Source organism: Amborella trichopoda, chromosome 9 (assembly GCF_054954075.1).
Source record: "Amborella trichopoda isolate Santa Cruz 75 chromosome 9, AtrichopodaSantaCruz75HAP2 v2.0, whole genome shotgun sequence".
In the NCBI taxonomy this organism is placed as follows: domain Eukaryota; kingdom Viridiplantae; phylum Streptophyta; class Magnoliopsida; order Amborellales; family Amborellaceae; genus Amborella; species Amborella trichopoda.
Window position 1 is genome coordinate 35,552,062 of NC_142344.1, and position 72,089 is coordinate 35,624,150.

Consider the following 72,089-nt stretch of genomic DNA (forward strand, 5'->3'; position numbering starts at 1 on the left):
GGCATCATAAGTGGTTAGGGGATTGCCCCCTTGAAGTATTCTTTCCCTAATTTGTTCGCAAAGGCCTCTAATCTAAATGCGTTGCTTGGCCAATCCTATCAAGTAGATGGTGCACAAGTGGTGTGGGATATTCAGTTTCCATATAATCGTGTTAATGACCAATTTGTGGAACAGGTTTCAAAGATATTTTCTCAGCAAAATGAAGTGGTTCTCTGTGATAAAATTGATGAAGAGGTGATATGGGAGTATGGTAAGGACGGCTTATTCTCGGTTAAAGCTATGTATTCTATTTTGTTCCATGACCGCTATAGATGGCTGCTTCCCCAAATTTCTCAAATTTGAAAGTAGCACATTCCTCATAAAGAACAATGTTTTATGTGGCTGGCTGGGAACAATAAGGTTCTCACTATTGATAATCTCATTAAAAGAGGAAAGATTTTGCCGAATGTTTGTCTAATGTGTAAGGAGGATGATGAGTCTATTTTACATTTACTTATTCATTGTCAATATGCTACATGTCTTTGGAATTATTTTTTCAGGAGGCTTGGCTTCTATACGGCCCTTCCTTAGAGTGTTTTGGGTATTATTTCTCATCTTGTTTTTGTGGCCATACCAAAAGTAGGGGCAAGAATCTGGCAAATCATTAGGGGAGTTGTATGTTGGGAGCTTTGGAAAGAACACTCTAGACAAACCTTTGAAAGTATTGGGCTCTGCTATGAGTGCTTAACTCATCGTATTATCCACACAATATGGTGTTGGCTATCTGTTACTGAGGAAGGGAGAGGTATTAGTGAGATTGATGTACGTCTTAACCTCGGTTATTTGATGCTCTTTAAGAGTGTTAGATCTAGACCTGTTGGCCGGTGGTTACGTCCAATTCCAAGTTGGTTAAAGTTCAACTTTGATGGTAGTTCCCTTGAAAATCTGGGTGACGCAGGAATAGGGGGTGTGGTTTGTGATTGTACTGGAACAATTGTTCTGGCCTTTGTTGGACCTATTGGTGTTGCCATGGCTAATATGGCTGAGTTTAGAGCTTTGCTAAAAGGACTCCTCTTATTAGAGTTGAACCTGGGTCTAAGTAACATGGTCGAAGGGGACTCACACAATGTGATGAGATGGTGTAAAAAAGAACAAAGAGTTCCCTGGGTGATGCACTCGATTTGGGCTCAAGTGTTGAATTTGGAAGGATTTATGTCCTTATCATTTCATCATGTGTATAGAGAATTGAACGCTCTTGCTGATAGGTTAGCGAAAAGAGGGGTGGGTATGAATTCTTTTTCTATTTTGGATAATGTTGTAAGTGAGTGATGTAACCGCAATTTATCATCAACATAGAACTGATAACATTTGTCAAAAAAAAAAAAGATTGAGGAAGTTTCCTTATATAGCAACAGAGTACTTTTCACAAGCAAATATGGGACAAAACATTTTTTAATCCACACCAATAGTTTAAAAAAACGGATCAGTGCCCCAGATCAGGCACCCCAAAAACCCATATGGATCGAGAATCGGCGGAGTCGATCGGATTCAGCCTTAAAAAAATTATTAAAAATCATTTTAAATGCTGTTTTTTAGGAATCCAATAAAAAAATAGGGTACTACATTAATAACTTCTATTTTTTTGCATCAATATACAAATATTGAGATGTTCTTTCTCTGTATGAAGATTCTCATCAAACATTTATTAAAACCTAACTAAATACAATATTATACATTGAAATTAGAATTATTGGTTTGCATTTTATTATTTTATTATCATTTTACTATACAAATAAGAATAAATTTGAAATTTGTCTTATAGTATCATCTAATTTACAACTATAACAAAAAATAATACATTATATAATTTATAATGTAAATAAATTAATATATAAAATATAAGATTTGATATTGTAATTAGCATAATTATTAATTACAATATTATAATAAACATGATTAAAAAACAAAGGTATGACCCTAACAAATAAATAAATCTAATGTATAATAATTAGTGTTGATAGAAATATAGAATTTAGTAACATAAATTTGCAATCATATTTTAATAAAATTAAGAAAATAAATAAAAAAATTCATATTTGCAATGTGGAATAATTGATAAAGAAACTTGAAATAAATTCTCACATTGAATAGTCCCACATTGAAGTTATGTGCACGCTACAAGACAAGCCCACTGTTTTAAACCTCCCTTTACTTTAGGGACAACGAATAGTTCCACATCAAAAAAATTTAGAAGGCAAAGTCAATATAAAAGGGCTTTAACATGGCTAGAGGGCAAAAGCCTGAGGGATGGGGTACCCACGTGATGTGGCGTGCTTTATTTGAAGATTTTTCAAATAAAAAAAAAGTCAAATCAACAGAGTTGATGTACCCATGTGGTGTGTGAGGATTTTTTAAATAAAAAAAATCAAATCTACAAAGTTCACACTTGGCGATTCACGTTATGGACATGTGGTGTGTAAGGGTTTTTCAAATTAAAAAAATGTGATGTGTGAGGATTTTTCAAATAATAAAAAGTCAAATCTACAAAGTTCACACTTGGCAATTCACGTGATCCATAACGTCATTTTATTGCAGTAAAAAATGACTGAATCTTGTTTTATGGTCGGATCCGAAACGGGCTAGCCGATACCTGATCCGTGTTGCCCGATTCCCGATTCCATGTATTGTTACATAGAATACTTACTAGGATCGTTATTAAATGAACCATGAATATATAAGCAAATCCCATTCATATCAAATATGCTCTTTCAATGTAAGGTACATTTCCTAAAACCCTCATACATTAATGGCCTTATGCTCAAAACTCCAATTTTCCTGAGCTATCTAGAGAATGTCCAAATTCCTGTTGGAAGTGACCCCCCTTCCATGATTTGGTGAATTCATAGAGGTTTCCCTATAAGTCAACACCCTTATCTAGACTCCTCATCATCTGAACATATGGACTTGTTAAGAGCATAGCTCAGTCTTCATTAGGTTACAATTAATTGCACCACATAATTAGAGATGGAGCAAAAATCTATGGTCCAAACATGACATAAGTGACTTATTACTCCCCTTGAACCTACGACATGTGATCTCCTCATCTATCGAGTAAAGTTCCAATCATTTGTGACTCGTCTTGATTGGGCTTCAATCTCTTCCCTGTAGCTTTCTTCTAAACACGATCCCTTGCAAGGCCCTTAGTTATTGGATCTCCTGGATTCTATGACCTTGTATGCTCCAATGTACTTACTCCATCTTGGAGTAATTATGTTAATTGATTGCCCCTCAAGCAAATATGCTGAGTAAACAATAACTTCACAATTGCAGTAATTTCATATTACAAGTGCAGGCCCTTAAACAAGTGATACGCCTACCAATAAGCATCTTAGTCATTCTACCCTTTTATTAGCAATCTCCAAAAAAATTAACTTTAGCTTTATAGTGGATTTTGATAAACATGCTTGTTTCTTGGATCCCCATGCAATTGTACTTCAGTCAAAAGTTAAGATCCGGCCACTAGTAAACTTGTATTCATCAAAATTTGATATAAATTTGCATTGCAATAGCCCTCCAGTATAGTACGATCACCCAAATAATATAGAGTCACCTTCTTGAAAGTTTGATCAAGTCTACATCTCTTGACACTCAAATTACATTTGAGTCAAAGTCCAAAACTATATAGTCTTTGTTATGCTCAATATATCTTACAAAAAGAAATTCTACAGTTTAAAATACTAGTTTAAGCCTCTTCAGGGATCTCATAGAGGTTAGACAACTCCAAACCTTGAAGTATCTTATATTGGGTTTCTACTTTCTCGATACTCTTTTAAAATATGGTATGCCAACATTAAGGCCTTTCCCTACAAAATAGCAAGGAGATTAGCATTGATGAGAGTGAATTAACCATTTGTAGAAGTGTGATTGTTTTCCTTTCAATTAACTAATTTAGTTATGGTGTGTATGAGGTAGTTGTTAGGTTAATGATCTCATTCTCTTTACAAAAGTTATTGTGAAGTCAATGAAATAATAATTAACACCTCTATACATCTAAAACTTTTGATTTTCAAATTCAATTGATTTTCAACTTTACTTTTGTAAATCTTGAACTTTTCAGGTACTATGTTTCTTATAGTTAACATATGTGCCTACTAAAGGGTCATCAACATGAGCGATTGAGTGTTTCTTGCATCCTCATGCATGAATATCTTTAAGATCACATATGTTGCTATGAATTAATTTTAATTACACGGAACTTCTTTCGAATTGGAGAATGAGTTCCCTTATGATCTTAGATTCTACGTAAATAGACCCCACATGCAACATTCTCTGTATTTTCATATTTAGGTATTAAATGTACGGTTATGTTAGGGTGCTCACACAATAGAACATTTTATAATTGTATTGAACAAATTTTGGACACTTATATATCATTGTTTTGTACATGGACTATTTTTTAGTAAGGGTATATTTCGTCATTAAGAGCGATGTGTCATCTTCTATATGGGATGTGGCATCATCATCCACATAGAATGAATGCTCCATGTGGATGATGTCACGCCCCATGTGGATGATATTACAACCCTCATAATGACAAAAAATACTCTTACTACAAAAATATTATATTACAAAACAAGGATATCTAAATGTCCAAAATTTATTGAGTACAATTATAAAATTTTCTATAGTATGAGCACCCTAACATAACCCTTAAAATGTCCGGTATTAATTTTTTTTTAAAGAGTAGTCTGCCATGCATATAATTAGAAGAATCAACCAAGTAAGCAGACAAGCATATGGCCATTTATTCATGAGATTGAGCTTGAACATATTACAACAGATGCATATTTTACTGGAAATAACTCAATTCTTCAATAAGACGAACTTATTGAACTCAAAGACATGCTTGAAATCATATTTACTACGACAGTCCTTCAATACAAAGTTCTTGTAAAATTTGAGGGTATGATACACGTATCAAGGAGAATGACAATCTTTCTAAATTTGAACTTAAATTTCATTACCCCTTTATCCAATACATAGGAGCTGCCCATGTCAGGTACAGGGCCATTGCTCACCAATCTCTTGCACGCTATGTAATCTTGAAGCTAATAGATTATTATCAGCATCTTCTTACTCCCGCTGGCTCTCCAATGCTTTCCAAAACTCTTTATCAGTGGGGTAGCCTTAATTACAAGTTAAATAGGATGACTTAGGGCTTTCAATATGTCCTCTGCATATCTTTTTATTTTCCTCGTGTTGTTGATAGGCATCATTGGATGTGAAGGAAGGTTGTGTGTGGGCACTGGGTATTCGACATTCATGATACATGCAGTCTCTGTTTGCATAAGTACTATCTTAATGGAAGGAGAAAGACATGGATTAGTTAGCACATGGCCAACCCTTAAGTCCTCAAAAGAACAAGGAACATCTTTCTCCATCTCTTGAAATTGGCACTCTCAAATTGTTTCGAATGTTCGAGATCCTAGTCCATGGATCACAACAAATTTGATTCCATCTCACATGTTTGAATTCCCAAAATTGTTGGCGTTTGGATCCTCAAATGCCAGATTTTAAAAGATTACTCTTTTTTCCACTTGGTGTGCGTTAACTACCTAAGGTGTGTTTAACCATAATCAAATCATCAACTTTAGTTTGGCCTATTAGGCTCACCCGTTTGATCCCTCTCACAAAAATGTGGATGCACATAGCAAAACACATATTTATGGGACAAAAACATCAAGTACGTGTTTGTCCGTATGAATGAAAAATATGCAGTAAAATAAATAAATAAGTAATAACTTACTGGCACCAAGATTTACATGATTCACCTTTTCAGCTTATGTCTAAGGAAGAAAGAGATAAAAAACCACTAATAAATATTATTATAATTTCTTCTAAGAGGCAAGCTGTATTGGGCTCTTAGACTTCTTTTGGAGTTTTGTATTCTCTCTCTCTAAGTTTTTCTTCCTTGAGGTTCTTCTCTCTCTCAAAGGCTGTTTTTTCAGTTTGAGTTTATCTTTCTCTTATATTTTCTCTCTACAAGATACAAACATTAAACCTTTAGGAACTCTCTCTCTCTCTCTCTCTATCTCTCTCTTCTTCTTCTTCTTCTTCTTCTTCTTCTTCTTCTTTTCTTTGCAAAAAGGATTCTTATATCTCTCTTCTACACCAAGAAGATGCTCACACAAAGAAGATGAACTCAACTACATAAAAAAAGCCTAGCATCCTCGCATGGGGCCCTATGACGTAGGAATATGATTTTGTTTTTTTCTCTCTCTAAAAGAGTTTTGAGAAATCTTCAATAACCTTAGCCTCTACATCACATGAGGCTCCCTATTAACATGGGATCAATGACTTGATTAACAAGCTGTTGATTTAACTTTTCAAAACTGAACCCACATAATGGGACAATTACCGCCGATGCCCTCTCCCTCTTAGGACAGAACACACAACAAAGCCACAGTCAAAACTTCATACCTTGTTTAACTTCCTTGAAAAGGTAATTCCTTACAAAGGAAAAATACAAAGAATAAAAAGCAGAAATCCTAAGCATATAGCTCTCACTTCTTTATTAGAGTGAAGTCTTAAGGTTGAATTTGAGCTTAACACGCCACATTTTCGAAAAACACAATGTTCAAAAAGGAGAAAGAACTTGAACTTTATCTATAACTCTAGTGACCCTTTGCTTGGACAAATGGACATAAAGGCAAAGATACTCTTGCATTTTACAAGTATTTAATAAGACCAATTTGGAAAATTCAAGATATAATCAAGTAATGATGAGAATACCCAGAGGATACAAACAAGCCCCACAAAACATTGTGAAGTTTTTTTTAGTTGTATGCTTAAGAGAAGTATCTAAGAAAAACACAATTTGTTTACCTTGCCTTCAATATTGTCTTCACTTGTGCCAATTTGAATTTTTAATCAATAGGAAGCAACTTGATAAAGAAAGTCTAAAGAATCATGTAGTTTTTACTTAACTAGATCAAAAGTATTCTCTTAGTTAATCATGGCAAAAGAGAAAACGAGAGAGAGGGAATTTGGTCGACTATGGGGAAAATTATTGGTCATAGAAATGGTGGATGGTGTATAACAAAAATGTTTCAAATTTTTAAGAAAGAGATATGCATGGAAGAGCACTTGTAGCCAAGAGAGAGAAAATATCATAACAAAGGCTTAATGATGCTATGAGTTTTTTTTTTTTTTTTAATTTTACTATTTTCTAGATTTTAGGTTTGGAGTAATCTTGGGAATTTTCTCTAGGAGTACTTTTAAATTGTGGAGAATTGAGGGGTAAAATCAAATTTTTATTTTTATTTTTATTTTTTTAAGTTGAAGGCTTAGGATTTAATAATTGATTAGGATTTCTTGCGGAGAAAGTTAAGTTTTGAGGTTTTCTTTTACAAATATATAAGTAGATAAGAAAATGAGAGAGAAAATAAGAATAACTCATTTTTTATCTTATAAAAAGATCTTTTTGGAATGGAGTCCCTTGCAAATCCTTAGAGAAGTCATAAACCCTCATAACAAATATAACAGAACACCTTGGTAGACTAATACAATAAATTCAACAAAATCTAATTAGCAGATTGCAATATGGGGAAGAATATGAAGAGGTGGAAACTTACAAACTGATAACCGATTCAAGCTTTGGTCATACACTAAAAACACAACAAAATTTGATCTAGTTACAGTGCATGAAAAACCACAAGAGACTTTGGTGTCGTCGTTAATTTTCTAGGAATATCATAACTTTGTTGGATTAAGTCCAACAATCAAAAGTTCAATAAGAAAAGGATGAAATTTCTAGTTGAAGCGAAATGGAGAGGCCAACAAGGAAATTTTTTTGAATTTTATAAGCTCGAGGTGGAGCTTCTCCTATACTTGGGAAAATGATGCAACGACTTTATAACTTTTTTATTTGAGTATTTTCTAAATTTTAGGCTCGGAGGTATTTTGTGTTTTTAGTTTTCTTTATGTGTATGTGTATCTTCTTGAATTATTATAGAGAGTTGAGGGATAAAAGTAGAAGTTTATTTTATTTTACAAATGAGGGGCAATAATTTAATATTGATTAGGTTTCTTAGGAAGCAAGCATGACTTTAGGCTTTTCTTGTATCAATATATAAATAAACAAGAAAAAATAGAAAGAAAAAAAAGAAGAATTTATTTTAGATATTATAAAACAATTTTTTTCGGGGGTGACCTCTTTTACAAACCTCAAGAGAGGTTATAATCTCCCTTCCCTTTATCTTTATCTTACTCTATCAGTTTGTGTGATGATAGCAGCTTATATCGAGTTCCTCATCTGATTACTCTCTCTATGTTCATTGTCTTAGCTGCTTCTCTTTTCTTATTTATAGTTGAGATCTCCATTGTTGATATTTGGTGCCTTTAATGCTTCATTGTCTATTATTTGTCATTTTTTTTCTTATTGAACTGCAACTTATTTCATATGTCATAGACCCAATCGGTTTTGTTTAACATATTCTTAGTTTGCTCTTGAGATTGGATGATACATTAATAGTAGTCTAAGTAAGCGTTTGTATACTATGGCTCTTTTCTTCTCTTAAAATGTGTACTCACTATATGTGTACTCTTTTTTTAACCCTTGGTCATTTTTAAATATCTATTTGGTGCTGCAAAATTGACCATCCATTTGTGGATGAATATACGAATTTGATTTTAGGTATCGTGGTTTGGTATGAGTGATGAATTTTGATGTTTTATAGTTAATTATGTATATCTAATTGTTTGTTACTGCCTTCCTAATATATAAGATAATATATCGTTACTCTCTTTCTATCTTCATTGTCTTTGTTGATTCTCTTTTCTTATTTATGGTTGAGATCTCCATTGTTGTCTAGAAATCAACAGCATTTGATTATGATTGAGATCTTCATTGCCTTCCTGGTTGTATCTCTATTTGTTTGTAACAAAAAAATCAGCAACATTTTATTTGATTTCAATCAAAAGTTATGCATGAAAACAATTGAATCTGATCTGTGATTAGTTTTAGATCCTTTGACTATGTTTGCATAAGGTTAATGATCCTTTTGGATGGTGCATTTGAGCAATAAAAATGGCTTAAACTTGTCAAATAGCTGTTGAGCAGCAACAATGGCCAAACAACTAGTAATTCATGTCAAAATTTCATTGTCAAAATTTGGCCGTACGTGACAGGTTGTATTAGAAACTTAAGCGTGACATTGTTCATTTTGTATAATTTACAGGATATGAGCTAACTAGATGTATGATTTTAGTGGTATATATTAGCTAAGTAAATCAGTCAATTACTTTATTAAATGAAGGAAACATAGCAAGAGGCAATTGTATCACCAAGATTGCTTGAAAAATCGTTATCTCTATGCCTATTTTCCTATATGCCACTTTTTAGTTCACCATTCAATTAAAAAATATGTTTTGACAGCTATGGTTAACTTTGAAGGAATGAAATGAATATAATGTTTTGTAATTGCCTCTTTTTCTATTTCGTTCTCTCTTGTTCTACTGTAATGAGTAAATGCTTCACATTCCCATCAGCCATTTCATAGGAATGAAATGCATATATATGAGAGGAGAAGAATATTTTTTGAGAGAAAATGTAGCTGGATGGGAGAAAAATCTTTATTTCTCTAAATTAACAAAGGATAACGGTAGAAATCAAAAGTTTTAAAAATGTATTTTAGATGTTTAAAAATCAATGAACTTTCACTTTATTGCTACTTATGAATGTTCATGTGCATGACATGAACATTTCATTGTTTTTTATTTGTGATTGTAATAGGAATGTCGACAACATCTATAAGTAGTAGGGCCTTCCGAACCCATCTATGTCTTCACTTTGATGTTGATTGTGCTATATATATATCAACTACCAAAGACAACCCAAATATACAAAATAAATGTCTTCGGTGTCAGGATGGAAAATGTAAATTCTTTTAATAGTGTGATCAATATAAAGTAGATCTGAACTTTATAGCAAATTTGAGGCAGCGAAATGCACCATAGTGGACTCTCCACAAGAATCACAGATACATGAGCTAAAAATTCATGAACCAATGACAATACAACAATCCAACATTGTTGACTTGGGCCACTTAAGATATATTTTGATTTTTTTATATATAACTAATGTTCTTATTGTTGTACTCATATTTTTCATTTTTATAATTATATTATTCAAGAAAATCTCATGAACAAGTAAATCTTGTATTTGATACTTAATTGAGATTGTGGTTGACAATCTCTAGAGACTACTTGATTTTAAAAGTGCAATGAAGTTTATCATGCAACATCTGCATCAATTGTTGTACAAATATCTCTATCTAGGAACCATGGTTATCCATAAAAAATCCAAAGCTTTTCTCTCTAAGACTCTTCTCTCACTCATCAATTGAACTCTCTCTATCTCTCTTTCTCTCTCAAACAAATATAATTTATTGCAATCCCCTTTTTTGAGAGAGAGAAAAGGGGGAGAGCGCACCAATGCAACAAGGTTGGAACTCTTGTGATTGATTTTGTAACTAAAACAAAAATTACGAAGTAGAAAATGTCAATAGTTTATCTAATAAATATGAGAATAAAATTATTTCTTCTTTCAGAGATAATTTAATGATTTCCAAAAACATTGACATTAATTGATTGGTATGTAAGATATATATATAAGCATATCCACAAGAGAGTCTAATTCAGGTACCCAAATTGACCTTAATGAACTAAGGGCCCATTTGGTTTAGTGGATTAAGATTTCTAGGAGTCACTTTTCCTGGAAATGTTGAGCCAATCGTGTTTGGTTCGTCTAGAATTGACATTTATGGTGGAATTGATATTTATGTGGGATTTCAGAATGCTCATTTTAAGCCTAAATTATGGATATATCAATTTCACCAAAATAGGTGAAATTGACATTTCATGGAATGACCTATTAAGCTACTGAAGAAAAAAAAAAAACGTGAAAATTTTAGAAAAAGAAATTATATCAAATTTTAGAGAGAAAAAGCATACGAAATTTTTTAGAGAGAGAACATGTACAATTTTTTTTAGAGAGATAAACTATCTCGAATTTTTAGAGAGAGAAAATGTATCAAATTTAAAGTTTTAGAGAGATCACATTAAACTTTAGAGAGAGAAACTATCTCAAATATTAAGTTTTAAAGAGATAACATATCTTAAATTTTTAGAGAGAGAAACTACATTAAATTTTAGAGAGAGAATATCTCAAAATTTAGAGAGAGAAATTATCTAAAATTTTAAGTTTTAGAGAGAATGCATATTAAAATTTTAGAGATTAGAAATTATATCAAATGTTAGATAGAGCAATTACTTGAAAAATTTTGGCGAGAGAAAATATCTTAAAACTTTAGAGCGATAAGCTATATCAAATTTTAGATAGAGAAAGTACCTAAAATTTTTAGAGAGGGAAACTATTTAAAAAATTTTAGATCAAGAAACTATCTCAAATTTTAAGATTTAGAGAGAGAAAGTATATAAAATTTTAGAGAAATAAACTACTTGAAAATCTTGGAGAGAAACTATCTCAAATTTTAAGTTTAAGAGAGAGAAAATATTTTAAAACGTTAGAGAGAGAAACTATATCAAATTTTAGAGTGAGAGAACGTGAAATTTTTAGAGAGAGAAACTATTTAAAAAATTTTAGATAGAGATACTATCTTAAATTTTAAATTTTAGAGAGAGAAAGCATATTAAAATTTTAAAGAGAAACTACCTGAGAATTTTAGAGAGAGAAACTATCTCAAAATTTAAGTTTTAAAAAGATAAAGCATCTTAAAATTTTAGACAAAGTAACTACATCAATTATTAGAGTAAGAAAGTACCTAAATTTTTTAGAGAGAGAAACTATTTAAAAAAATTTAGATAGAGAGACTATTTCAAATTTATAGTTTTAGATAGAAAATACCTTAAAATTTTAGAGAGAGAAACTATATCATATTTTAGAGAGAGAAATTATCTAAAATTGTTTAGAGAGAAAAATTATCACAAAATTTTTATAGAAAAAAACTATCTCAAATTTTAAGTTTTAGAGAGATGAAGTATATATATTTTTTAGAAAGAAAAACTATCTCAAATTTTTTAGAGAGAGATAATTTCATATTTTAAGTTTTTAAAAGAGAGTATTAAAATTTTAGAGAAAATTTTAGAGATAGTATCAAAATTATTAGAGAGTGTGGATTTGTATTTTCAAGAAAAAAATATTTCAATCAATCCAAATGGAGAATTTGTATTTTCTTGATTTCTACCTGACTGCGATCCAAACAAAATACATCCTATTCCAGAAAATATCAATTCTGCGTAAATCTCATTTCCAAGATTAGACTGTTATGGAGATTGAAAAATACAGGATTCAAACGCGCTATAAAGGAAATGCGAGACTATACCTCTCTCTTAGCGATGGCTTGAACTCGTAAAAATGGCCACAAAAAAGTTAAAATACTATGATTGTTTTGGAATGCTTTTTAAAATAGTAATATACATTGCATTCAGGTTCTCTCCCGATTTTAGATTATGCTATATTTAATGAACATTACTAGGTAAGAATTTAATTATACAACACTTGCTTTTAGTGAGTTATTTTATTTCGAGGGGGAGTGAAACTATGATTTTCCAAAAGAAGTAATTCCCAGGGCGTCCTGCGATTCGAGTGGACACAAGAAAAGGGCACAAAGTTCAAGTTTCTGCTGCCGGATCAAATGTACATTTGGTCACGCGTGATTCCCATAACGCTCCAAACATTGATTGCAGTTAAAACAATTAAAAAATGCCGCCCTGATGCGTTACCGACACCGGCAGCAACGCGAAACTCACGCGCCTTTTACGAATCCCTCGCCACTCACTCTCTCTCTCTCTCTAAATTGAATTCTCCCTCTTTCTCTCTCTAAATAAATGCTCCCTCTTTACTGCGATTTAACGGTGGGAGCTCCTTAGCTGTCTGCTCGGATCTCTTCCTGTTTTACTAGCCAATGTAATCCATTTGCAGGTGAAGCAGAGAGAAGAAGAAGAAATGGGGTTTGTGAGTGCGGTTCTAGGGTTGTTTGGATTTGGAGTGGGTATCTCTGTGGGACTAGTTATTGGCTATTATCTCTTCATCTACTTTCAACCCACAGATGTCAAGGTCAGTGATTTCGTTGTCCTTTGTTTTCTTCTTCTATTGGAAATGGTTGTCTTTTCTGTTCGTTTTGGTTCTTTGTTTTTGCACCTATGGCTCTTGATCTTAGGGATGATTGGGACTTTTGGCTTGAAATTTCGAAATCGGAATCCCTTTTGTTGTGTGTGTATGTTCTGGAATTGTGTATTACATTTGGGGGGATACAATTTGCGTCGAAAATTGGTTTTTAAAAGTCAGTGTTGATTGTGTGCACCTGAATTTTATGGAGAGCTACTTACCAGATCTTTGTTAAGGGGTTTTCTGCTTATTTCTGTCAGGACAAGTTTGGTAGCATTGCCCTAGCAGTAGTTTTATGTATAGTCTGGTTTATGAAGAATCTGACTTGATGTGGTTGTGGCATTTGTGCTGTTAATGTTTGGGGGTGATTCAACAATAGTGTAGTGGTGGTTTGGGCCTCTTAGACTCGCATCGTAGGTTGGAAAATTGAAAAAAGACGGGATTCTTCACTTTCCTAAACTTCCTTTCAAGTGGGCAATCCACTTAGCAACCTTTCTCTCTCTCTCTCTCTCTCAAAACAGTTACAGGTGTTCAATTCAAAGACTCATCTCTACACCGACGTGGATAAAGTTTTGGTGTATCCATATTTAATTGCAGTCTCCTTCCAAAATCCATCTTATTTTGGATAAAAAATTTCCCATAGCGCTACTCTTGACCACCAAGATCATGAATCTGGAAGAAAATAGAAATTGAACTTTAAAAATAAGTTATTTTAAAGGACAAAGCTTATATGAGTTGTCAACCTTATACTATAATTATACTATAAGGTGCACCTCAAAATCCCACCGGAAAAGGTTCTTCTGATGTTGGAAACCTCTCCAATTGATCATCTCGACCTCGAAATGTATGGATATAGAAAAAAGAGATTTCAAGTCCTAAAATCAGTACATTTTGTTACCCATTATTTGACCGTCCATTTTATAGATTTTCAAGTGTTTTTAGATCTACTCAATCTGCAACATTGTGTGAACTAGGTTTCATGTGCAGAAATAAATTTTGAGGTCATCTTAAGGTTTTTGGTACTAGAAGTGCATCGTCCGGTGGAGTTTTAAGGGGTGCCTTATTTTAATTGGTTAAGGTCCAGTGTCTACAAACAAAGTCTAAGTTCATATTTTTCTAATATGCTAAAATTCATTCTTTCATATCCACGTTCGTTGCGGGTGAGAATATCAACCTATTAAATTTTAGATCCAAAACCCATCTCTAAGATGGAGATGGATTTTGGAAACCAAAAATCCATTCTGAAAAGAACTGACTCTACTCCCTTCATGTAGTCTCTATCTAATTCCTCTTCCAAACTTCGCTGCTGTATCATGTATTCCTTCCCAAGTCCTAAAAGAATGGGATCATGCCTTCCTAGGCTGCTAATGTCCCGACGACTTCACTAGGACCATATTTCCCTTCACTTACTGCAGGCCAGAGAGCCTCTGGCTTGCCAGAGCACTCTATTCACATTTGCCTAAGAGGGCCTCATTTGACTGCTTGGCAAACATGCCCAAAATTATAGATGGATTTTTGGATTTTGAACACATATCCAAAACTTTGTGCACATCTATTGATGGTTGGCCTGCAGATCTCATGGATCTGACATGACGAATTTCAAAAACATGCCAGGCAACATTTGCAAGAAGTGTTGATTGTGTTGTGGGTGTCAAACACACCTAAGTGTGTGCAACATACATAGGTTTGTGATCCTAAAAAGTAGTTAGCTATATGATTACCAGAAAGAATAACTCTCTCAGAATTGGTATTTGTATTGCATGAACAGTATACGGAGAGAACGGTGTTGTTGAACCTATGGTTGACTTAAGAAAGTTTAGAGATGCTTCACTGACGGTAAGGAGCTCCTCTTAATCATGGATCACACTCTGTAAACTCAATCTACTATATGTTTAAGATCCAATGTGGAAAATGGAAGCTGAAAATTGTGCCATTTATATTCAAACTGAAGCTTCTACACATTCTCTTGTAGTTTCATGGGTGCACGAGAAATTGCAGAAAATTTATTATAGGTTACCTGCTTGTGGAGTGATATGTCATGCCTCTAGCTAAGTGGACTTTTATGCTTGCCATACAGGGAGTTCACAAGCCATTAAGTGCTAATCCCATGAAGTTACCATCTTATTTTATACGGGCCGTACAGTGAGTTCACGAACCATTAAGTGCTAATCCCATGAAGTTACCATTTTATTCATGGCTGAGAAGTATTTGCAATTCCGTATAGTCATCCTTGTAGCTGTTCATCCAATGATACTGGGTTGTAACTAATGTTATTTTAATTTTATCGAAAGATTATGGTTACTGTGTATCTCAATCACTTGTACAATTTGCTGGTTCATGCATACATAGAAGTTAAAATCAGTTATTCCTTTTCAGTTTGTTTTGAGTTAGGACCTGTAGAGTAACAAGAAAGGAGGCAAGTGAGACACAAATTTAGAAACAATAGTTGTGGAGGCAGGTGAGGGATATGAACGGCATAAGAGACTGAGAAAACATTATTCTTCTGGTCTTCTGCATATGCTCAAAACACACAATTAGCAACTCTTGGAGATAGTTTAGTTCATTCATATGCTAGTAGTGAACTTGTAGGACAGATAGATACTGCCAGACCCATAAAGATGATGATGGTTAGGTTGAATACCAGTAAGAATTTCAAAAAGAGATGAAGCATGGAGTAACGGAGTGGGAAAGATAAATATTCCAATTTTTTGATTAATGAATACTATTACTAATCACAAAAGGAGTAGTAGGCAGCTTGTCATTCAAATAAATAAAAATCAAGACATTATATGAATTATTTTGCTCAAGATTCCTTTTCGTTGTGGTGTTCAGTGGCAAGAGTGTTGACCAATCATGCGATGCTTTAAGATTTGAGAGAACCTTGAAGCTTTTGAGACTTGTATTCACTAACAAATCAGATCCTTACCTTTCTATTCAGTCAATCGCGCAAAAGATATCATGTAACTAAGTATAAACAATGCTAAGGATCACATGCTTATGACGACAGTCTTCAGTAAAGGTAACATAGTAAAAAGATCTAACTTTAGAACATGTGAAGGATGAGATTTAGTTATTAAAGGTAGAGAAGGGAAGTACCAAGTGTTTGCTGACTCGTAGCTGTCACAGACATGATTCCCATTCCCTTCTCCATTATATAGATACAGACACGGGCTGTTGTAAACCAGGATACGACAAGCATGCAAGCCATAAGTATAAAATAAAAGATGAAATTATGCATTATAATATGATTAATCTAAAATTACGATTAACTGCAAAGTAAAATCAATAGAAATATGACTGATATATACACATGATATGATATATTTAAAATATCATGTGATTCTATATTGATATTATCAAATACATGACAATACCTTTAGACTTTACACTACGTCTCATAATTTATATGTACATATGTATCAGTTTGTGAAACAAGATAGTCATATTCGTAACTGTATCCTATATTGTGGGAAGTAAGGAACCATATCCCCATTTGTCATCTGTGTACTTGTAGGTGGTATCCCTAGGCATCATAGTTTTTGAATGATACGGATCATTGCATGTGACTTGCAGTTGGCATTACTACATATGGTAGTTTAGTCACATATACTTGCATTCTTTCTGTTTCTTTTGGTTGCTTGTTAGTGATGAATTAGAGCAGGAGGATTCTTTTTCTTTTGGTACTGATCCTGCTTACTATCGGTTGTTGATTGTATGATGGTCATGGTGGCATTCTTTCTAGATTGTTTCTGAAACTTATTGGTGCACACAGAGGATATAATATTGGTTGTCTCTAAAATGTTTTCAGGATCCTAAAATTCGTCCTCTTGTTGAACAAGACTCAAAATCTTTGCAACGCATGCTTCCTGAAATTCCCATGTGGGTGAAGTGTCCAGACTTTGATCGAGTATGTCTACTTCTTTGCTCCATTGTAATGTTCAAGCTGTGGTATTTTTAACTGTGAGTTTGATTGCTGAAGTTCTCTGCTTTTGTTACTCCAAGAACGATTGTTTGAATTTATATGAATGCATTCAACTCTTATTTTAACAAGGTCGATTGGCTCAACAAATTTTTGGAGAACATGTGGCCTTACCTAGACAAGGTATGTGTCTCTGGCCAATGGTATGGTTTTTGAATTCCGTTCTTCTTTTCTTGGATTTTTTGCGTATTATCCATGGATATACTTAATTAGGTTCCTTATATTATTCTACTTAATGAATTGGAAGACGTTCTTGTTTTGTTATCAAGGCAATATGCAAGACTGCAAAGGACATAGCAAAGCCAATCATTGCAGAGCAAATTCCAAAGTATAAAATCGAATCAGTTGAATTTGAAGCTCTTACATTGGGAACCCTGCCGCCTACTTTTCAAGGTTAGCAAGTTTATCCAAAACGTCTTAACATGCATCTTGTTGATGAAGAAACTTGACTTAATGATCCTTTTTGCTGTTGATGACTTAAATATGTATATAACACTTTTAGAAGCGCAGTCTGTTGGAAAAATATATGGTTATATTCCTTGAGCAATCAAGTTAAATCCTTAAAAGTTGAGGCACTTGAATGGTCTTATATGTCTCATATCTGCATGCTTTGCAAACTGAGTTTTAGTATGTTTTTCGCTATCCATTCAGATGCTTTAAATTTTTCTATGTATCACAAATTCATAATGGCAAAAGCTCAAGTTATGGCAACGCACTGGTTGTATTCTACATGAAAAGTTTGTACTTTGTTAGGTGGAGGTTGGAGTGTTATGACATGAGTTATCATTTAAACTTCCTAGATGCATAACATGTCAAAGTTCTTGTGTTGAACTATGGTTTTTGTTAACTGATTTGTCCTACTTGTCAGCCCATAAAACAGTTATGGAAACTGCGTTCCAGTGTCCTTTTCAGGTTTTCTTTATCATACTTGTTTTCTGCATATGCTTTCCAATATCAGCTACTTTCACAATGTACACTTGGAGAACTGCATTGTGCCAATTTTTTGGTATGTAGAGGCTTGTTGGTGCTTGATATTAGGACCATGAACTCGATATTTTTCATGTTGTTTATATTGTTAACACACACACATGCTTACATGCATATGCCCTGCATACGTATAGACACACATATGCCTATCTATGTGCGCATGTGTGAGATTTGGTTGCTGTGCATGTTTGCATAAGATTTTGTTGTTCTACATCATCAACTTTATCACATAGATATTTCCTATCCACATGTACACATGTTGATTGAGAAAAAAGATCCATTTTGCAAAATGAACTGGCGGGGAGCTGGCTATTGTGATATGTCGTGGGCAGGGGCATTTTAGAAGCAACCCAAATCAAACTGGACTGTCATGGATCAGTTAGGGTATTTTTTTTTTTTTTTGAGAACGTTCACTATTTGTATTAGTAAAACAAAAAGATACAAAAGTTTGCAACCCACAGATAGAAGAGATAGCCAGCTGAGAGAAAGCATATCAGAAGGGGCACCAACATTAAGACCCCAAAGTGGAGTTTGAATGGGCACCCTCCTTGGCCAAAAAGTCAACCACTGTATTGGCTTCTCTAAAGATGTGGGTCCAGGACACCCTGATGCCACTACAGAGTTGTAAAATTTCTTTTAAAATGTGGTCTAAACGCCATGGCCAGGGAGAGATTGGAGGCCCAAGAAATAACGTTCTTGGCGACTCCTTCCATCAAAAGCTTTGTGCTCTAGGAATGATCAAACTTGTGAGGGCCCTCCAAGAAGGCTGTGCCAATGGCATTCAAAAAGGACAGCTAGGTACTGCCATCACTTAGGCTGAAGAGACCACCAATACCTGAAGGGCCTGGGTTGCCAAGGCAAGGGTATTGAATGGGTTGAGTCAGAGTAGTACTGCATATGAACTTCCCAGATTAAAATTAGAGGAACCAAAGCAATTTCTGGCTGGGAGCATCCACTCTCAAACAATCTCACAAACCCGTTTCTATCCTGCGATGCTCTCAATTGACTACATGCCTGTGATAGGGTGCAGCCACCTTTCTGTTCTCTGTTGAAAGATTTTTTTTGTGCTTAGCTTGTTGGATTCATAATGCTGATCATGATTTCTGACAGTGTTCATTTTGGTGTCGTGCGTGTACTTCCAATTCAGCACTAATCTCACAATCATCCATATGTTATGCAAACTAGTATTGACTTCCTGAAGCTTAGAGTTTCATTTTCTTCAGTAGGCTTATTTGTTTTGCAGGACATTCTTTTATGCTTATGTGATGTTTGTTATGGTACTGGCTATGCTGCTTTTATCACAATATGTGTTCCCCATAGTATGTGTGTCATTCTGCTTGAATGGACCAACTATGCATTTTATCTGAATCACCTAAACAGATTTATAGTTGAGGGTTTAACCATTATGGATATGTTAATGTTATTAAGTTCCATCCAGTTTTGCCTTATTTTCTCAATGGCATTGTAGTTTTAGATTTTTAAATATTTGAAGTCTTCTAGTTTTTCAACAATTATGGTAACACATTGAAGTTAATATTGATTCTCTTGTCATTAGGAATGAAAGTATATCAAACTGATGAAAAGGAGTTGATTATGGAGCCATCCTTCAAATGGGCTGGAAATCCAAATGTTATCGTGGCTGTCAAAGCATTCGGATTGAAAGCAACTGTACAGGTCAATGTACTTTCCAAAAATGATTATGCTATATAATCCTGTTTAGATACATTGGTCGTATCTGGAAATGCCACATAGATGATCATGCTGTTTCGTTTCCTGTACAAACTGAATTAGTTTGTTTCCTAGAACTAGTGATTAGATTCTTGGGGAATTTTTACTTCTTATTTTCTTTCCCTTATTTATAGAACATCCTTGTTCTTTTCGTTTTGGTAATATTAGCTATTGAAATGTCAGCCACCAATCCTGTAGGTGGTAGACTTGCAAGTTTTTGCTCTTCCACGTATCACACTGAAGCCTCTAGTGCCAAGTTTTCCTTGCTTTGCAAAGATTGTGGTGTCCCTGATGGAGAAGGTATGTGATAGTGTACTTGTTTCATTGAGTCGCAATGGTTCAATGACACTACAATATGTATTTGTCTTTGAAGTTTGTTGGTCACCGACTGTGTTTTATTATCAACTTTGACTGCACAGCCTCATGTGGATTTTGGACTAAAAATTCTTGGAGCAGACATCATGTCAATTCCTGGATTATACAGATTAGTTCAGGTAACTTTGGTTAACTTCTACTCTAGACCATCCCGTGTTGGGCATCTTCTAATTCAAACGTTTTGATTTCATTTCACGAGTTAAGGAAGCATTTTGCAACTACAAGATACCGCTGATGATATATGTTCATATTTTTTTATTAAAGAAAAGAGAGCGAGAATGTAACCATCACAGTCACTAAATCAGTGCTTGAATTAACAACCTTATTTTGTTTTCCTCCTATTAAATTTGAGATTGCCATTTGAGTAGATTGTTCCAGTATTTTCTTGTAATATGTTAGAATGCTAGAAGGTCTTTTGAAATTAATGTTACATCCGTCAAGACCGCTAGGCACCAAATGTAATAACTTTACATCATAAGGTACGTGGAGACTCTTTTTTCTTGTACATATTTTGTGTAACTGTAATTATTGTGTACTCGCAGGAAATTATTAAAGAACAGGTAGCAAATATGTATCTATGGCCCAAATCACTGGAAGTACAGATTTTGGATCCTGTAAAGTAAATCCCTCTATTTTATGCTGTATTTTCAATACTGGAATTTTCTTTTTATTTGACTGTAGGTCTTACCTATATGGGTTGACCTGTGAGTTTGCAGAGCCATGAGGAGGCCTGTTGGTATTCTCCATGTTAAAGTTGTTAGGGCATCAAATTTAAGGAAGAAGGACTTAATGGGTAAATCAGACCCGTATCTGAAATTAAAGCTTACTGATGACAAAGCGCCATCAAAGAAGACAACCGTTAAGCACAGTAACTTGAATCCTGAATGGAACGAGGAATTCAATATGACTGTAAAAGACCCTGAATCTCAATCCCTTGAAGTTACGGTCTATGATTGGGAGCAGGCATGTTTATTTCATACCTTTCTTTGTTAGTTAGATATTCAGTCTCCCTCAGTTTATTCAACAAGAAAAAGAAAATACACAATCTTACTATACGAAGTCTTTTTCTTGTTGTCTAGATTGGAAAGCATGATCGGATGGGTATGAATGTTGTTCCTCTGAAAGAGCTTACCCCAAATGAGCCCAAAACCTTGACCCTCGACTTGTGGAAGACTATGGATGCAAATGATCCCCAAAATGAGAAATCACGCGGACAGATCACTTTGGAACTGACTTATAAGCCTTTTAAGGAAGAGGAACTGGCAAGTGAGGTTACTGAAGATGTAACTGTCCAAAATGCTCCTGAAGGTACTCCTGCTGGTGGAGGAGAGCTTGTTATTATAGTCCATGGAGCTGAAGATCTTGAAGGAAAGCACCACACAAATCCCTATGCACGGATTCTTTTCAGGGGAGAGGAGAGAAAAACTAAGGTACTATGAAATTATGACTACGTACAAAATGCTACATTTCTTGTTGTTTATGCAAAAGGAAAAAACTAGGCTAAGTTCCATGTCATAGGATTCTTATGTCTTTCACCATATTCACTGAGCTCTTACTAGAAGCTGCTTATGGTTAATGTTTCAGCATTTAAAGAAAAACAGAGATCCAAGATGGGAAGAGGAGTTCAAATTCAGGCTAGAAGAGCCACCTGTCAATGATCGACTCCATGTAGAGGTTATCAGTAAGCCCTCTACTATTGGAATCCATTCGAAGGTACATTTCTCTATTCGTATTGTTCTTTATATGCAGAACAAGCTTGCAGCATCAAATAGAAGAGAATAAATTGAGAAAGTGACCATGTTGTTTTTGGTCTTTTATTTTTCCGCTTCTTTATGTTAGCTTTTAAGCAGGATTTTAAAACTTGATGAGTCTAGTTGGGAGTTGGCTCGCCTCAGAATTTGTCCAGGTCTTAGACAGTGTCTCAAAACTCGCAAAATTCTTTTAACATATATTGACTTTTTGAAGAGACTTGGCTGTGTTTCTTTAGAATCATCTGAGTCTTGGACAGTGTTTTAAAATGTGGAATGCGGGCCTGATGCGGTGGGGGGCCGATGAAGCGATGTGGCTCGATAAGGCCCGAATGCAGGTGCATCGCGATGATGCGGTCAATAAATGTAAAAAATTCTAAATTTTTTCTAAGAATAAGTTAATGCATAGGAAAAAATATGAAGGTGATATATGTGTTAGTAGGTATGTTAGTTTAATGATTAACTTCAAAACTATTAGCTGTCGGAGATTTTGTAGTTAGTTGTCCACCCATATAAGTATTTCTACAGAGCAAGCATATCACACAATTTCTATCTTTGGGATTTTTTAGTTTAGCATATTTCCAAGCCGGATCCTTATTACTAGAAGATTGGGAAGAAGACATTGCTCCAAAAATATGTATAATAGTAATATTGTACAAGAAGGAAAAAACATTTACCGACTCTGTGAAGTACTGCTCGATTTCTTTACGACCTCTGAAACCCTCAATTTCTTATCACAAATTCACCCTAACATCTCCAAATCAACAATCAAAGGCATCCAATGAACATCCAAGTATCAAACAACCGCCAAATCGAAGATTTCGATGAAAAAGAAAATTCTGCCTAATTTTTTTTTTACCTCGATGTGATGCAAAAAAAGCCACAAAAGTGGCTGAAAATCTTCGTTTAGGGCCTCTAATACCCCCCCCAAACAGTTTTCCAAACATTTGGATGGTCAAAAAGACCATTTTGCTCCTCCCCGAGGCGCAAAACAGAAAAAAATTTCGGTGGGCACTGTAGCAGTGGGATGCGGCCTATGCGGGATGCAGCTACGATGCGGGCACGATGCGGCCTGATGCGGGCTCCTGTTCTGATGCGGATGCGAGCGCATCCTACATGATGCGGCCGCATTTTAAACCACTGGTCTTAGATGAGTCTAGTTGGGAGTTGGCTCACGTCAGAATTTGTTCAAGTCTTTGACAGTGTCTCAAGACTTGCACGATTCTGCTAACATATATTTACTGTTTGAAGAGACTCAGCTGTGTTTCTTTAGAATTATTTGAGTCGTATCAAATCTAATTGGAATGGGACGCTTATAAGCCACCTGGTTCATGTTTCTACGTCTTGCATCTAGTATTTTACCATGTTAGTTATCCATGATACTATTTAGACAATTGAAAGTGCACAATGCATGTTGGTGTGAGACATAAATTACAGACATTTCAATAATCATGAGATATGATAAAAAAAATATTAAAATTTGGAAAAGATAAAGGTATTTGTGTGTGTGTGTGTGTATGTCGGGAAAAAAATAAAAAGATGGAAAATAGTTATCACATAACCCATGAAGTTTCTGTGATTAGCACAGGACAAATTGTAAAAATACAGTCCGACTGCTAGATCTATTCAGTACTTAGTTATTCCTCGAAGATGTATCAAAACAAGATAACATATACAGCTCATGCAGAAAAAGATTCCACATTTCGAGTCAGTCGGAACTATAAAATTTGATAATATGATATCCCTGTTATCCCCGTCATTTAGTTCTTTTCTTTAGGTTGGTAACATTTTATAGCCTTTGGTGTAATGTCTTTTAGATAAAATTGCATTTTCGCTAATGAAAGATTGCTGGATTATTGGAGAACTTTATTGTGTTATTTTAATGTGTTTAAATGGTTATTCTTCTGTTATTACTTTCCATGGTTTATGGAGTATGAGAAAGATGAAGTCGTTTGAATTCATAATGTTAATAGAGAAACTTCATTTTGTACCTTTGTAACTAGTATATTCAATATTTGCCACCTTCGTTTTCTAGTCTTCCAAAAGAACCACTTGTGTTTTCCCAATCTCTAATTTTTGCCAACTTTTAATTATTTTTTATTTATTTCAAAAAATGCCCCTCTTTTGGCTCTATGAATGTTCCTCTACTTTCTCTACATAGTACAAACCCAAAAACTACTATGTTATTCACTCTTTCTAAGGTGGTGGCATCCCGTTTAATTTTGGCTTAAGGATCAACCGCTCTGTGAAAAGTTTCCTTTCACTGTTTATGTGTCTTTCAATTTGTGTTGCTGTCATGCTTCCCAAGTTGAGTAGTAGTTGAACTAAATCAAGAAAAAAAAAGGGGGGGTGGGGGAATAGATGATTCAAGGTGCAAAAATGGCAAAGAAAAAATTAGAAAATGGCATATCCTAGGAATTTTAGTTTAACGTAACTAGGTATGTGAATCATGCTACATTGATCAGCGCTACTTTGCTCAGACCTTGACATAAAGCTTTTCTCTATCTTTATTTTGTCCCTCTCCTCTCTCTTGTTCAATTTGAATCAAAATTTAAAATACCCAAAACATAATATCTGTTCAAATTTTGTTTTCTAAATTCATAGATGCCTTTGAAATGCCTTAGACTCAGTTTGTACCTGTAGATTAGGTCCTAGCAAATGATGCTTTTGGTTTGTTTCTTGATTTCTTGTTATTATTTATATGCTTGTTGTGGATATAAATTAAATTATGTGTACGCTCACAATACGTTGTATGGGTGTTTCAAAACGTGGTAATTCCCGATTCGGATCGCCAAACTAGATGGGGATTCGATTGGGACTGGACAGGCTCCTGGATGGTATGGGTCTCAGCTCGGTTCCTTGTGTAAATCTGCCCCCACCCCCAATTTTTTTTTTACTTTTCTTTATTCTTATTAATGTCTTCTTGGAACTGCGCATTGTCGGTCCCAAGCCCTGATGAGAAAGGAAGAGAGTTGTGTTAGGTTGGTAGCTAGCTGAAAACTTTTGCCACATCCCTAATATGAATACTAATTTGACGGTATATGCTCATGCTGGGGCGTTTCCTATAAGCGGCACATTATACCAGTACCCAGGTCTAGTGAAAATATGCAAGGGTTAGTGATGCAAATCGCATCTAGGATGTTCAAGAATAGGGATAATTAGAATTTTATGATATTTTATTTTATTTTATTATTATGGGGGGGCATGGGTGTAATTTCTTTATTTTGGTGGTTGAATTGTGACTTAAGGCATGAGGGGTAAAAGGGATATTTAGTTAGTTGCTATTTTATGGATGAGTTGTTTCCTTAATAAGATGTGTGGGGAGTAGTAGATGAGGATGGGGAGTGAGAGCTAAAGGGAAATTCCTATTTTCATGGGGGTTAAGATTTAAAGAGAAATTTTTTATGGAGGCGGATCTACATGACAAGGATGTCAAACACACAAAGAGGCAGAGGAAAAACTTATTTTCATTGACCATTATTAACATGTATATATAATAAAATCAGAGATAATTACAATAGTAACTTCTTATGAAATATACACTTTTCATAAATACAAGATCTTCAATCTCTACACTTCCCCTCAAACTAAGGTTGGTTGAACAATATCAGTTTGTCAATGACATAGTCATGACGAGCACGAGTCATTGCCTTGGTAAAAATATCAGCAAGTTGTTGCTGTGAGGCAATATGGAGGAGTGTAACTTCTCCAACCAGGAATTTTTCACGAATGAAATGACAATCAACTTCTATATGCTTTGTGTCGTCATTGACCACTGGATTGGAGGCAATGTGGATGGCACTTATATTATCAGCATACAATTGTGTAGGAGATCGATGAAGAATATTGAGGTCACGTAAAAGTCCTCTCAACCAAGTAATTTCACTGCAATCTGAGGACATTGCTCGGTATTTGGCTTTTGCAGAAGATTTTGACACAGTTTGTTGTTTTTTTCATTTCCATGATATTAGAGTCTTCAAGAAATATACACCAGCTAGTGGTCGAGTGTCGAGTATCTGGGCAACTTGCCCAATCCGCATCAGCACAGGCTCATAATTGGATAGGAGTTAGAGGAGAAGTAGGCTTTTATGGTATGTACCTTGCAGATAACGAATGATACAATGGACAACCGAGAGGTGGATGCGATGTGCATTTGCAACAAATTGGCCTACGACCTGTACTGCATGGGATATATCTGTACCTGTCATGGTGAGATAAAGTAAACTGCCAACCAGTTGTCTATAAAGAGTGGGATTTGGAAGTTTGTCTCCATCATCCTTTCTATATTTTACATTCACCTCTATTGGTGTATCCACCCGTTTATCATTAGATAAGTTGGCCAGTTTGATCAAGTCATTGGTGAATAAGTATACTTCTTAGGCGGGGTCGGTACAAGATCTCAAGTATCATTTTTCAACAAGGTACTTATTTTTGCATCCATGGCTTCTTTCCAACATGGCATAGTCAAGGCTTACTGGTGGCTAAGATGGAATATCGATTAAATTTAAGGGGTTAAATAATGATCTAGGAACTAAACAAAGATCTAGGTGTTTGGGAGGAATCTCAACATTATCAAAAGAAGTAAATAAAGCTCTAGGTTGTAGTGAAAAGTCAAAATCATTACGGGAAAAGCCATATCGGTCAGGTGGGTGAGTTACACGTAAAAAACATCGTAATTGGATAGACATATCAAAAGAAACAAGATTAGGAGAAAAGGAGGGAAGACAATCACTTATAGGTGGGACAACGGTCTGACCTCGCTCTAGTTGGTCAGATGGAGGAGGCGTAGATTGGTATTGTTTTCCCTGCTGTTGCTGCACTAAAAGCTGTGGTGAATTATCAGTGGTGTTGGCATTTGAGAAATCCGGTAAGAAAGGAGCAGTGGATTTTGTTGATTTTGCAATTAAAGAGTAATAAACGATGTTTTCCAGAAAGACGTCATTACGAGAAACACGTACACGACGAGCTGTTGGATCATAACATAGAAATCCTTTTGGTTCGGACAGTAACCCAATAAAACACAAGTGGCCGCTTGAACACAAAATTTTGTTCTTTCATGTGTAGGTAGATGAACAAAACAGACACATCAAAACCCTGCAAGAGAGAATAATCTGGATGAACATGAAATAATGAATAATATGGATATTCTCTATGCAAAACTGAGGTGGGAAGGTGATTTATGAGATAAACAGCAGCTGATGCAGCTTCAACCCAAAAACTATGAGGAATACGTGAGTCATGCATAAGAGTCCTAACAACTTTCAGGATATGGCGGTTTTTCCTTTCGGCTATGCTATTCTATTGTGGAGTATATGTATTAGTTTTTTGTGATTGAATACCCTTAGTTTTCAAATATTCTTGAAAATCATGTGATAAATTTTGCCTCTAGAGTCTAACTGTAAGATTTTTTCTTTTGTACCAAACTGGGTTGCAACCATGGATAAAAAAGGTTTAAAATGAGAGAACACTTTAGATTTATGGCGCATAAAGTATATCCAAGTATAGCGTGTACAATCATTAATGAACAAAACAAAAATTAAATAAAATAATAAAAAAGAACAGAGAAATTCTGCTAAGAAATCAAAGGTCGTCTTGAATATGTAAAGCCTCAAACAATATAAATGGACCTTTGCTTAGAGTAAAGACACGATACTTATGATGGGTTGACAACAAATATCAATGGACCTTTTGCTTTATGGTTGCTCCTGGGTTTTCACCTCCACGTGAGGTGCAAGAAGGAAAACAATCAATAGAAAAAAAAAGGAAGCCCAAAATAGTAAGAGAGAGAGAGATGAAGGCTGAAACCGATTTTGCTAGAAAACCGATGGAGCATGAAAAAGGTTATGAGGGACGGACGCTACCTGACGAATTTGGATGGACGAAAGAAACAAAAGCAACGATCTCGAAACCCTAATGCATCGAAGAAGTGAACAATAAGGAATCCAATAGCAGAGAACTCCACTCATCCACATTGAAACGAACAACGACCGGCAAAGGATTGATCTCAAAAAAATAGACCCAAGCAATGGACGGAACCGATTTGTGATTGCTCTGATACCATGTCAAACACACAAAGAGGCAGAGGAAAAAAGCTTATTTTCATTGACCATTATTAACATTTATATATAATACAACTAGAGATAACTGCAATGAGTAATTTCCTATGAAATATACACTTTTCATAAATACAAGATTGTCAATCTCAACAAAGGAGAGATGGAGGTAGAGATATTTCCTTCAAAAGAGGATCTGGGGGAGAGAAGATAGGAAAGTATGGGAAAGGGGGAGATACATTACTTTGGGAGAGTTATTCATGGGAAGTTACGTGAGGGGAGAAGAGTGTGTTTAACAAGAGAGAGAGAGAGAGAGAGAGAGAAAGAGAGAGAGAGAGAGACGTGGGTTGTAAAGAGAGATTTTCTTTTAGTTCTTTTATTTTGTATCTAAAAAAGGTGACGTACCAATTAGAGGAGACTTGGATATTTTGTAAATAGTTTGTATTAATGAAGGAAAGAGAGTTTCTTCTTCCCCTGAATTGATTTACAACGACCTTATCATCTCTATAGTTACTGAATTTTTTTGGTTTTAGGATCGAAAGAAGCTTAATTTAATTTTCCAGATTCCTTTTTGCATCAGTTAGCTAGGGTGTTCCCTGGAAGTGATGTGCCGCATCAACGCCTGATTGTGATGATAAGTAAGCAATGGTTCTTGTGCCATTTAGATGAGTGCGGGTAAAGAAACTAACCTAAGAGAATAAGATTCATTTGGGTATTTGGAAATTAGGAACTCTATCAGGTAAAAATACGGACTTAGTGGACACATTGAGTCCAATGATAGCTAACCAAGTACAAAGATTTAAAGAATAATATACTAGATGTTAAGAGGGTAAGTGATAGGCTCTAATTAATTAAGCTTGTGTTAGGCAGAGGTAATTAATGTAATTAGTGCTTATGGGCCACATGTAGGATTAGAGGATAGAATTAATTAATTAAAAGACAACTTTGGGAGAATATAGATGGACTAGTCCAAGATATACCAAATGGAGAGGACATTTTTAGGAGGGGACTTAAATGGTCCATCTAGGAAAAAATAATAGAGGATATAAAAAGGTACATGGAGGGTATGGATTTTGGGAAAGAAATAAAAAGGCTAATGTTGTTCTTGATTTTGCTATATCTTGATATCTAACAATAGCACACACCTACTCTAACATGCAATGTAAGCATTTAATAACTTACAAAAGTGGATCACATAAAAGCCTGATGGACTTTTTTCTAGTTAAGAAGACATAATTGTCATCATGTAAAGACTGTACGGTTATCCCAAGAGAGAGTTAGACTACACAACTGAAGCTCATGGTTATGGATTTTCGCATTAAGAGATGGAAAGAGAAGTGACATTAATGAGTGTCCAAGAACTAGGTGGTGGCATTTAAAAAGGGGGAAAATAGATCTATTTAGGAATAAATTGATAAAAGGTGATTGGAATTCTGAGAATGAAGTTGATGTTATTAGAAATGAGATGGTTGATTGTATTAAGAAATTGACAAAATAAGTTTTAGGAGAATGTAGATAAGACTTTCAGATAAGGAAACTTGGTGGTGGAATGATGAGGTTCAAAAGGCTATTAGCGAAAAACAATCATGTTACCTAACTTAGCAAGGGAAGATAAATGATCAGAATTTAGAAGAATATGGAAATGCCAAGAGGACCACTAAGTAAATAGTAAGGCTAAGCTTAAGGCCTATGATGATCTATACAATAAATTGGGGACGAGAAGGTGGAAAAGATTTCTTCAATCTAGCAAAAATGAGAGAGACAAGTGTAGATGCCTAGATCATGTGAAATGCATTAAGAGTGAGTATCAAAGGGTATTGTTGAAGGATGACGAAGACAATGAAAGGTGAATAATCTATTTTCAGAAATTGTTAAGTGACGACTCCTCTGGAGCTTAGCATTAGGAGGTACCATTAACATAAATGAGGTCGGAAACTAAGATATCTAAAGTGAAAGACGCTTTGAGAAAGACAAAGATATGAAAGGCTTTTGGACCAAATGGTATCAATAGAGATTTGGATGTGGCTGAGAGATTAACATATTCTGGTTGACAAGATTCTGGGGACAAAGAAAATGCTAAATGAATTAAGGAAAGTTCTGTGGTACTTATGTACAAGAATAAAGGAGACATACAAAGTTGAACAAACTCTCCAGGGAACAAACTTATGAGCCACACTATGAACTGTGGGAGAGTGATTGAACAATGACTAAGATATGCAACGAGTGTATCAGAGAATCAATATGGATTTACTCCAGGTAGGTCAATCATTGAGGCTATTTTCCTATGTAGGCAATTGATTGAGAAGTTTGGGGAGAAGAGAAAAGACCATCTGGGGCACAGAGAAAAGACCTCCACATGGTCTTTATTGATTTAGAGATAGGGTGGTGTGTGTTGGAAAAGACATGAGTCTCAAAAGGATACATTGACATGGTTAGGGATATTTATGAGGGAGCGCTAACCAATGTGAGGACAACTAGTGGACAAAATAGAGTTTTAGTGACAATAGGCTTGCAACAGGGGTCAGTGTTGAGTCCATATCTTTTTGCTTTGGTTATGGATGAGTTAAGTAGGCATCTACGAGATAGTTCCTGTGGTGTATGTTGTTTGTGGATGATATAATTTTGATTCATGAGATTAGAGATCGTAGGCATGCTTTAGAATTTAAAGGTTTGAACATTAGTCGAACTAGGATAGAATATATGAAATGCAAGTTTAGTAATACTAGGAGTAGAAACGAGGGATTCGTTAGAAAGATTGATGCCAAGAAGTACCTAAAAAATATTATTTTTGATATCTTGGGTTGATAGTCTATGAGAAAAAAGAGATAAGGGAAGATGCTACTAATAGAATTAGAGCTACGTGGACGAAGTAAAGATTTTCTTCTTGAACCTTATGTGATCGTCGCATGCCAATGAAACTGTAGGTGAAGTTATATAAGATGGTTGTATGATCAAACATATTTTATGGTATAGAATGTTGGTCAGTCAGGAAACAACATATCATAGAATCAGTGTGTAGTTGAGATCGATGAGTGGCAAGATGATGATAGAATTTGGAATGAATGCACCCAAGGGAACTTAAGGGTAGCTGCAATAAGTGATAAATGGAAGGAAATTACACTTGGTGGTCTGGCCATGTGTAACGTTGACCTAGAAAAACACCTGTTAGGAGCGGTGATTGGTTCAAGTAGAAGGTTTTGAAAGGGCAAGGGGAGGGCCTTAAAGAAAATGGATGGAAGTAGTATGAAAAGATATGGTGGTTTATGGTCTAACTGAGGGTGTGTCCTTGATAGAGCAGAAGGACAGAACAGGATTCGGTAGCTGAACCCAATAAGGCTTGGATGATGATGATGATTAATATTTTCTTAGGTCCTTCCTAAATTCGCAACCCATTAACCTTTATTTTAATTTTAATTTAATTTATTTTTTAATATTTTTCTGGATCACTGATTCAGAATGATCCAAATTGCCAATCCAGCGATCCGACCTGGATCTGTGGGGTGAATGATCCCACCCCACTGATTTGGGTTTTGAAAAAGTGCTTTGAACATAAATAGAAACACATTTATACCTGCATGCGTGTGCACTAGTGATTTAAAAATTGGACTCAGACTCTGACTCGCTCAAGTTTCTCAGACCCAGTAGGGTGTTAGGTACGGATGATTCACCCTGAGAAATTGGACGACTCTAACTTGAGTCCCTAAACCTTATGTATTATTAATATTATATTGGAGACTTGGCAGAGTCAGGCAATCGGACTCAGTGGAGTTGGCATCTGACTCAGGCTAGAGACCTTTGCAACTCCAAGCGGAAACCCAAGTATCTAATCTTTGGTGTTCGCACATTAATGGAGGGCTTACAAGTTGGAGTATCAGTTTAGTAGGGCATTCAAAATTAGATTATTGCTTTTGTCAATGGAACTCAAACTTGAAGTGCATTCTTCTTTGTGGTTTCCTCAAACAATATTCTTCTTTATAGTTCTTGTGTTCCAATCATTTTCTCAAGGCTATTCTTGTTCAATTCTTATGTGAAAAATTACCTTTCCTTGTGCGATTTACCTTATGCTACACCAAGAAAAAACCTTATGGACAAATCTTACCCGCCTGAGGGATACTATTTTATTGTAAATCTTTTTATCAATTCCCTATGATAAAACTATATATCACCTTTGCTGTCTTTGAGTTTCTTTCCACATCTGACATTTTTCAAAAAATCACCGAGGAGATAGCTCAGTTGTAGCACTGTGAAAGTCAGCACGAGAGAGACACCTTAACTCGTGAAGTGCTTCATTTATGAATATAAGGAACTGTACTGCAATGAGATCAGAGAGCCACCGTTGCCTAAGAATCTAAATGTTTTTCCTAAGAATTTAAATACTTCTCCCGTATCTCATTTTCAGCATTGGATTCCTTCATTGCGTAACTTCTATCTTCTAGGAGGTTAGGATTCCCTATTCCAGTGACTAGTTTCTGTAGAACTCAACTTAAAACACTTGTTCATGAGGTCTTCCATGACATATTCTCATGTATTGATTTTGGACCGAAGATGGGAACTAGGATTAGGTAAGGTTGGGATTCTAGGGATGGCATGGATGGGGTTTTGAATGACACAGGGTTTGTGGTTGACGTGGATAGAAATTAGGTAGCTAGGGTTTGGTTTGATGAGGATATAGGTAGAGCCATGGAAATATGGAGAACTTGAGTAGTTTGTTTTAGCATATAGGTCAGATGGATGACAGTGTGGGTGGTCTACGAAGAGCTAGGATTTGAAGAAATTGGCATGGGATGAAGATAGATGACTCTGGCATGGTGTTGTAGCCATAGTTGTTGGGAGTGGGAGTGAGATCAAGGGTGGGGGGTTATTGCTTGCCAGAAGCTCCCTAGTTAGGGATCGTCCATACAATAATACCAAAAAAACAAACGAATATTTGAAAATAAACAAACTTTAAAAAACAATTTAAAAAACAATTGAAGGATTTTGATGCTTAAGTTCTCTTTTAAGTTTTGTGTAGAATAAAAATGTTCCCTCCTCCCCAAGACATGAAATTATTTAAGAATGAAATAACTTGCAATGAATTTTCCAGGTATCACAAGGGAGCCAGCCGAAAGAGAGATCTGGCTCTTGAAAGCTTCAATAGAAAGGGTTCCCAAAAGAATGGGAATGCTTTGGGGATGGGTTTTGGCTTCAGAACCGTGGAACTGCATTCTGAGAGCAGGAGTGCCACCTTAGAAGGGAGACCTCAGTAACTGTAGTTGTAGCAAAAGAGGAAGTAGGTGGGCAAATGGGCCCTTAATGGAAGTGAGAGAGAAGCTAACCCTGTATGCCTTGAGTGCAGTAACTGTAGTTGTAGCAAAAGAGGAAGTAGGTGGGCGAATGGGCCCTTATTGGAAGTGAGAGAGAAGCTAACCCTGTATGCCTTGAGCGCCCCAAGCAGCTGTGGAATCAACACACACAAAGACGATAGAATGACTGAAACTCACATGAAGCAATGTTAGCTGTGCTTGCCATAGGCCCATGCATGTAATTATAATAGCTCTTGATTCTCATCCATGTAGACTACAAGTAGACCTGTTATTGACCAATACTCCAATTCTAAAGTATAAGTAAACCCAAACAAGTTTGTCTCCAAGCAAAATAGGGAAACTCCTGATAAAATGAAAATAACTTGAATTAGAATCAGGGAGGAGTTCGGCCTCTACTTAAAATTAAAGCACTAGTTAAACCTAAAATTTATCCATGGATTTGTTGCCATTCTGAAACACCCGAATTAGGAAAATCACTGCAATAGTAGTTGCAGCTCTAAGCTCTCAAAGAAATATTCAAAATGAGTTTTGGATATACCCAAACGAACATCTTGGGCAAAAAATTATGCCCTTTGTATGGAGTCTCCATTACATATCCTTCTTTATGATTACATTCGCCATAGGGAGTGACACAACTACGGATAAGTTAAGATTCTAGTCTCTTAGATGCCCCCTCTACATCTTTGTTGCTGTTCTTTACCATCCCCCCTACCTGCCCCTCTCCTATGCTTTTTCTTGTTTTTTTTTTGGTAGCATTGATTTCGATTGCCTAGTTTTGCCGCCATGTTTTTAATGATCCACCCAAACAATCAAAAGATGATGGATAATCAATCTGGTTTCAAGGTTATAGTATTCATTGGAAATTCCCAAATGAGTCTTCACCACATGACCATTGCTTGCATCTTCACCACATGACCATTGATTGCATATGGCTGCACAGGAATGTTGCAGTTTTAAGTGCTATGTAGTAATCATCCAAACATGCCCTTATGACATTATGTACTAGTCATTCTGTAATTTGATGTTTGGTTTGGATATTAATTAAGGACGTAAAGTTAAATTGTAACTCTCTGTAATGTTGTCTTTTTTTTCCCTATTAAATTGTGACTAATTGATGTTATATGCTTCCTGTTCACATGTGGAGTTTGTTTTTAACGTGGTTTTCTTGCATTTTGTGATCAGGAGACTCTCGGTTATATCGATATCAATCTAGCTGATGTTATAAGCAACAAAAGGATCAATGAGAAATATCATCTCATAGACTCAAAAAATGGAAAAATTCACATTGAACTGCAGTGGAGAACTGTACAACAAAAATAAAAACTGTAATTTAGCTTTAGTGTTTGGTGTATTGTACTTGCAAACTTTCTTGTTGGTAGCTGAACTTCATTGGCATAAGAATTTACAAGTTTTGTGTGCCGTTTGCAGATTGAAATAAGGCAGGTCATTTAATGTAAATAACCTTCAGGATTCCATTTGGATATGATTTGTTTATTACTTGCTTGCAGATTTATTTGTTCAATCTCATTTATGGTGCATATTACTGATCGCATATTTATTTCTCTTCCCTGTTTTTTGTCCGGGGCTATAGCTGCCAAGCGTATCCCTGTGATCAAGAGTTCAACTAGTTGTTATTTATTAGGCAGCTGTTTTTTAGCAATTCGAATAACTTGATTTAATAATTATCAACACCAGTTGTCTTTTTTTTTTTTTTATTATTGACAAAATCTCAAGCATTTGTGATGTCTTTGTTCATGTTTGCATGGTAAAGAGCCACAGCAATATGCATAAAATGATTATGATCTCAAGTTTTGAGTGTGGCTGCTATTGTAGCATATGTTTTCTGTGGTGAGACGTGCTCCCAAAGAGCCTGGTGTACAAGATCATGCATTTGAAGTGAAGCTATTGTGCTTCTGCAGGAGAATAGTACACGTGTGCTTGTGTTTGACATTGGTTTTGTGGATTGGATTTTGACCTGTTATCATCCTTTTTATTATGTTGAATTGAGAGAGAGAGAGAGAGAGAGAGGTGTTGCCTTCATTCCTAGCCATCTTATTTGGCCTTAGTTATAACTATCCTCGACTAATAATATCCACTTGAGAGCATAGCCATCTCTAAATGGATTCTATATGCTAAGATTGAAGATCAAACTTTGCAAATACAGAGGCAAGGTTAAAAAAGAAACTAAAAACTTTGAATTTTCAGAACTGACTTGATCTTATGCTTCCACAACAAATCCTGAAGCACCAGATGTTCTTGTTGTCTTAAGGTATTGAATGAGGTTGACCTGGTTTTTCAAAGTGCAACCGAATCATTGATGAGTATAACTTGGGGATACAATCTTTTTGAACGGTGTTAGTAGGGTAGTGTCAGTGGAAATGAAAACATAAGGTGGTGTTTATAGTGTAGGGGTGCCACCACCGCGATCCCAGCCCCTTTCCATGTTATGGAATCTTCTCAAAGTTATGTATTTTTTATGGGGAACATGGTTACCAAAATGATTTTCATTCTTTGCTTGGTTGGTGTCAAGATTTGATTATGCATGGTGCAGATTCAATGAGTATCTTTGGAAAAAAAAATGGGTATTACATTTAGCCATGGTTAGGTGTCTGAACTGTCCTTTCAATTACATGTGAGCTATTGGCTATTGGAACGGTGGGTAATGCGCGGCAAAAAGCAGGATATGTGTGGGCGAGAGAGAGAGAGAGAGCTGCCTTAATCACTGTGAGAAGATGGGTCTTTGCTAGTGATGTTGCAGCAGCAAAAGGCATACCCAACGGTGATAATCTGAGCACCAAAAATATACGATTTTGGCCATCCGTGTGTGTGCGTTAAGCCACCCAAATTAAAAGCACCTGGGAGCCCCCAATGTCTCTCTTTTGGACCCCAAATGGCTGAGGAATATTTCCGATATAAACACCTGTTTGGGCATATGGATTTTGGAGCATAGATTTTTAATATCTTGAATATTACTAAAATCCACTGTTTGGTTTGTTCAATAGTTACGATATTAAAATTTTATAGAAATTAAAATAGTGGAAAATCATTTACTTTTTCATGATTTCATTTTCATACCAAAATTTATTTTTTTGAATTTCCAAGACTCGTTGATTTCACTCATTGGCCCTTCGACCTGAAACTTAGGTCACATTTGGTAATTATGGAAATATTTACCTGAAATATTTTCATGTGAAAATTATGTTACGTAAGTTTGGTATGTGACAAATACGAAAAACTATATCAAATTTTAGAGAGAGAAAATAGCTAAAATATTTTAACAAGAGAAACCATCTCAAAATTTAAGTTTTAGAGAGAGAGTATGTCAAATTTTTTTAAAGATTATATTAAATTTCAAAGAGAGATTACCTAAAATTTTGAGAGATAAACTGTCTCAAAATTTTTAGAGAGAAATTATATCAAATTTTAGAGAGAGAAAATGCTTAAAATACTTTAAAGAGAGAAACTAACTCAAATTTTTAGAGAGAAACTCTCCCTCCTTCCTGCTAACCCTAGCTGTCCATCTTCTCTCTCTTTGACATAGAAAGCGTCTCTCTCTCCACCATGCTCCACCACACTGTTGCTACCACTGCCTCTCACTCTCTTTTTTTTGACAGGTGCAAAGAACTTTATTAATTACGAAAGGTACATCACAACATAATAACTACAGAGGAAAAATAAAGATGCAGTCAACATTAGCCTCAAGTTTCGCTAAAGAGTCCGCCTTGTCATTGGCTTCCCTATAAACGTGATGGAAAGTAACCATCTGATAAATATCTACCAATTGAAGCAAATATTTCCTTAAACGCCAAGGAAGCCTTCTTTTCCCAAAGCACCGGTTAATCACATTCAACGAATCACCTTCCACCATCCAACCCTCATTTGCACACCGGGTCTTTAACAACTTAACACCATTCAAAACCGCTAACATCTCAGCACAATTTTCCGTAGCAGACCTACATGGACTTCAAAAAGAGAAAATCTCCTCACTCCTCCAATCCCTAACAACTCCACTAAAACCAGCTGGATCAGGGTTACCCAGAGAACTACCATTGAAATTCAACTTAACACACCCTTGAATAGGAGGTATCCATCTCCCAAGAGGTCTAGAGTTCAACGTAGGATGAAAAATCAATGACTGAAGATTAAAACAAATATCTGTTGTTTGAAGGTATTTTTTAACACTTGTATCCCCGGTGCGAATAAGGATAAAGCAGTTCGCGACCTAGGTCTGCAAGTATCAAAATGCATGTGGACTACGGAAGCCGTAGGTCAATAAGCCTTGATCCAGTAGTGAAATTTTCGATAGTCTCAGATTGGCCTAATAATGTTCAAAATCGTGCCTAAGAGTCTTCTAAGAATACCTGTCATGTTTCGGTGCAATCCGACGAGTTAAAGGTAGTGCAGATGCAGAAACAATTTTGGAAAATCGGCCTCTATCACCCTATCACCAGAGAGTCAAATGACTGTGAGACCATTTTCATTGGATCCGAAACGTCCGAAAACCTCTAGGGACCAATTTTTAGCATGATCGAATGTTTCTGGACCAAGTTATGGCCAAATTACCCAAAACGGGTAGGTCTCACGCTATTATCATGCACCCTCAGTGAACCAGCTTCCATTAATGGAAACTGTGTTTTTGGGTTTCGGGCTGAAGTTTGGTCTCTCACGTCCCAGGTCAGATCAAGGTCAAAATTTGGGAGCATAATTGTCTCGTCGACCCGAGCCGGGAGAAAAACTAGAGAGAAGATTGCGATTCAAGGCAAGATTGCAGATTTTCCCGCAGGAACGCGCCTCGATCGAATGGTCACATCACGACACTTGTGAGTCGGATTGGCCACAAACCAAATCCATTACAAGCACGAGGTCAGAGACATTGTATGAGCCGTACCTCATACATGATGGACGGTCAGATTCACTGTACAATAGAGTCGAAATTGCTACTATTTTTGGCCACCGAAAACTAAACTCCGGCCAAAATACCAAATTTGGAAAATAGTCATTCGGATACCAAATCGAGCCACGTTCTTTGCCAAACGCTCATGAAGTCTTGCTCGTCAAAATACAACTAAGAAATTGTAGAAAAGCACTGAGAAACGGGGCGTGATCTTGAATCAAAGATCGCACGTTTCTCATGATTTTAACGTCTCGTGATCATGGCCCAAAAGTATGATCCATGGCTCGAAATGAGTATCAAAACGGCCGTTTTCCCGAGCCGATCAAGAAAGTAATAATATTTTGATCTGATGAAGACTGGAAGGACCCCGAACGGATCTCGGAAGATAGCAAAGGTTGCATGGCCATGACAGGGACTTAATTGAAATTTCAGGATTGGTGGGTGAGGGGCAAGTCATTTTGCCCGTATTTTCTTAATTTTTTTTAATTCATTTAATTCATATTTTTGTACAATTAGGTTATGAATTGGACATCCACTCATGTATGGACTTAAAATCTATATAAGTATGTGAAGCTCACATGTAAAGGAGCCCACTTGATCAATAAAAAATTAGTTTTTTGCTTGAGTTTTGGAGGGGCAGTCTCAGAACTTGGAGAGAGAGAGAGGAGAGAGAAGATTTTAGGTGGTACCCTTAGCCATCCAGGTAACTTTCTCTCTCATCTCCTCTTTCTCTCTTCTTTCTCTCTCCTCTACTTCTTTCATTTCTCTCTACTTCTTTCCTTTCTCTCTTTGCTTATTTCCTCTTTCTCTCTCTTCTTATTTCCTCTTTCTCTCTCTTCTTTCTCTCTTCTCTCTCTCTATCTCGCATGGCAGGGTATACCGTTATGCACGATATTTCTCGCTCTTCTCTCTTCTCTCTTCTCTCTCTTTGTTTGGCATGGTGGGGTACACCTCCGTGCACGACATTTCTCTCCCTTCTCTCTTTCTGTCTGGCACAACGAGGTACACCACCGTGCTCGACATTTCTCTCCCTTCTCTCTCTATGTGAAACGACGGGGTATATCGCCGTGCACGATATTTCTCTCTCTTCCCTCTTCTCTCGCTCTGTTTGGCACGGTGGGGTACACCGTTGTGCATGAAATTTCTCTCCCTTCTCTCTTGCTGCCTAGCACGGTAGGGTACACCAATGTGCGTGACATTTCTCTCCTTTCTCTCTCTCTGTTTGGCACAACAGGGTATACCACCATGCACAATATTTCTCTCTCGTTATTTGGCACAGCAGGGTACACTGCCGTACACGACATTTCTCGCTCCTCTCTTCGTTCTTTCTCTCTCCCCTCTTCTTTCTCTCTCCTCTCCTCTTTCTCTCTTTTGCTTGCTTGACTGGATGGCAGGCTGAGCCTTTTGCCACCGTGCCAGTCTTGCCGCAGTGCAGTTTAGCCGTTGTGCCGATCTAACCGCCGTACCTGTCTAGTCTTCTAACCGCCATGTCCGTCTAGCTGCCACGCCAGACTAGCCGCCGTGCCAATTTTGTCGCTGTGCTAGTCTCACCGCCATGCCAGTCTAGCTGTTGTGCCAAACTTTCCTCTCTCTTTCTTTTCTCACTTCTCTTCTATTCTTCTCGTCTCTTCTCCCCCTTTGGAAGGTTTAGCAAGAGCCAAGTTGACCTTCACTCCCTTCTCTTTCTAGTCTTCTCTCTTCTCTCTTCTTCTCTCATTTTTTTCGTCTCTTCTCCCCTTTTGGAAGGTTTAGCGAGAGCCAAGGTAACCTTCACTCTCTTTCTTATTCATTTTCTTCTTACTCTCTCTAAAACAAATATTTTTTCTTTCTCTACTCTCTTTCTCTGAAGAACTATGTGAAAGCCAAACTAGTCTTCGTTTCTTCATTTCTCTATTCCCTCACTATTCTCCCCTCTTTCTGTTCCTCATTTACTTTCTTCATCTCACCTCCTTTCCCTCATTCTTATATCAAGAAAACGATGTTGTAGGTCCCCTATTAAGAAGACTTTGGAAAGCTGTCTAATTGACATGGACCCAATGACATCATTCCCTTATTTTCCCCTCGAATGTACACGCTTGTGTGCATTCATTCAAAAACAAGGTGGGGTCTTCTGACCCACTTGTTTGTATTCTAATGTGTGTGTGTGGTTACAGGAAAGAAGAAACAGGTCATGGGAGGCGATTCCGAACCGGTCACAGGCCAGGGGGCATTCCATGTGATATAAGAGGGCGCTCACGCTAGCAGCCCGAGTATGTCACAGATCCATGTGAGGTGAGTCCCGCCTCACGACCCAAATTCCTCTTTCACCAGTTGGTATTCCTGCCCGCGTCTCCTTTACGTGGTTCCTGAGAGAGCGATCTTAAGTCCCGGGTCCGTCTCGAACACAGAACGTTGCCACCAAGTCATCCCGACCCGGATGGCGAGATCGAGGCATCTAACCATCTGTCTTTGATACCCCAAAACTATCCAACGAATTGGAGTATCAAAACCAAACATTGTGAAAAATCTTTTGTTTAATATATAGTTCATCTTCGAACTCACCCCCTCGAAGGTTCTCTTATTTCTTTCAAGCCAAACTTCTCATAAGAAGACGCCCTAAAGATCTTCCAAATATTTGCACCTTTCTTAGGTAGAGTTGGAAGGGATAACTGATAAATAATGTTGATATGTCTCAACGGCAGAGAAAAAGAGCACCCAACTAATTGAAGAGCCTAACACCATAAGCCAAAAGTGAACTGACAATATATAAAAAGGCAATTCCCACTTTCTTCGGCATCTTACAAAGGATAGATTATTTTACCTCTTCTCCTCAAATTGTCTACTGTCAATAACTTATCATGAGATAGAGCCGCCCAAAAAAATTTGAATTTTATGGGAACTCTCCACTTCCAAATAGCATTAAGATTGGGTTACTCCCATCTCAACCTATCATAAAAAACGAGGTGATAAGAAGACTTCATCGAGAAAACCCCATTAGCCGTTATCTCCCAAAAAACTTCATCATCTTGGGTCTGAGAAACATAAATATTAGATAACTCTTCCATCAGGTTTGAATATTATACAAAAAGTTAATCTGACAATCTATTATAAATAAACCGAATATCCCAAAATTGTCGCTGCAAATCCCTCTCAAAAACCTCACAAACTTTAATATTCTGATTTGCAATCTTCTCACAAAGATCAAGATACTTTAGCTTTAGTGCACCATTCCCCAACCATATATACGTTCAAAAGTCAATCGATGCCCCATTTCCAACCTCCTATCTAATATTGCGCACAATGACCTCCTTATTATGATATATACCTTGCCATAATTGAAACACAACTTGTCGATCCCTACCCTTACCAAGGAAACCTGAATTATCAACACCATATTTTGAAATCAGCACTTCCTTCCAAAACTGATTACATCCTACCATATACCTCCACCACCATTTGGAAAGCAAAACTTGATTCATCAGCTTCAAGTTACGGATCCCCAAACTCTCTTCCCCCTTGGTAGTACAAACTTTATCCCAATTTACCAGATGATATTTCTGCTTCCCATCAATTGAACCCCATAAAACATTCTGCATAAGCTGCTCAATCTCTTTGACAATAGGAACATGCATATGTAACAACGACATTAAAAAAACTGGCATGTTGGACATGGTTAATTTGATAAAAGTAGCATGCCCTCCAGGAGATAGAAACTTAGTCTTCCATAAATCCAATTTTGAATGAACCGTGTTAATACCGGAGCCAACACGGCCCTAGGTAGTCTAGAATTTGAACCAACAATGCCAAGATACTTTATAGAAAAAGTATCAACCACATATCCTAAAGATGCAGTCAATGACTCAACAACAGAACTGTCGCATCCCACTCCCATCAAAGAGGTTTTAGAAAAATTAACATTATGACCCATAGTTACCTTTCAACATCTCAAACAAAAGAGCAACAGATTGAACCTGCTGCAAATTTGCATAACAGAAAATTAGAGTGTCATCTGCATACTGAAGATGTGATACCAAAGGACTATTATTTGTAATCTTAAATCCTTGAAACCGACCACTTTGCTCCACCCTTGTCATCATTAAACTAAAAGTCTTTGCCACCAGAGTAAATAAAAAGGGAGGCAAAGCATCTCCTTGCCTAAGACCACAAGATGCTTTAAAAAACCCCTTCGGACTACCATTAACCATGACTGAAAAGTGAGTCGAAGATAGGTAGCCCCAAATCCAACTTCTCCAACGACACCCCAAACCCATACCCTTCATAATCTCATCCAGAATTTTCCGTTCAACTCAATCACAAGTTTTAACAAAACACCTAGTTCACCACGCAAGACTCGAGAGTGCAAGCACTCTTGAGCCACAAAAATGCTATAAGTAATAATACGACCCTTAATAAAAGCAGATTGTGGACCCGTGACTACCTTAGGAAGAACCACCTTAAGTATGAGAGATAGTAGCTTCGCAGTGATTTTATACAAGCTTGTTAAAGGCTAATAAGTCTCAAATCAGAAATACCTGAAATGGCATCCTTTTTAGGTAACAAGGCGATAAAAGTAGAATTAATACTTTTATCGATGATACCTGAGATTAATAATTCATGCACCATCGAAAACAAATCACCTTTAATCACATCCCAAAATTTATGAAAGAAATACAAAGGAAAACCATCCGGCTCTCTTGACCTCCTCCATAGTAATCGAAGCTTCCAATTCATGCACTATGACACTAGATAACACCTTGAAAGGAACATTTGGAAAAGATACACCCAACCCACACTCGCTGCTAAAAGCATTTTCAAAATACTTGACAATGTCATTATCCCACTTCTCATCATCTTCCTCACTTATCCCCCCAAAAGATATACTAGAAATATCATTAATGAAGTTTTCTAGAATTAACAATAGTATGAAAGAATGAAGTATTTAAATTTCCCTCCTTCAACCATTTAATTCTAGATCTCTGTATCCAATAGATTTCTTTCTGTCTTAATAACTCATGGAGCTCTCCATTTAACCAAGTTTTTTCCACTAATGAAGACTCTGACAACACACCTCTATTATGAATTTCCATTTGCAAGATTTCAATACTATTCACCACAGTATCAATCTTGGATTTGAAACTAAATTGGTTATCCTTCTTCCACGATATATCAGTTTGTGTTTGACATTCTGAAACTTTTTGTGAACTCTAAAGCCGTGATACCCATACACAATCGTATTCAATCAAGTGGACTTTATCATATCACAAAACTCGGCTTCAAGCAACCACCCAGCTTCCATCCTAAAAGGTCTAGGGCTTACAAATTCCTTACACGATTGCAAACATAGGAGAACATGGTCTGAAGATAGCTTAGCCATAACAACAACTATAGCTAAAGGAAAATGAGTTTTCCAACTAACAAAAACCAAAAGCGACCAAGCTTACTCATTACCAAATTCACCAAACTGTTATTGGACCAAGTAAACCCATTTACTAGTAATTCCACCAACCCATTAGTCATAATCAAATCATTAAACACCCTCATCCCACCATTAAAAGGAACATAAAATGAAGTTTCCTTAGGATAACGAATGAAATTGAAATCACCCCCCTCCCCCCCCCACCCAAGCATATAGGTAAGCCAACTCCGAGATACAAGCAGATAGATCATGAAGCAAAATAAGTTTCAAAGCATGCACGTTGGGGCCATACACATTCAGTAAAAACCATCTAAAGTTTGAAAAAGGTCCTTCAAAAATAACACCCACAAAATGACCCTTAATAATAGTATCAACACAAACTAAAACAGTAGGGTCCCATACAACCCATAGACCCCCCTAAAAAAGCTTAATGCATCAACTCCACAAATCATAACAGGCTTCATTGTTATCCATAATTTTTGATGTACTTGTATTCTCGAGACAAATAAGGAGAGAGCCAGTAGTAACCTGGTCTCGTCAGTACTCAAGATACCGCCAGACCATGGGAACACTACAACAATAAGCTTAAAACTGGGCAACCTCTAAAGAAGAGTTAGAATAGTCTCAAATTGCGTGAGATGGTAGTTTGGGATACCCTAAGGACACCTATAAATTTTCGTCGCGTAATAATAATTTTTGATATAATTAAGACGAAACTTGGTTTTCAAATCCAGTTCCTTTCATGCTAAAAATGGAACTATAACCTTAGCTTCTGGATCTTAAAATAATACCAGACCTCCGCCATTAGATCTAAAATGTCGAAAACCCCGAGGGACTAAATTTGAACTCAATCAGACCCTCCAGGACCATTCTGGGGCCTAACTTACCATAAAATGGTGGGTTTTACACTATTGTGGTGCAACCTTAGTGAACCAGTTTCCATATATAGAAGCTGCGTTTTCTCATTTCAAGGTGATTTTCAAATGATCATAACTGGCTCGTTTTGAGTCAAATTAAGCTTGAATTTGGACACGAGTTAGATCATGACGACCCGATCATTTTGACATAAGGCATGCGTCATGGCGTGGCTCGAAACGAGAGAATTTCTAGATAGAAGATAGGCTCAGAAACATGAAAATTTAGATATTATAAGAGAGAACATCCGATTTTTGGAGAGGCCATAACTCAAGATCCCAATGTCAGATTGTCACAAGTATGGGTCCGTTGTGACCATGTTGCAAAGACCTAGAGTTTGGTATAATTTTTATATATGATCGGAAACCAGGTAATATAAATTTTGAGGTTGAAAATGGCATACTTTTCTAGTCGTTATAATCCCATTTTTCGACGACTTTCCAAATTTAGAATATGCTCAAATGGAGACCAAAACAGACGAAATTTACTACAAAATGATTGTGACAGTGTTCTATTTGATTTGCAATAAGAATGAAGACTTGGAACGTCGTAGATCATATGACATTGATGGTTGAAGAGTTGCAAGGTTTATGGATTTGGCCAGATTTTGGGTTCTTCCTAAAAAATCCATTTCAATACGATCAAAGGGTATCAAGACATTCACAAAATCTTAAACACGGATTCTACGACGATTGATCGCGTACATTACTATCATAGATGTCCAAAAAAGCTCCTGAAGAATAACAATGACAAGAGGCCCCTCATGGAGGGATAATTTTATCATTTGTTGAAGTATCCTTGGTGGTATTTTGGTCATTTTATCCAAATACGAGATGATTATTTTAATTCATTAAATGTGTATATTTTGACAATTTTGAGTACTTTTGAGCATTCCACCGTTGTTTAGTGGTTACTCTATATAAGGAAACCCAAGTCACATGTAATAAGGTCTTTAGATGATTCTTGAAAGTTAAGTCATTTGTTATCAAGTTCTTGCTTGTGCATGTACTTTGCTTTCAAATTCAAGACCAAGAGGAGAGGAGAGAGAAACATTTTGTATGGAGAGAAAATACCCCTATATTACCATACACCATAGCCTATGTCCTACACCACATACTACACCATAAACCCTTGACCACCATACACCATAGCTCACTCACTACACCATACACTACACCACAAACCTTACACCACCATACACCTAGACCCTAGTCCCTAGCTTTAACCCAATATCCTTCTCTCTCATATGTGTGCAAAGGGACCCATGGATATGCACCTAGGTTTAAGCACGTCCTTGGTCTATTCTCTCTCCTCTCTCTCTTTTCTCTTTCTTTCTCTCTCCTCTTTCCTTCTCTTTCACTCTTTCTCTCCTGCTCGGAGTCAGGAAGGTCCAATCATCTCTCAGTCTTTTGCTTCTTCTCCCTCTTCTTTCTCACTCTCTCTGTTTTACTAGAAGTCAAGGACCTGCGCCTAGGGTGCACTCGAACTTCTTCTTCCTCTTCCCTCTTGTTTCTCTCTTTGCTCACACATGCCATCGCCTTGTATCCTTAGCACAACACTCACCTGTATCTCTCGCTCACATGCCACACACCTACATGCTCTCATACGCTTATGCTCGCACCCGCGCCTAGTGCCAACTTGCATACTCTCATACCCTCTTCTTGCGCCCACACTCATTACCACCTGTACCCCCTCATGGTTATCACATACCTGTGTCTAACTCTCACCTGTACACTCTCACGCACTCATCTTGTGCCTTTACCCAGCACTCCCCTACATCCTTACACTCATCTCACATGCGTGCCCATCGCCCACTTGCATACTCTCACGCCTTCATCTCACATCCGTGCCCTGCACTCCCACACACCTTTATGCTCTTATGTCCCTCCACTCCTGCCTATGGCTACACACCCTCGCACCCCTGCATTCCTGCCCGCATCTATCATTCACTCGGTCCCACTTTCACCTAGCACTCCCCTATGCCTTCACTCCCTCTCGCCTGCGCCCGCTCCTAGCTTTTACCCTCATGACCTCACACTCGCACCTTCCTACACCTGTGCCTAACCCAGAATTCCTCGGCCCGTGCCCAATTCTATAAATGTCTGTAGTCCTACATGTGGTTATACACTTGCACCTTCCCTCGCTTATCCACTTACATTTTCCCTCCGAGAACACGTACCAACTTCTACCTGCCCCTTCATTCACCTTAGCACATGCATTCCCTCACACATATTTAGCAAACACCAACCTCCATCCACCCTTAACTTCTCATTATCTCTAACTGCCCTCTATTCTTTACACTTGCATCCATACTTTTCATCTTGTCTTCTCTAAACCATACCTTTTTTTTATCATTCATTTGTTTCACTTTATTTTTATTCTGTCATTTTTATTTATTTCTCTTTCTTTGTCGGTTGCTTCCGTCATTAGCTAAACACTCGACTTGGGGTCGTCCTGAGATAGTGTTTTAGGGTACTAACTTTGGTATTGCCATTCTAACCACCTTCTAGTACAGTATATTCAAGTCATAAGAGGCATTGATTCTCTTACGCCTAGTTACTCGAGTTGGAGTTATCCTGAGCTTACTTTCTTAGAATTTTTTACCCTCTCGCTACTCTAACCACCAGTTCATATAATGTTAGGGTCGCGAGGGGCTTCTTTCTCTCTCATTTTCTCTCTCCTTTCTCTCTCTTCTCCAAACCATTCAATCAACAAGCTAGAGCCACCCACCCATTAAAAGGTACATCAAAGAGGAGCATATTTTATACGAACTCCATCAGTAATTTCTTGAGTGAGATTTCGAGGTGAGGTGTTGAGTTTTCAAGAGGGGGCCGTGTCCAAACCGAGCTGCTGGACAACCGGAGGGCTTTCACATGCTGATCTAAGAGGGCATTTTCCCAAGCATATCCCACGAACTCAAACCGCATCAAGGTAGGTGCTTTGGTCCATCTCTTCACTGCTTTTAAAATCCTCTCATAGTTGAACATACCTATCCACAGAGGTGACGCATGAGTCTCGCAAGCGACACGTACTTGATTGTTCGAGAGGGGCCAGCCCGACCCAGGCCTGACCAATTGGCGATTCCACTGGGGATAAGCCACCCTATAGTTGGTTCTGTCCGCTCTCTGACAAACATCATATCTTACTCTCACTTAAAAGCTTCCATGGAGTTCAATTGCTCCTCTGCTATCTGAATTGGGGATTTCATTATCCCCATATTCTTGAATGTACCCTAGGGATGCAAGATTCCTCAATTCTCTGCTTCCATCTTTCTCTTGAGTGGTCTCTTTGACCTTCTTAGTCCCAGGTTGACTCCGGAAAGGGACCTCAAATCCCTTACTCCCCCTCTACCGATACCAAAAGAAAGTCCATTGGTGCCAACTGTATGAGCGGTTATAAAACCACCGCCCTTCATGCTCACATTGCTATTGGTGGACTGTCCGCCGGTCTTAAGCTTAAGAGTGGTTCTAACACCATTCACTCTCTTCATATGGTCGATTCCTCTAAAGCCACCATCTCTGTGGGTAACTGCAAAGTTACCCCACCTTCACTCTACATGGGCACTACTCGCATAGGTATGTTGCTCCACACACATCACATAAGCAGTTCCACTGCTGGACCATTTAATTCAAGTGGTCCCAAAACCATTCGAAATACACTTACACTTGTCATGACGAATGGTTCAACCATTGCTGTGACGAATCGGGGCAAGCAAAAGCTCAACCCCATCACTTCACATACTTCGGGTCTTTTGGGACCTGAACCCACTTAGAGTGGTACTCAAGCCACTCGTGCATTGCATAATAGTCACTCAGCTAGGGGCAGTCCGACTACTACACCCAAACGAGCACATGACCCACGACTCTAAGGTCATTCAAACTGCAAAGGTTGGCATTCCAACTACCAAACCTTTCACTTCACTAAGGGTTGGTTCCCAAGCCACGCCAAACACTTCTTTGGATTGTGCACACACGTATAGATCCAATGTTGTTGCTGGGTATAAGGGGAAGGGCGAATTGTACACGCCCTCCTCTACCCTGAAACCCATGATACCATGGTACTTGAAGAAATTCCCTTCGAGTACACTCATATTGTAAGGACTAGGACCTTTCAGCGTATTGAAGTGTGCTGGTAAGTGTTGGCCACTGTGCGTGGCAGTGAGAGAGAGAGGCTGCCTTGCGCGGTAGTGAGAGAGAGAAAGGCCGTCGTGCTTGCCAGTGAGAGAGAGAGGCCACCGTGTGCGGCAGTGAGAGAGAGAGGCCGCCGTGCGTGGCAGTGAGAGAGAGAGGCCGTCGTGCATGACAGTGAGAGAGAGAGACACCGCCGTGCGCAACAGGAAGCAGAAGACACCGCTGTGCATGAGAGACACCGCCGTGCGTGTGAGACACCACCATGTGTAACAGGAAGCAGAAGGCACCGCCGTGCGTGAAGATGCTACTGAGCACAGGAAATTTGGTGCTGTCGAGCACAGTTCTCTCATGATGTTTGCATGCCCCTTGTGTGCCAAGTGGCACCTGAATGCCTCTTTGTTGACACGTGGCAGTTGCATGCTGCCACCCCTTTCTTTTACTGGCTATATTTCATAAACCTTCCCTAAGTTTTAGTTCACTCTTCTCTCTCTCCCTCACTCACATGCCCACCTTCTTGGCCATAAAGACTAGGGACCCTTAACATACCCTTGGAGCTTGGCCTGTTTGGGAGCGCATTTGGATTTATTGTAATACGGTAAGTGCATCCAAGATCCATGTTTCATGTTTTTTGTGATGCATGCTCATTGTTTGTTAAGGTATGAACAATTTAGTAGGAAAATGGATGTAATTGTAGAAATATATTCCTGAAATTTGGTTAAGGACACACTCTATTTTTCCAGAATTATGACTTACATTTGAGCAACTGTTTGAGCATTGAGAATGCCTCTGTTAATCACAAAATTTGGTGGGTAACTACTACTTTGAGTCTATATTCAAAGGGAAAAGGCCACATATAAATATCTCCTGTGATTGGAAAGTTATGGGACGTTTTCTAAGACATTCCAAATCAGTGGCATGAAATTCTAAAAACTTTATAAGCTTTTGTATAAGACTGTTCACTGACCAAATCATATCCAAACGAGTCCAAACCATTTTTATATAAAATATATGTGAGTCTATTTTTAAAATAGTTTCGGAATCGTGCCGAAATCCTCTATGGTTTGGAAAGTATGCCCCTTTTTCTATGAATAGGTCACTGTTGTGAATGCAGGTAATTTCCAGAACTATTACATGTTTTCGTATTGAATTGTTTACTAACCAAATTATATCCAAATGAGCTAAAAATAATTTTAAATTAAATATTAATGAGTATACTTCAAAAAAGGTTTTGGAACCATGCTGAAATTTTTTATGATTTAAGAATTAGGCTCCATTTGCTATGAAGGTACCACTGTCGTGGTTCAAGAAATCCCAGAACTGTTACATGTCCTTGTATTGAACTCTTTACAAACCAAATCAAGCGATAAGTGTTATGTGATACGTGCCATGTGCTAAGTGTTATATGATAAGTGACATGTGCTAAGTGTTATGTGATAAGTGCCATGTGCTAAGTGTTATGTGATAAGTGATAAGTGCCAAGTGATAAGTGTTCTATGATAAGTGTTATGTGATAAGTGTCATTTGATAAGTGCTGATAAGGCCCATGTGGTCAGTGACATGTGTGCGTAATTTTGAGATAAGTGCTATGCAAGCGATATGTGTGCGTAATTTTGAGGTGAGTTCTATGCAAGGGTTATGTGTGCATAATTTTAAGATAAGCTCTATGTATTTGGTTGTGTGCATGATTCTGAGACAAGCTAAGTGATATGAGATTTATCAGCATGCTTTGAGTGTATTGCATGGTTGTATTGTGCTATGATAAGAATGTGCTCTGTTATGATATAAATGCATGTATTAAAACATGCTCCGTTATAATCTAAATGCATAATATCGAAATGTGTTCTGCTATGATGAGAATGCATGAAGTAACACATGCTCAGTTATAATGTAAATGCATGTAATAAGACATGCTCAGTTACAATATGAATGCTAGATAATGAGATAAGCTTTGATATGACAAGGACACATGTTGTAGGATATGTTATGTTTTGACATGATATGCACATGCTCTGATATGATATATATGTGCTCTGATATGAAATACATGCATGCTTCGTTATGAAATGAATGCATGATATATGATATGAAGTACTATGCAATGGGTCATCCATTAGTAGTGCAATGTGATATGTTAAGAATGTGATATGTAGTATGAAGCACTATGCAATGGGCCATCCATTGGTAGTATAATGTGATATGATGAGAATGTGATTAATTGACATGCTTTGAGCATATTGCATGACTATACTGTGATATGTGATTTTATCGACTTGCTTTGAGCGTATTGCATGGCCTGATTATGAGATCTCTTGGCATGGTTTGAGCGTATTGCATGACCATAAGGTGATATGAGTTTTATTGGCATGCTTTGAGATTATTGTATTGCTTGACTTGTGACCTCTCCGGCTCTCCCAATGATAGGATGGGAGTCAGGGTAGATTGATGTTTGGGTGGTCGCTCCCCTATTCATAGTAATTGGCACTTAGAAGGTGTAACGCTCCTTGCCAGGCTGGCATAAGGGGTAGTGTCTTGCAAGGCCATTGCCTATCAAAAGCTCTAAAGCACACTGGGGATTGTTTGTATGAGTGAAGGTATTACGAAGTGGATCATCCACTTTTTATTGTCTTCTCTCTTGAGTGATGGCAATGGGTTAAGCTTAGCTTGATGGATAGAGCTTCTACTTCGGGAGTAGGTGAATTAGGGAGTCAGTTAGTTAATGCCTGTTAATGTTGTTTATATACTTATTACTATGCCTTTTGAATTATAGTTATGATAATTTGTTGGAATGCTCATGATGGAATGATTTGATAAATTGCTAATTCATATGATATCTACATCGTAACTGCTCATCCTTGAAAATAATCATTGTCAACACATTGCTTGATATAATAGTGACACATGAATCTAAATCTACTTACTGAGCTTTATAGCTCTCCTTCAACTTCTATCCTTGTATATTGACAGCAGCAGGTCGATGACAGGTGGCATGGGAACCGTGATTGAAGTTGGGGTCGGGTTGTTTTGTAGAAGTTTCTATCCATTGTATGTTTCCGATGGCAGTTGGCCATAGACTCTATTTAATTCTGAAAGTTATGTAATGATTTAGCCCTCTGAAGCCTGAAAATATTTTGTAATACTTTGAGATATTTTAGGTACAATGTTTTTACAGTCTGAGGACTGGGTTATCTAGTTTTTGATGTATGTGTGTGTGGTGAGGAAGTTTTATTTTATTTCGTGGTTTGTTATGATTACCACTTTTCTAAGGTGTTGAGTGCACTCTGACCTGAGTGGCATTCGCTACCCTGGATCAAGGTCCCCCAATCTGTTGCCCTTCGACAAGTACGGCAGGGACAAGGGGTGGGGTCATGACAATTATCGTATCAGAGCAGCCATTATAGGATTCTTGGCTTAAAGAGTACTAGATGTGTCCTTAGAGTTGTTTTTGGATAGGGTAGTAACTGGGTGTTCCTGTATTAGGTCAAGATGACGATGACTCATGCCAACAATTAGAGTTCCAGTAATGTGAACACCGAAGCCTTGGGGGAATTCCTCAAGATGCTCGAGGCCATGACTCAAATAATGCAGGACTATATGCCGGCCCCGGCAGCCTTCGTCCCAGGCCAAGATGACAATGGATTGATTGAGAGGTTTATGAGACTTGCACCTCCTGCATTCTCGGGACACGGGGGAGTGGAAAAGGCTGAAAGATGGAGGAGGCAAATAGAGAAGGTTTTTGAAGTGTTGCATTGTTTTGAAGAACAAAAAGTAAGTTGAAGAACAAAAAGTAAGACTGGGGACTTTTATGTTTGAAGGGGATGCTGAGAATTGGGGGAGATCGGTGAGGCAATCTTGGGAGCAGATAGGAACTGCGACAACTTGAGAAAATTTTCTAGTAGCATTCAATGAGAAGTACTTCTCAAATTCAGTCCGAGAAAGAAAAGAAGTAGAATTTATTGAGCTGCAGCAAGGAAGACTATCAGTGGAACAGTATGCAGCTAAGTTTACAAAACTCTCCCGCTACGCACCACATATCATCAATATAGAGACGCGTAAGGCGAGCAAGTTTGAGAGAGGCCTTAGGCTAGATATTAGAGGACGAGTGATGTAAGCCAATCTCAAGGTGTTCTCCCCATCTGTGGAACTAGCTATGAAAATTGAAAAAGACTGTGAGGAGTACCAGTTGAGGAGGGAGAAGCAGAAGGGGAGGCCTCCACCTCCTAGAGGTTTTTTTGAAAGAGGAAATCGAGAAAATAGTAAGGCCCAAAAGACCTTCCAGGGTGATGTCAAGCAAAACCAGCCAGTGCATTGCGATTCTTGCTGGAAGCTTGGTCATACGGCTTCCGAGTGCTGGCTGAAGACGAAGGCTTGCTTCAAGTGTGGAAAGTCAGGCCACCTGTTTAAGGATTGCCCCCTGATGAGGAACGAGTCTAAGCCAAAGACTCAGGGTTCGTTGTTTGCACTCACAGAGCAAGAGGCAAAGGATTCTACCTTAGGTAAGCGTTTTGTTTGTGGTAGAGAAGCTAGAAATTCAATTGATCCAGATTTCTTCTCACACTTTCATAGCACCTCATTTTGTATGTTACCTAAGCATTGAATTTGCACTTCTTGATCATGCCTTAGTTTGTGCACACCTCCTTGAGGGGCGTTTTAGTGACTGGCTTAGAGTTTATTTACCGTGTGATACATGTGGAGAGGTAAAGTCTTGCCCATAAATTGGATTGTTTTGGATGCTTAGGATTTTGTCACCCTCTTGGGCATAGGTCGGTTGTGTGTGCTCATGCCTCAGTGGATTGTTTGGAGTATGGGTACCACTTTTAGACCCCTCGCCCCCCCCCCCCCCATTTATTCGATGATCAGGCATATGATTTTGAGGACAAAATCCTTATCAAGGGGGAGATGATATAAGGACCAGGACCTTCTGGTGTGTTGAAGTGCACCGACAAGTGACCGACACGTGTTGGCCAAGGTGCACGGCAGTGAGAGAGAGAGGCCGCAGTGCACAACAGTGAGAGAGAGAGAGGCCGCCATGTACGACAGCGAGAGAGAGAGGTCGTCATGCGCGATAGTGAGAGAGAGAGAGGCCGCCGTGCGTGGCAGTGAGTGAGAGAGGCCGTCGTGTGCAGCAGTGACAGAGAGAGAGGCCATCGTGCGCGACAGTGAGAGAGAGAGGCTACCATGCGCAGCAATGAGAGAGAGAGGGGCTGCCATGCATGGCAGTGAGAGAGAGACACCGCCATGCGCAACAGGAAGCAGAAGTCACAGCCGTGCGCATGAGACACCGTTGTGCCCAACAGGAAGGAGAAGACACCGCTGTGCGTGAAGATGCTGCAGAGCACATGAAATATGGTGCTGCCGAGCACAGTTCTCTCATGATGTTTGCATGCCCCTTGTGTGCCAAGTGGCATCTGCATGCCTCTTTGTTGACATGTGGCGGTTGCATGCTTCCACCCCTTTCTTTTATTGGTTATAAACCCCATTTCCCAAACCTTCCTTAAGTTTTAGTTCACTCTTCTCTCTCTCCCTCACACACCCACCTTCTTGGCCTTAAAGACTTGGGACCATTAACACACCCTTGGAGCTTAGCCTGTTTGGGAGTGCATTTGGATTCATTGTAATACGGTAAGTGGATCCAAGATCTCTGTTTCATGTTTTGTTTGATGCATGCTCATTGTTGTTAAAGTATGAACAATTTAGTAGGAAAATGGATGTAATTGTAGAAATATGTTCCTGAAATTTGGTTAAGGACACACTCTGTTTTTCTAAAATTATGACTTACCTTTGAGCAACTATTTGAGTATTGAAAATACCTCTGTTAATAATGAAATTTGGAAGAAAGTACCCCTTTGAGTATATATTCAAAGGGAAAAGACCTCATATGAATATCTTTTGTGATTGGAAAGTTATGGGACTTTTGCGAAGACATGCCAAATCAGTGACATGAAATTCTAGAAACTTTACATGCTTTTATATACAACTGTTCACTGACCAAATCATGTCCAAATGAGTTCAAAATACTTTTAAATGAAATATGTGTTAGTTGACAATAGTTTTGGAACCATGTCAAAATCCTCTGTGTTTTGGCAAGTATGCCCCTTTATCTATGAATATGTCATTGTTTTGAATGCAGGTAATTTCCAGAACTGTTACATGCTTTTGTGTTGAACTGTTTACTAACAAAATTATATCCAAATGGACTAAAAAAACTTTTAAATGCAATATTAGTGAGTCTAATTCAAAAATGGTTTTGGAATGATGCCTAAATTCTTTGTGGTTTGGGAATTAAGGTCCTTTCACTCTGAAGGTGTCACTGTTGTGGTTGCAGGGAATCCCAAAATTGTTACATGTCCTTGTATTGAACTCTTTGCTGAACAAATCAAGTGATAAGTGTTATGCGATAAGTGCCATGTGCTAAGTGTTATGTGATAAGTGCCATGTGCTAAGTGTTATGTGATAAGTGCCATATGCTAAGTGTTATGTGATAAGTGTTATGTGATAAGTGTTATGCTAAGTGTTATGTGCCATATGCTAAGTGTTATGTGATAATTGTTCTGTGATAAGTGTTATGTGATAAGTGTCATGTGATAAGTGCTATGTGATAAGGCCCATGTGGTCAGTGATATGTGTATGTAGTTTTGAGATGAGTGCTTTGCAAGCGATATGTGTGCGTAATTTTGAGGTGAGTGCTATGCAAGGCTTATGTGTGCGTAATTATGGGATAAGCGCTATGTATTTGGTATGTGTGCACGATTCTGAGACAAGCTAAGTGATATGAGATTTATTGACATTGAGCATATTGCATGGTCGTATTGTGCTATGAAAAGAATGTGCTCTATTATGATATAAATGCATGTATTAAGACATGCTTCGTTATGATCTGAATGCATAACATCGAAATGTGTTCTATTATGATGAGAATGCATGAAGTAAGACATGCCCAGTTATAATGTAAATGCATGTAGTAAGATGTGCTCAGTTGTGATATGGACAAGATAATGAAATAAGCTTTGATATGATAAGGACACATGTTGTAGGACATGTTCTGTTATGACATGATATGCGCGTGCTTCGATATGATATATACGTACTCTGTTAGGAAATAAAGGCATGCTGCACTATGCAATGTGGCATCCATTGGTAGTGTAATGTGATATGATAAGAATGTGATATGTGGTATGAAGCACTATGCAATGGGTCACCCATTGGTAGTGTAATGTGATATGATGAGAATGTGACTAATTAGCATGCTTTGAGAGTATTGCATGACCATACAATGATATGTGATTTGATCGGCCTACTTTGAGCGTATTGTATTGCCTAACTATAAGATCTCTTGACATGCTTTGAGCATATTGCATGACCATAAGGTGATATGAGATCTATTAGCATGCTTTGAGCCTATTGCATTACCTAACTTGTGACCTCTCCGGCTCTCCCAATGACAGGACGGAGTCAAGGTAGATGATGTTTGGGTGGTCGCTCCCCCATTCATAGAGATTGGCACCTAGAAGGTGTAACGTTCCTAGCCAGGGTGGCATAAGGGATAGTTCTTGCAAGGCCATTGCTTATTGAAAGCTCCAAAGCGTGCTGGGGACTGTATGTGTAAGTGAAGGCATTACGAAGTAGGTCACCCACTTGTCATTGTTTTCCCTCCCGAGTGATGGTAAAAGTGCTAAGCAATGGGATTTGCTTAGCCTGATGGATAGATATTCTACTTCGAGAGTAGGTGAATTAGGGATTGAGTTTGTTAATGTCTGCTAATGTTGTTTATGCTTATTACTATGCCTTTTGAATTATAGTTATGATAATTTGTTAGGATGCTTGTGATGGAATGATTTGATAAATTTCTAATTCATATGATATCTGCATTGCAACTGCTCATCCCTAAAAAGAATCATTCTCGGCACATTGCTTGATATAATAGTGACACATGGCATCTGAATCTACTTACTGGGATTTATAGCTCATTCCTTCAACTTCCATCCTTGTTGATAACAGCAGGTCGAGGACATGTGGCACGGGAACCACGAATGGAGGTTGGAGCTACATTGTTTTGCAGACGTTTATGTCTATTGTATGTTTTCGATGGAAGTTGGCCATAGACTCTGTTTAATTCTTGAAGTTATGTAATGATTTGGGCCTTTGAGGCCCGAAAATATTTTGTAATACTTTGGGATAATTTATGCACAATGTTTTACAATCTAAGGACTGGGTAATCTAGTTTTTGATGTATGTGTGTGTGGTGTGGAAGTTTTGTTTTATTTTGTGGTTTGCTTTGATTACTGCTTTTCTAAAGCATTGAGCTCACTCCCACCTGAGTGGTATTCGCTACCCTGGATCATGGTCCCACAATCTGTTGCCCTCTGGCAAGTACGGCAGGTGCTAGGGGGCGGGGTCGTGATACCTGTCCACCCCTTCTTCGTCATACACATGAGTTAGCCCTCGAGGCTGTACTCGGGGAAAAATGACGCCCCCAAAGACAATGAAACAATCCCTCCCTTCTTCAAACAAGGCGAAACTCCCAAAGTCGACTCTGAGCTCCTTACTCTTGGGGCACCCTACGCTGCCCCAATTGACTGACTTTGCTCTTGTCAATCAGGATGCCCTACCCAATTCCAGTTCTGTGAGCGAATCTATTGGAGCCTGCGAGTCAAGCAGCAAAAGGGCATGAAGGTTCCACTCATAAGAAAGAAGTCGGAGTCTTTGACATCCGAATAATTTCTAAAGATAAACCCAATCTACCCATTGCAAACTATAGTAGAACCCAAAATGAGTCGCACCGTTCAATGCTGCATCATACAAGTTCAAGAAGACGAACCCAGTTCATTTAAATTGTGGCCTCAAGGCCGTCTCGGACCCCAACAGAATGAGATATGGCCCCAAGGTCGTCATGAGCCAATCAGAATTGAGCCATGGCCCCAAGATTATCTCTTGCCATACCTGTCCGAATTACATCCCCAAGCCGTCAAGAGTCGGTAATCACCCAAGCACTAAGGCAATCCCAAAGCCAATCGGAGCACTTTGAGCCCTTATTCCCTGGATTTCCATATTGGGGCATGAAAAGGACCAGGATTACCCCCATCATAGAATCAGAGCAAGCTGATGTGATGGTAGTTAGTTAGGATGGCAATTGTCCTGAAGATCCAATGAAGCGTTTCGATGAAATCTTGAACAATATACTAGACATTGTTATACATCATTTTTTATGTACCTTAGTCCCTCAAGAAAATAAAGGAGAGGACCAGCTACAACCTAGTCACAGCGGCACGCAAGACATGGCCGCATAGGAGTAGTAGTTGAGAATAAGCCTCGAACAGGAACGACCAAGGGAAAAGCACCTGCCTTTCTAAAAGGGCAAACTCTTATGTCACCACCATGTACACAAGAGCTTGATAACACTCCAAACAACCACTACTGTCACCTTCCAAGGGAAACAGGCCTGGGCTCAATCGGGTCAACTATACAACACTAAGCCCAGACCATCGTGAAGTAGGGTAGAGGCACGCTTTTGCCGTATGGCCTCATCAAACCAATCGACAGCCATGGAGATTTATGGTGTCCCTTCGACAAGCTCACTACTCTTTCCTTGCAGTAGAAGAATGGCCAAAAGCTTCAGACACCGGCAAACCCTCAACTACACCGACTCCCTAATGTGCAAACGTGAGGACAAGTCTGCCCGGTGAAGGAAGAAAGACGATTTGAATTCATGGACGCCAAAATATTCAAAAGGACGTCTTGGCCCTCACAGGGAACTCGGCCGCACGGAAACTAGCACCAAAAGAACACTTTCAGAAAGAAAGCCAAGTCAACACGACAAGCGGTGTTCAAAACAAAATAGAAAAGGTACAAAACCCAAGGTCACAGAAGAAAACAAAATCCCTTATCGGTGGAATCTCCTTTCCGATGATCTCTTGAAAACCCAAAGAATATCACAGAGCAATGACCAAAAAGCAAACTAAACCTATTGTAAAAACACTTATAATACCTTCTCCATGTTCACAGTCAACACAAAGACACCACGGATCAGGAAAGAAACCATCAAAGAGTTCGTAGACTCTTTCCCTCGCGAAAGAGATTGCCCCATCATGATTAAAAGGGATCAAAACAATCACAAGAAAACGAACCTCAAGAATATAGCAATAGATCGATTGAACGCACGCTGCAAGTTCCCGAAAAGAGCTCTCGAAGTTTGATAATGACAGTGGGCTCCTCAGGAAAGGACAAGTCTATCATTTACACAAAAGAGTTTAACGGCATTTTGATCATTGTACCCAATTTCGAGACTTTATTTTAATTTCTTTTAATTTCGGGACTTTATTTTAATATCCACCCCTGTTTGGTGAGAACTCTATATAAACAGCTTAGGTCAATTGTAAAAGGGGGATTACAATTCAATAAAGGAGAGGAATTACACTTGCTTTTGCTCATCTAATCCTAGTATCCCACAAATAGGAGAGACAAAACTTTTGCAAGAGAGAGAAATACCCCCGACCGGACGGGTACATACCTCTCTTCTCTTGAAGATATCTAACATCCCAAGGACTTTCTCTCTTCTCCTCCAAACATGTAATCACACGCTCGCGCAAAACCGAGTGAGCGCGAACAAATCAAAGGACTTCAACCCATGTGCGGCCATGTCCTGCCCCCCTTTTACCCGAACAGTCCAATCGAATCGAGGGAACCTCCCACTCACTTGTTCGATCATTCGAAGAGACATTGTTGGAAGAGAGCCAACCCAGGAGAGAAGAATTGAGACATCCATCGAAATTTAAACTTGAGAGGGGAGAAAAAGAGTCAATAACATCTGAAGAGAGTCCCTGACCAAATCCTGCTGGTGAACAGCCAGAGGGCTTTCGTAACTGATCTAAGGGGGCGAACCGCCCGGACACGTCCTACGAGCCCATAGCGACGAGGTGAGTAAATTGACTTTATCTCATCGTAAAATCTCTCTCTTTGATTGTAGCGTATCTGCGCTCGAGAAAGCACATGCGCTCACGTCCCCAAATGCGTCACGCGCATGAGCCTTCTGCGTTTGTTTGAGAGAGGATTTCCTTCCCGCGCCCCACGCGAGGGATCAAGAGAAATCACCCTCTGACCAATTGGTGACTCCACTGGGGACACACCACCTTGTAGTTGGCTCGGACTTTTTTTGGACGAAACCCTCTTCTCCTCTCTTTCTAAAATTTCAATGAATTCCCCTCTTCTTCTCTCCTCCAAATCGAGGACTTTCTCATCCACATTTCAAATGACTCACTCTTCCATGAGTGGGTTAGCTGATCCTGCTATCCTAGTCCAACTTAGGATAACTCAAAGTGTGGGTTAACTCCTTCCTCCACGCATATCCGAAGAGAACCCTCTAAGGTTAACTCCAGGGGCGGCATCGCAACCACTCTCCCACCTCCTCACAACTGGCACCTTGTCAGCTGTAAGCCCAAGCGCAGGTTCCCAGCCGCCCATCCTTGCTGCTTAGTGGACCCCAACAAGGCTTCCACCTCCACGGGGGCCCGTAAAGTAGGTCTGCCCATATTATGTGCCATCGACGCATGTGCGTCATCCTTCGTACACGCCTACATCACAGCCGATGGCTTGACCATCGCTGTGACAAATCAGGATAGATGGCAGCCCATCTCAATCCCTTCACCCACTGTGGTTTGCCCCAGACTCGAACTCACCACAAGCTGTCTGTCGACTGCTTGCATGCCACGTAATAAGCTCACCGCTCAAGGCAACCCAAACGGTGGACCCAGACAGGCACACGAGCTTCAAACCAAGCGAAGATCCCGAAAACTAGTGCACATGCATGTCAAGGGCCCTAAGGCCCGTCAACACCGGGCAGGTATCTCAAGTGCCCAGCCCGACACAACATGAACGGACAGACCCAATACCATCCCAAGCACCTCTATGGGTTGCGCACATACATGCAGGAATAGATGCCCCACCGACGGGAAGAAGAACACACTAGAGGTTGGAACTGCCGGCCAAATACCACCCACCATTTGGATCTCAAAGAAGTTCCCTACGAGCATGACTCTTTCAACTCCGTCTAGGCTATACGTGCAAGATCCCCCTCAGGGTAGACCTCGGGGCAAGACACACATGAAGATAACCACCCGTTTGGCCTCTCATGCAAAGAAGGGATAGTAGCGGAAGATGATTGTGAGCCTTCCAACCTCAAAAAACCTGTTGAAGAGAAATCGTTTCTACCCACTGTGGCACGCGGAGGAATCTGGAATCGACAGTGTCACCCAAAGTCCCACTGTCAGAACACGGGACATTAAACCCATCTAGTTAACCCCTAAGTCCCAAGGCTGTCACGAGCGAATAGAGGGATCCAAATCTCAAGAATGTTGTGGTTGCGACTGCCCAAGGCCTTTGAGCGTCAAACTTTGCAGCAGTGGATTTCCAACGGCCTTTCCCCAGGAAAGAGTTGGGGAATCCAGGCAGACCCACTTCCTCGCAATTGATACCTTGCTACATGTTGGCGTTCCATTAGGGATATACTGTAGCTCCAGTCCACTAAATGCGATTGCGATCAGGCAGGAAGTTACAGTCGAACTGAAGAATCCCCTTGTTCAAAACCATGAAATACGCAGGACCGCCACCGGTCCCCTATTCAGAGACGACCATACCTTCTCAAGGACCCGCCTCTAGGTCAGAACAAATCGAGAATATTTTAGCCCCATGGCCAAATACGCCTCCTGACCATGCCCAAACAACCGTGCCAGCACAGTCCCCACCTCATCATATCCTTCATACTCCAATCATGGTGGCATCCCTTGACTCGCATACCCGACCTAAAGGTGTAACAACGACCGAAACGCCTCAAGAAAGCAAGACGAATCCCTCTCCACTAAAAAATTCCCTGTCTATGCCTGCCCCTCTAAGAGTGGCGGAAAACCAAAGGGCTACCCCTCATTAGACTGATAAAGTCAAGCACTTTCCACTCCAGAGGTATATGAGACTGAGGTCGAGCAGATCGAAGTAGACCCCGTGGTACTCCGCAATTGTATGACCATCACCTTTTTTGAGGATTACCTACAACCGGGGCACAAATTACATAATCGACCCCTCTTCGTGATGGGCGAGTTCCACGCTTGCCAGATCAACCGAATCATGTTGGATGGGGGATCGACAGTAAATTTAATGCTCCGCAAAATCCTCAGCCGGCTCGCCTTAAGCACAAACCAACTTGAACCAAACACCATAACTGTCCAATGATTTAACCACTATGGGGAAAAGCTAGCTTGAACGATTCGGCTCAAGCTCAAAATTAGAGATTTGAACGCGACTTCATTGTTCCATGTTATTCATGCTGACACCTCTTACAACATCCTACTCGATTGCCCTTGGCTCCATGAACAAGGAGTGGTCCCATCCACCCTCCATCAATGTTTCAAGTACAGCCTGATAAGAGGCCTTTCCCCATTGCTGAATCACAATACGCTGATGCGAAGTACTACTTCGCGAATCAAATGAGACCCGAAAAGCCCGAGACGTTGGTAAAGGGAAGCCTAAATCCAAGGTTAAGGGAGACCGCTCCGACCTCTCACGAAGATGTCGAGGACATGGCAAAGTCTCTCGACTACCTTTTCAAGAGGAGAAAAGATACGGGACGGTGATCCCCCTAACGTCAGTGGATGGGAATCTCACCACGGATTTGCTAAGGCAAGACGAGGGGGGGTGTTCGCCCTGAATTCCCTCAACACAAGAATCCCTAACAACTGAGACTAAAGATGGATGCAATAAAGTCACATATACGAATCTAATCCCACATACATCTGCAGGTGTTCAGGCTCAGAAAGGCATGAAAAGGTTGCACATTCCCACCTCTCTCAAAACTGAGGCGGTGCACAGAAGTGAAGCTAGGCAGAAACCGAATCGAAAAGTTCTATGCATCCCAGCCTCATTGAAAATTGAGAAGAAGATGTCGACAGACCATACAGACAAAAATCTCAAGGTACTGCATATACCTGAGACGCTATACATCATTAACGATAGGAATGGTCTATATCAAACTCCCACAACACCGCAACATAACTCTCTCAAGACCCTTCAGATTCCTGAAACTCTGTCTATCCTAGCCCCCGAAAGATAGGAGAGGGAGGTCAAACCCCTGAGTCAGGCACAAAACCCCCAGAAAACCATGCGCTTCCCTACCTCCCTGGCAGAGACAAAACCAACTCATTAAGAGACCAGGAGCGGACCATCCTCTCCTACTCATGATGCCCCCAGCATCTTCAATCAGCAACATGAGCCTCAAACACAAGCCTTGACACTGATTTCGAAAAAGCATGGGCAAGATGCATGCTACCAAGCAGAGGTCGTAAGGAAAGGGAAGGCTAAAATGGAGGAAGAAACCCCCGAGACTTACCTTTGAACCCTTACCCGGGTTCACTCCAGAAACTCAGCAAGTAGCCATATGAATAAACCCACAGAGTAATCCCCCCTTAGAGGTTGCTGCCATTACCAAGTGGGACTTATATAGTTCAAAAGCTCATCAAATCATAAAAAAGATGGATTATGAGCCCTTCCGAAACCAGGGATTGAACAACGGTAAAGGGATGATAACACCCTTTGTCGTCATTCAAGCCACGACTTCTTTACCTCACCAGAAAGAGGGTATCGATTACCCAAGACACCCAAGCTTGTCCTCATGGCCTTCCCCTGCTGAACAGGTTTCTCATGTGATGCCCTCATAAGAAACACCCATACCCCTTTAGGAATGCACATCTGGAGAATACTTTGGCCAAGAATCCCAAGAAATGACAGAACCCGATTGAGCCGATCTAGGACACACGGGGTCAACAGATGGATCGCACGAACCGGTTGCAGACGCATCCTCACCTGAAGCAGAAGAAATAGAAGCTTCAGAAGTCTCAGAAGACGGCAGACAGGCCATGACCGACGATTTGGAGGCAATAAATTTGGGTGACGATGCTGACCCGAGACCCACGTTTATCTCCACCGTCATGCCACCTGTAGAAAAGCAAGAATACATAGAATTTTTGAAGGCTAACTTAAACGTGTTTGCCTGACATTATGAAGAAATGTCAGGCCTCGACCCATGAGTTGCCGTCCACAAACTAGGGATCGACCTTTCGCGAAAGCTAGTCAAACAGAAACCAAGGAGGTTCAAAGAAAAATTAGAAGATCAAATTGAAGCAAAAGTGGATCAGCTCAAAACAACACAATTCATTCGAGAGGTCAAATACCCAAGATGGTTGGCCAACATCATCCCTGTCAGAAAGAATAATGGAAAGATCAATGTTTTCATCGACTTCTGAGATTTAAACTCAGCCTGCCCTAAGGATGACTTCCCGTTTCCATTCAACGAGCTACTGATCGATTCAACCACTAGATGCCAAGCATTCTCCTTCATGGATTACTATTCTGGCTATAACCAAATAAGAATGGCCCTAGAGGATGAAGAGGCTACAACATTCTTAGCCCCAAAAGGACTTTTTTGTTATACAGTGATGCCGTTTGAGTTAAAAAATGTTGGAGCTACATACCAAAGAGCCATGGCCACTGTTTTTGAGGATATGCTTCACGAAGAGGTCGAATGCTATGTCGATGACTTCGTCGTCAAATCTAACAACAGGGGCGACCATATAAAGAGACTGGGGAAAGTCTTCAAGAGACTCCGCCTTCATCAACTCAAGATGAACCCCCTAAAATGTGTCTTCGGTGTATGATTCGGGAAGTTCCTGGGATTCATTGTCAAATACAGGGCCCTCAAAATGGAACCCCTCAAAATCAAATCCATTCAAGAAATGCCACCACCCCGAAACCTACAAAAGCTTAGGTCCCTCCAAGGCCAATTGGCCTACATAAGGAGGTTTATCTCCTACTTGTCAGGAAGGTGCTAACCCTTCTCTCACTTGCTACCATTCGTATGGGATGAAGCATGTCAAATGGCTTTCGATAATATCAAGAGTTATATGCTCAAACCCCCGGTCCTCTCTGCACCAATACCAAAAAGGCCCCTCATTCTCTATGTGACTGCGATGAACAAATCGCTCGATGCCTTACTTGCTCAAAACAACGACGACGAAAAAGAGACGGCCTTGTATTATTTAATCAGGAGGATGCAAGGGGCAGAGGAATATTACTCGTCAATAGAAAAGATGTGTTTAGCCCTTGTCTTTGCAGTTCAAAAAATGTGCCACTACCTCCTTTCACATCAGATCCAACTCATATCTAGTGCAGATTCGATAAAATACCTCCTGTCACGAACGTGCTTAACGGGACGACTCGCAAAATTGTCATTGCTCTTTATGAAATTCAACATCACGTACATACTGCAGAAGGCTGTAAAGGGACATGCCTCGGCAGACTTCCTAGCCGCCCATCCTTTGCCATCGGATTCCCGACGAGGAGGTCTTCAACGCCAAAGACTTATCGGAGTGGAAAATACACTTTAATGGAGCATTCCAAGCTAAAAATGAAGGTATGGGGATTGTATTCCCACCCCCCCCCCCCCCCCCCCAATAACAGTCTCATCCCCATGTCCTTTTCTCTCCCAGAGGTAGAGTCGCATAGTGAAGCAGAGTATCAAGCACTCATCATAGACTTGGAAATAGCCTCCATCATGGACCTAGAGCATTTGAGAGTCTACAGCGATTAGGGGCAAGTAATCAAACAGCTCAGAGGAGTGTACGACGTGAGAAAAGAAAATCTCAAGCCTTACTTCAGATTGGCGAAATTGTTGCTAGCCCAATTCGCAGAAGTCACCTTAGAGCATGTCCCCCGAAGGCTTAATGCACAAGATGATGTGCTCGCCAAATTAGGGGCAACGATACAGATGTCACTAAGAAAAATCACGTCGATATGGGTGGTGGAATGGAGATCCACTGAGCACGTCAAAGAGCCGAGAAAAGAAGAATGAGAAGAGCCCTCTGAGCAGGAAGAAACAGACTCTCCGAGTACATTCACCTCCACATATTCCTCAACGCTTGACGAAGAAGAGGGATAAGAAGAAGAAATAGAACCACTTGAGCGCTTGTATGTGGAAGTGGAACAGACGACTGATTGACACATCCCTATCAAAATGTACTTACAACATAACCAACTCCCTGAGGATTTGATTGAACAAAATAGGATCCGAAGATTAGCCACACAGTACGTATGTCGAGATGACACCCTGTTATGGATCTCCTACGATGACCTGCTCCTTAGATGCATCGACCAAGAAGAGGCAAAGAAGGTACTCAAAGAGGTCCATGCTGGAGTCTGTGGGATACACCAATTAAGGCCCAAACTCTACGACAAGATCGTCCGAATAGGTTACTACTGGCCTACCATGAACGCCGACTCCATCACATTTTCGAAAAGCTGCCCTGTGTGCCAAATTCACTCAATTCTTATTCACCAGCCCCTAGAACCTCTCCATCCGACTGTGGCATCTTGTCCCTTCGCCCAATGGGGCATGGACATTGTGGGTCCCATCGATCTGTCATCGTCCTCGAGGCATATATTCATACTGGTTGCAACATATTACTTCTCCAAATGGGCCGAAGCTATCCCCCTCAAGAAGGTCCTCGGTCATGTGGTGGCCAACTTCATATGCCACCACATCATATACAGATTCGGTGTCCCCTATCGGATCATTTTCGATAATGGTCCCCAATTCTGAAGTAGCCAAATTGATAAATTGGCTGAACAATTCAGGTTTACTTGGATTTATTCAACCATGTACCATCTGAGGGCCAATGGCTTGACCGAGGCCTTTAATAAAACTCTTTGTAACGCCTTGAGGAAATCTGTCTCTAACACTAAAAGAGACTGGTACGAAAGGCTGCCGGAAGTTCTGTGGGCATACCGCACCACAGCCCGAGGCCCGACTCAGTCGACCCCTTTCTCCCTGGTATATGGAGGGGAAGTCGTTCTACCCTTGGAAATTCAACGACCTTCCCTCATGATAGCCCTACATTACGGGATGACAGAAGAAGAACGAGTTGCTCTTTGCCGTCAACAGCTAGACGAACTTGATGAAAAAAGGATGTAGGCACAGCATAATCTTGAAATCCACAAGAATCGCATGCAACTGGCTTTTGACAACTCAATCAAAATAAGGACATTGCAAGGGAGAACTGGTCCTAGCAGTTAGAAGACCCATCGTCGCTCATGGGAGGATTAAGGGAAAGTATGAGTCAAAATGGGAAGGCCCCTTCATAATAAGAAAAGCCTTCCCCAATAGAGCATACTTGCTGATTAACCACGAAGGGGGGAGACCATGCCCCTGATTAACGATAGATATCTGAAAAATATTATCCTTATATGAGAGTCCAAAGAGGTAGTCTAGGCGGCACGACCTTGAGAGTCGCCTTGCAAAAAAAAAAAAAAAAGGAAGAAGAGAGAGAGGAGCATGGCCACGAAGCCATCAGTAAGAGTGATTCTGAAAACAAAATCGGGCATGAAGAAAACCCAAAAGGGCGTCATGAGTAAAAATGGAAAGATATCAAAGGTGGACGTGACCGCGAAGTTACGGGTAAAAATGCCCCAACAAAAGGAGTTTCCATTGTCCTACCCCAAGTGAAAACCGAAAAGGGCACTTGGAGAGAACAAGAAAGTCAAAAGCAGTGTGTCATCAGGAAAAGACTTCTGTTGTTCACCTGTTACTTCAAAGAAACCTTCGGCTCAATGCCACCTAAAAATTCCTGGCCTTAGCACCACTCCAAGAATCTCCAACTCAGTGCCACCTCAAAAAATATTCGGCCTAGCGCCACCTCACAAACCTTCAGCTTAGTGCCACTCAAAAAAAAAAAAAAAAATCTTCGGCCCAGCACCACTGCAAAAATCTCCGGCCTTAGTGCTGCACCTCAAAAATAGAAAAAACCTCCGACCCCAGTGCCAAAAATCCAAAAGCTCCCAATCTTCACTCCAAAATCTCCTGCTCAATGGCACCTCTAAAAATCTTCAGCCCAGAGCCACCTCAAAAACCTTCAGCCCAGCGCCACCCTAAAAACTTTTCGACCCAGAGCCATTCAACCACTTCAAAAAAATATCTGGCCTTAGCGTTATTCCTCCCAAAAAAAAAAAGAAAAAAAAATCTCCAGCCTCAATGCCACTCCAAAAGAAACCTCCGGCCTTAGCATCAATCCTTAGAAAATCTTCGGCCCAGCACCACTCCAAAAATTTCTGGCCTTAGCGCCATTCCTCAAAAAATCTTTGGCCCAGTGCCACTCCAAAAATCTTGAGCCCAGCACCACTCCAAAAATTTTCAACCTTAGTGCCTTTCCTCAAAAAATCTCCAGCCTTAGAGCCACTCCAAAAAAACCTCTGGCCTTAGCACCACCCCCCAAAAACCTTCTGTTCAGTGCCGCTCCAAAAATCTTCGGCCTAGAGCCACTCCAAAAATCTCCGAACTTAGCTCCACTCAAAATATCTCTGGCCTTAGCGCCACTCCAAAAATCTCTGGCCTTAGCACCATTCCTCAAAAAATCTTCGGCCCAGTGCCACTCCAAAAATCTCCGGCCTTAGCAGCACTCCTCAAAAACCACTTCAAAAGGAACCTTCGGCTTAGCGCCACCAAAGCAAACTCCTAGAGCACCAGGATATGTGCTCTTACCGAAGCAACAATAAACCCCCCAAACACAGAAGGCCACTCATTCTGAATCTTCAGTTCCTAACAACCAGACTGGGATCAACGCTCACTAAAGGAACTCACAAGATAATTCCAGAGCCACCATGCTATGCCATTCACATTACCTCACTAGGAACATCATCTTTACTCCTTCCCCCCTTGACATCACCATGCGACACCACCCCATCATCACCATGGAGCCGCTAAAAAAAGGGAAGAAGAAGCAGAAAGGAAAGTCACATGGACAGGTCAAAGATGCCCTCCAAAGGGCGCACGATTGCCAAGCCAGAGCAACACCTCCAGCAAAAAACTCAGGGTGAAGTCTCACCAAAGAGACTACTTCGGAAACCCTCCTTATAGACTAGACCAGACTTTTCAGGATAGACCACACAAAAGCCCCCGCTAGGATGGGAACCGGAAGCGGTACCCTGCCCCTCCAAACAGTCCCCAACTCCAACAAAGCAGCTCATACGCCTGCCAAATTCTCCTTGACTGTCTATCCAAGGCACATGTCCCTTTCACTAGACATGACCTAAAGGCCTCCAAAACATCTTAATAAGGATTCCAATGATGAATTTCGTTATAAAAAATCACTTCTTTTTTTTAGTGTTGCACTTCTCGCTCCTCTCGAGGCACAACATCTGTCGGGGCAAGTTGTTGTACGTCATTTTTGACGTACCTTAGTCCCTCAAGAAAATAAAGGAGAGGGCCGACTACAACCTAGTCATACTAGCACGCAAGACATGGCAACATGGGGGTAGTAGCCAAGAATAGGCCTCGAAAAAGAACGACCAAGGAAAAAGCACTAGCCTACCCAAAAGGGCGAAGTCTTATGTCACCACCATGTACACAGAAGCTTGATAACATGCCAAACAACCACTACCATGACCTTCAAGGGAAATGAGCATGAGCTCAATCGGGTCAACTCAGCAGCACTAAGCACAGACCATCACGAAGTAGGGTAGAGGTACGCTTTCACTGTACAGCCTCACCAGACCAGTCGACGGCTATGGAGATTTCTGACGTCCCTTCGACAAGCTCGTGACTCCTTCCTTGCAGCAGAAGAATGGTCAAAAGCTTCAGACACCGGCCAACCCTCAATTACACCGACTCCCTAATGTGCAAACGTGAGGACAAGTCTGCCCTATGAAGGAAGAAAGACGGTATGAATTCATGGACCCCAAAATCTTCAAAAGGACGTCTTGGCCCTCAGAGATAACTCGGCCGCACGAAAACTAGCACTAAAAGAACACTTCCAGAAAGAAAGCCAAATTAACTCGACAAGCAGTGTTCAAAACAAAATAGAAAAGGTACAAAACCCAAGGTCATAGAAGAAAATAAAATCCCTTGTCACCGGAATCTCTTTTTCGATGATCTCTCGAAAACCAAAATAATATCATAGGGAAAATATCAAAAAGCAAACTAAACCTATTGTAAATACACTGAAAAGACCTTCTGCAGGCTTGCAGTCAACACAGAGACATCGCAGATCAGGAAAGAAACCATCAAAGAGTTCATAAAACTAACCAGACTCCTTCCCTCACGAAAGAGATTGTCGTAGCACGATCAAAAGGGATCAAAATGATCACAAGAAAATGAATGTCAAGAATATAGTAATAGGTCGACCAAACTCACGCTGCAAGTACCCGGAAAGAGCTCTTGAAGTTTGACAATGGTAGCAAGCTCCTCACGAAAGGACAAGTCTGTCATTTACAATAACGAGTTTAAGGCCATTTAGTCATTATACTCAATTTTGAGACTTTATTTTAATTTCTTTTAATTGTATTTAGCCTTAGTTTTTGCGTATCCACCCCTGTTTGGTGAGAACTCTATATAAACAAGCTTAGGTCAATTCTAAAAAGGGGATTACAATTCAATAAAGGAGAGACATTACGCTTGCTTTTGCTCGTCTAATCCTAGTATCCCACAAGGAGGACAGAGAAAACTTTTGCAAGAGAGAGAAATACCCCCGATCGCGTGGGTACATACCTCTTTGCTCTTCAAGATATCTAACATTCCAAGGACTTTCTCCTTTCTCCTCCAAACACTTAATCCCACACTCACGCAAAACCATGCGGGTGCGAGGAGGAAGAAAGAAGGCCTCAACTTCCTTCAATGGCCCAAACTCAAAGACCTCCAAACCCCCATGTCTTCCCTGATGGTCGAACCAATGTAGCTTCTCAAGTTATTTCACTAGCAAATTCCCAAGAAAACATTCTAAACATGATCAATAGAAGTATCCAGGGGTTACAAATTTCAAAGCCCCAAGAAAATGTTCACTATAAGAAGCCTTATCCACCTTTTATTGATCAAATTCCTTTTCCACAGGGTTACCAAAAAGGAAGATGCATGTCTTTGATGGCACTGACTGACCCCAGCAACGTGTGGCACACTTTGTGTCAGCATGTCAATAGTCCGCTTCTGACCCCAGAATGCTCCTTTAACAGTTTGTGGAAATTTTAGCCGGGCCGGTCTTCAAATGGTATGCTTGTTTACCTCCAAATTCAATTCATTCTTGGGAAGAAATGAAACATTTGTTCTATAAGCACTTTTATGTAGTAGAACGCGTGCTTCAAGTTATAAATCTTCTCACTATGATTCAAGGAGCGAATGAACCAATAAATGAATACATTCAGAGATGGAGGGATCTCGCAGTATACCAACTAATCCTATGTCTGAGATTGATGCGGTGCAAACATGCATTAGGAACATGAAGAAAGAAATCTCCCTCCATGTGGATGCTTAATCTCATCACTTCTTAGACATGATTTCAAAGGCAGTAAAAATCGAAAGTCTACTGAAACACCATAATGGAACCCAAACTCAGACCTCAGGGGGGGGTCAAAATCAAAATTTTACCAATAACAGACCTAACCCTCGTGCTGGCCAACAGAAAAACACGGTCAGCATAGTGGTTACGACCACACTCATTCTTCCTAAACCTCTTACTAATGTCACCCCTCTCAAGACATTAGATACCTCGAAGGGAATGGTACCATTAAAGGGTCAAGGGGAACCCCAACAGTGACAATTCCAACCTCATGGTTATAACAGAATGGCTCCACTATAAAACCTATACCAACCTAATCAATTTATCAAAAGTTGAACAAGAAATACAGTTTTAACAATGCCTGGGTATCGACCCTCTAAAAAATGTTGATTGAACAAGGAATGGTAGTACTTCCTAACCAAGGAGATTGGACCAGAAGGCATCAAAGTTGTTGCATATTCCGGCCGTCGAATTTTAAGATCCAGCCAAAACCTAAAATGATGAAATCTTCGTCCGGGCACGAAATCGAGCTGCGTTTGTTGCAACGCAATCATGACGGCATGCTCAGTACAATTTAGCAAAGAATCCAAAGAAAAAAAATTCAAGAAACAAGCACACTATCGATCAGAAGTTTTCAAGATCTATACAAATTTTGAGTCGCATGATCGTGGCCCAAAAACGCGATCCATGACACGAAGTTGGTATCAAATCGATCGTCATGCCAAGCCTGACAAGAAAGCAATCACATTTTGGCCAAACAGATGCCAGAGTAACCCTGAATCATCCATGGAAGATCACGCACGTTCTAGGGCAGCAACACAAACTATTTTGGAATTTCATGTATTGTTGGGTAGGGGCAAAATAGTCATTTTACACTCATTTTTAAATTTTATTTTAATTCAATTAAATTGTAATTACCATAAATTAGGTTAGATTTTGGGAATCCACCTATGTTTGGGCCTAATTCTATAAATACATGCTAAACCAAATTGTAAAGGATTCCCTTAGTCTTTGATTTCATGAATAAAATTTGAGAAGTTTCCATTGAGATTGTAGGCACGT

The 72,089-nt window shown here is 39.1% G+C and overlaps 1 protein-coding gene across 3 annotated transcripts; it reads left to right on the top strand.

Annotated features, from left to right (window-relative positions):
- The first annotated feature begins 12,914 nt into the window (after window positions 1–12,914).
- On the top strand, window positions 12,915–34,848 carry LOC18446599 (synaptotagmin-2). Of its 3 annotated transcripts, none has more exons than XM_088846111.1 (14): window positions 12,915–13,117; window positions 14,937–15,004; window positions 15,246–15,310; window positions 16,977–17,075; window positions 17,220–17,270; window positions 17,417–17,540; window positions 19,690–19,808; window positions 20,061–20,162; window positions 20,282–20,356; window positions 20,780–20,856; window positions 20,954–21,200; window positions 21,317–21,667; window positions 21,822–21,950; window positions 34,524–34,848. In XM_088846111.1, the coding sequence occupies exons 4-14, from the start codon at window positions 17,028–17,030 to the stop codon at window positions 34,659–34,661; spliced, it is 1,461 nt and encodes a 486-aa protein (XP_088702237.1). In that variant the 5' UTR covers window positions 12,915–13,117; window positions 14,937–15,004; window positions 15,246–15,310; window positions 16,977–17,027; the 3' UTR covers window positions 34,662–34,848. The 3 variants fall into 3 exon arrangements, with proteins under 3 accessions (XP_088702237.1, XP_006856776.1, XP_088702238.1); XM_088846112.1 differs by having other exon boundaries at window positions 13,115–14,852; XM_006856714.4 differs by lacking the exons at window positions 14,937–15,004; window positions 15,246–15,310.
- The last annotated feature ends 37,241 nt before the right edge of the window (window positions 34,849–72,089 follow it).

Excerpts from the sequence above, each read along its gene's own strand:
- LOC18446599 (XM_006856714.4), top strand. The coding sequence starts at position 13,007 with ATGGGGTTTGTGAGTGCGGTTCTAGGGTTGTTTGGATTTGGAGTGGGT. Across the intron at positions 17,076-17,219 it reads AGTGTCCAGACTTTGATCGA|GTCGATTGGCTCAACAAATT; the intron begins GTATGTCTACTT and ends TATTTTAACAAG. Across the intron at positions 19,809-20,060 it reads GATTGAAAGCAACTGTACAG|GTGGTAGACTTGCAAGTTTT; the intron begins GTCAATGTACTT and ends CCAATCCTGTAG.